Raw genomic sequence first — 72,089 nt, forward strand, 5'->3', positions numbered from 1 at the left:
CTGTAACTTGGCCGCTCATTAATATTCACTGTCTTCTTGGTAAGCAACTCCAGATTTGGCCTTTTGTTTTAGGTTTTTGTCCTGCTTAAATGTGAATTCATCTCCCAGTGTCTGGTGGAAAGCAGACGGAATCAGGTTTTCCACTAGGATTTGTCCTGTGCTTAGCTCCGTTCAGTTTCTTTTTTACCCTGAAAAACTCCCCAGTCCCTTAACAATTACAAGCATACCCATAACATGATGCAGCCACCATTATGCTTGAAAATATGGAGTGTTTTACTCAGTAATGTGTTGTATTGAATTTGCCCCAACCATAACACTAGTCAGGACAAAAAGTGAATTGCTTTGCAACATTTTTTGCAGTATTACTTTAATGCCTTGCTACAAACAGGATGCATGTTTCGGAATATTTTTATTCTGCACAGGCTTCCTTCTTTTCACTCTGTCAATTAGGTTAGTATTGTGGAGTAACTACAATGTTGTTGATCCATCCTCCATTTTCTATGATCACAGCCATTCAACTCTGTTTTAAGTTCACCATTGGCCTCTTGGTGAAATCTCTGAGCGGTTTCCTTCCTCTCTGGCAACTGAGTTAGGAAGGACGCCTGTATCTTTGTAGTGACTGGATGTATTGATACACCATCCAAAGTGTAGTTAATAACTTCAAAATAACTTCAAAATGCTCAAAGGGATATTCAATGTATGCTTTTTTAATTTTTACCTATCTACAATACCAATAGGTGCCCTTTGCGAGGCATTGGTCTTTGTGGTTGAACGGTGTTTGAAATTCACCACTCGACTGTGGGACCTTACAATTATCCGTATGTGTTGGGTACAGAGATTAGGTGGCCATCTAAAAATCATGTTAAACACTATTATTGAGTCTACGCAACTCATTATTCCTGAACATACAGTATTAGGCTTGCCATAACAAAGGATTTGAATGCATACTCAATACATTTCAGCTTTTCAATTTTTATGAATTTATAGATATTTTTAATAACATAATAACACATTTTGACATTATGGGGTATTGTGTGTAGCTCATTTACAACCACTCTCAATTCAATCCATTTTAAATTCAGGTTGCAACACAACAAAATGTGGAAAAAGTCAAGGGGTGTGAATGCTTTCTGAAGCCACTGTACGTTAATGTTCATAGAAAAGGCTTTAACTTTCTGCTTTAGAATGTTTGATCTAAAACCCCCATTTGTGTTATAACATCTAGGATACATAAGTTGCAATGATTTTGAGGGACATCAATGATGTCGCTCTTGCTGCTGGTGATTCTCTGATCCAACTCTACGCAGATGACACCATTCTGTATACATCTGGCCCTTCTTTGGACACTGAGTTAACTCACCTCCAGATGAGCTTCAATGCCATACAACTCTCCTTCTGTGGCCTCCAACTGCTCTTAAATGCAAGTACAACTAAATGCATGCTCTTCAACCAATCGCTGCCCGCACCTGCTTGCCTGTCCAGCATCACTACTCTGGACGTTTCTGACTTAGAATATATGGACAATTACAAATACCTAGGTGTCTGGCTAGACTGTAAACTCTCCTTCCAGACTCACATTAAGCATCTCCAATCCAAAATTAAATCTAGAACTGGCTTCCTATTTCGCAAAACAAAGTATCCTTCACTCATGCCAAACATACTGTCACGGCCGTCGTTGGAAGTAGACCAAAGTGCAGCGTGGTGCGTGTACATTTTCTTTTATTTTGGAATGACGCCAACAGAACAAGCTTACGAGGGCAAAGTGCCACTAACACAAGTCAACTTCCCACAAATAACAAAGGGAAAAAGGCTGCCTAAGTATGATTCCCAATCAGAGATAATGAATGGCAGTGGCCCTGATTGAGAACCATATCTGGCCAAAACAAAGAAATACAGAAACATAGAAAATAGAACATAGAATCCCCACTGGACAGGGTGTGATTTGGGGTGGGCATTCTATGTTTCATTTTCGATGATTTGGCGTTTTTTATGTTATGGCCAGGTATAGCTCTCAATCAGGGACAGATGTCTATCGTTGTCTCTGATTGGGAACCATACTTAGGTAGCCCTTTTTCCCTCCTTTCCTTGTGGGAAGTTGACTTTGTGTAGGGAACATAGCCTTTAGCGTCACAGTTTGTTTTGTAGTGTTTATTGTTTTGTTCGGCGTCTTTTCTAAATAAAAGAATATGTACGCTCACCACGCTGCACCTTGGTCCTCTTCCTTCAACAGGTGTGTCACCATCCAACTACCTCATCCCAATACTGTATTTATTTATCTTGCTCCTTTGCACCCCAGTATCTCTACTTGCACATTCATCTTCTGCACATCTACCATTCCAGTGTTTAATTGGTATATTGTAATTACTTTGCCACCATGGCCTATTTATTGCCTTTTACCTCCCTTATCTTACCTCATTTGCGCACACTGTATATAGACTTTTTCTACTGTATTATTAACTGTATGTTTGTTAATTCCATGTGTAGCTCTGTGTTGTATGTGTCGAACTGCTTTGCTTTATCTTGGCTAGGTCGCAGTTGTAAATGAGAACTTGTTCTCAACTAGCCTACCTGGTTAAATAAAGGTGAAATAAAAAATTAAAGGGAAGGTAGAAGAATGTACAGCTGAAATGTATATTGTTTTGACAATTTGCTTAGAAAAAAATTGAACAATTCTAAGTAGCCAATGTCGCAGGGTGAGTGGATGGTAGAAAAGGTACTTTTTCATTACACACCTCAAACTTAGCAGAAGTGGTTACTTGAATGAATGTTGATCTGTTGAGTTATTAATCCTATCTTGATTAGGTGTTTTCTTGCATTTGTTTGACTGTGGTAAGAACCGTGAGCTCACCCACCATCTACACACACGTTATAGTTCAAACAACTGAGTCTTTATATATCACCTAGCCTCTGCCCAGTCCCGAACAGTGGAGGCTCCTCAGAGGAGGAAGGGAAGGACCATCCTCCTCAGTGAATTTAATATTTTCCTCGATCCTGACTAGTCTCCCAGTCCCTGCCGCTGAAAACATCCCCACAGCATGGGGATGGTGCCAGGTTTCCTTCAGATGTGACACTTGGCATTCAGGTCAAAGAGTTCAATCTTTGTTTTATGAGACCAGAGAATCTTGTTTCTTATAGTCTGAGAGTATTTAGGTGCCTTTTGGCAAACTCCAAGCGGGATATCATGTGCCTTTTACTGAGTGGCTTCCGTCTGGCCAGTCTACCATGAAGGCCTGATTGGGGGAGTGCTGCAGAGATGATTGTCCTTCTGGAAGGTTCTCCCATCTCCACAGAGGAACTCTGGAGCTCTGTCAGAGTGACCATCGGGTTCTTGGTCACCTCCCTGACCAAGGCCCTTCTCCCCCAATTGCTCAGTTTGGCTGGGCGGCCAGCTCTAGGAAGAGACTTGGAGTTTGCAAACTTCTTCCATTTAAGAATGATGGAGGCCACTGTTCTTGGGGACCTTCAATGCTGCAGAAATATTTTTGGTACCCTTCCTCAGATCTCTGCCTTGACACAATCCTGTCTCAGAGCTCTACGGACAATTCCTTTGACCCTATGGCTTGATTTTTGCTCGGTCTGAATACTTGCTTAAATAAGGTATTACTGTTTTTTATTTTTAATACATTTGCAAGAATTTCTAAAAACCTGTTTTCGCCTTTGTCATTATGGGGTATTGTGTGTAGATTGCCTTTAATAATAAGGTAATAACGTAATAAAATATGGAAAAGGTTAAGGGTTCTGAATACTTTCCGAAGGCACTGTATGTCTGCCATTAGAGTTACAAAGGAGCCGGATAAACGTAAAGTCTTTCTTACTATGGCGGGACCACAGACAATCGATATATTCAATACCTTCATGTCTGCAAATGAGGAGGATAAAGACAAGTTCACGGAGGTACTGAATCAGCTTGATGCAGATAGTTCACCTGAGAGGTACATGATATATGAACGTTATGTGTGTCGCTTTTGTGTACAACAGCAAGGTGAAAAGATTGATGTCTTTCTTACGGACTTGAAATTAAAAGCACAGCTGTGTAATTTTGTAGACCTAACCTATGCTTAAAGATCAGATTGTGTTTGGAATAAATTACTCCAGAGCTAGAGAAAGATTGCTGCGGGAAAGTGAGTTGCATTTGGACACTGCAGTAATTATATGATAGGTGAATGAGCTGGCACAATTGCATATTAAAACCTTTAGCTCCACACCAGCAAACACTCCAGTGGAGGTGGAAAGTGCAGCAGTGGATTTTGTGGACAAGGACACAAGGGGAAGCTTTGACCAAAGGAGCAACAAGCAGTGTGACTTTGACCAAAGGAGCAACAAGCAGTGTGACTTTGACCAAAGGAGCAACATGCAGTGTGACTTTGACCAAAGGAGCAACAAGCAGTGTGACTTTGACCAAAGGAGCAACAAGCAGTGTGACTTTGACCAAAGGAGCAACATGCAGTGTGACTTTGACCAAAGGAGCAACAAGCAGTGTGACTTTGACCAAAGGAGCAACATGCAGTGTGACTTTGACCAAAGGAGCAACAAGCAGTGTGACTTTGACCAAAGGAGCAACAAGCAGTGTGACTTTGACCAAAGGAGCAACAAGCAGTGTGACTTTGACCAAAGGAGCAACAAGCAGTGTGACTTTGACCAAAGGAGTCACAAGCAACTTGTCTGTAATAGGTGTGGCACCAGGCCAGGAAGTGCCAAGCCTTTGGAAAATGTTGCAACAAGTGCAAGGGGAAAAATCTTTCTGGAAAAATGTGTTTTGCAAAGGACAAGTATGGGAGACAAAATGTTCAAACCATTGAAATGGAGGAGAAAGAACAAAGTGATTTGTTTGTGGGCACTGTGGATTGCATGGAGGATGGACAAGAACCCTCACAGGTCCATGCTGTAGCTAGTGACCACTGGGTTCTAGTACTTGTGGTCAATGAGAGGGATTTTCATGAACTAAAGCACAAACCAGCTGTCATACAAAAGCATGTGGCTCTGAAAGCGTACAATTGCCAAGCAATTGAAACTAAAGGTTTATGTCGGTTAACTGTAAAGGGGAAAACAAGAAGCCACACACTTAATGTTTGTGATTGTACCAGAGGAGCATGATTCTCTTTTGGGGGATACAGCATGTGAGTCGTTGGGGACTGGCTAAGAGAGTGTACACCATTAATGACTGACTGGCTGCACAGTGTTCAACGGGTGACAAGTAATCAAAATGGTGAGGAGATTGCTCAAAGATATTCTGATGTGTTCACAGGATTTGGAGCATTGCCTCTCATTCACTCTATTACTCTCACAGAGATTTCCAAGCCTGTGCACCATGCAGAGTTCCGGTGCCACTATGGAAGGATCTAAAGAATGAGTTGGGAAAAATGACAAAACTCGATGTGCTTGTGAAAACAGACGAGCCAACAGACTGGATCAATTCCATGTTGTGTGTTCGGAAAAGGAATGGAGATCTGAGAGTCTGTATGGACCCCAAGGGCCTTAATACATTTATCAAAAGGGAGACTGTTCAGATTCCTAAGAGGGAGGAGATGGTGTGTGAAATGGCTGCCGCACACTATTTCTCCGAGTGGGATGCTTCAAATGGATTCGGGAAGTTGGATGCAGCCAGCACCAAACTGTCGACAGTCAATACTGTGGACAGTCAAGATATTCCTATAAGACGTTACCTTTTGGCATAAGTTCTGACCCTCGGGTCTTTCACAAGGCCATCCGTGGTCCGTGGTCTGGGGTCCACCATTCAGGAACACAGTGAGAGCCTGAAAAATCATCTGCAGAGGGTTCAAAAGCATGGTTTGAAGCTAAATGGAGTTAAATGCCAGTTCTGTGTAAAGGAAATCACATTTCTTGGGGATAACCTGTCCTCACACTTCTTCAGGACAAGCCAGAGTTCTCATGGAACAGAGGACATGAAAAAGAGTGGAACGATGTAAAGGACATTTTGGCTGAAGATCCAGTGCTAATTTTTTTCGAACCTGACAGGCCTACTAAGGTGTCCACGGACGTCTCTAAATATGGCATTGGAGCAGTGCTGCTTCCGGAGCATCAAGGTGTGTGGAAGCCTGTGGCTTCTTTGACTGATGCTGAGAAGCGTTAAGTTCAAATAGAAAAGGAGTGCCCAGGGTTGGTTGTGAAGTTTCACTGTTACATTTATGGCTTACCAAAGGTGATCCTAGAAACAGCCCATAAACCCCTTATTCCAATCTCTCTCTAAAAAATCTGAATGACATGCCCCCTCATCGTCAAAGGATGATGATGAGGTTGCAACGCTACCAGTGGAGGCTCCTCAGAGGAGGAAGCGGAGGACCATTCTCCTCAGTGAATTTCAGAAAAAATATATATTGTAATTATTTTTTAGATAAAACTATACTAAATATATTAACAGGTGTGCATTGTTAAAAGTTCATTTGTGGAATTTCTTTCCTTCTTAATGCGTTTGAGCCCATCAGTTGAGTTGTGACAAGGTAGGCGTGGTATACAGAAGACAGCCCGATTTGGTAAAATACCAAGTCTATATTATGGCAAGAACAGATCAAATAAGCAAAGAGAAACGACAGTCCATCATTACTTTAGGACATGAAGGTCAGTTAATCTGGAAAATATCAAGAATTTTGAATGTTGCAAAAACCATCAAGCGCTTTGATGAAACTGGTTCTCATGAGGACCGCCACAGGAATGGAAGACCCAGAGTTACCTCTGTTGCAGAGGATAACTTCATTAGAGTTACAAGCCTCAGAAATTGCAGCTCAAATAAATGGTTCACAGAGTTCAAGTAACAGATTCATTTCAACATCAACTGTTCAGAGAAGAATCTGCGTGAATCATGCATTCATGGTCGAATTCCTGCAACGAAACCACTACTAAAGGACACCAATAAGAAGAAGAGACTTTATTGTGCCAAGAAACACGAACAATGAACCTTAGACTGTTGGAAATCTGTCCTTTGGTCTGATGAATCCAAATTTGAGATTTTTGGTTCCAACCGCCGTGTCTTTGTGAGACGCAGAGTAGGTGAACAGATGATCTCTGCATGTGTGGCTACCAATGTGAAGCATGGAGGAGGAGGTGTGATGGTGTGGGGGTGCTTTTCTGGTGACACTGTCAGTGATTTATTTTGAATTCAAGGCACACTTAACCAGCATGGCTACAACAACATTTTGCAGTGATACGCCATCCTATCTGGTTTGTGCTTAGTGGAACTATCATTTGTTTTTCAACAGGACACCTCCAGGATGTGTAAGAGCTATTTGACCAAGAAGGAGAATGATGTAGTGTTGCATCTGTCACGCCCTGACCTTAGTTATCTTTGTTTTCTTTATTATTTTGGTTAGGTCAGGGTGTAATGCGGGTGGTTTGTTTAGTTTTTGTATTGTCTAGGGTTTTTTGTATGTTTGGGGTTTTTGTATGTCTAGGTGTTTACATGTCTATGGTTGCTTAGATTGGTTCTCAATCAGAGGCAGCTGTTTATCGCGTTCTCTGATTGGGGACCATATTTAGGTAGCCATATTCCTTGGGTAGTTTGTGGGTTCTTATTCTATGTTTAGTTACCTGTCTGCACTACTCATATTTGCTTCACGTTTTGTTGAGTGTTCTTTCTTTAATAAAGAAGTATGTTTGCTTACCACGCCATATGATGACCGTGACAGCATCAGATGACCTGGCCTCCACCATCACCCAGCCTCAACTGAATTGAGATGGTTTGGGATGAGTTGGACCGCAGAGTGAAGGAAAAGCAGCCAACAAGTGCTCAGCACATGTGAGAACTCCTTCAAGACTGCCAAGACTGTGCAAAGCTGTCAACAAGGAAAAGTGTGGCTACTTTGAAGAATCTAAAATCAAAAATTGCAAAGAAATTTAGGTAGAGTTGCAAAGAAAAAGCCATATGTCAGACTGGCCAATAAAAAGAAAAGATTAAGATGGGCAAAAGAACACAGACACTGGACAGAGGAACTCTGCCTAGAAGGCCAGCATCCCGGAGTCACCTCTTCACCGTTGACTGTTGTTGACCGTTGTTTTGTAGGTACTATTTAATAAAGCTACCAGTTGAGGACTTTTGAGGCATCTGTTTTTCATACTAGACACTCTAATGTTGTGCACCGGGGTCTCCTGCTCTTTCTATTTTGGTTAGAGGCAGTTTGCGCTGTTCTGTGAAAGGAGTAGTACACAGCATTGTATGAGATCTTCAGTTTCTTGGTAATTTCTTGCATGGAATAGCCTTCATTTCTCAGAACAAGAATAGACTGACGAGTTTCAGAGGAAATGGCCGAAGTGTTTCTGGCCATTTTGAGCCTGTAATCGAAACCACAAATGCTGATGCTGCAGATACTCAACCAGTCTAAAGGCCAGTTTTATTTCTTCTTTAATCAGAACAACAGTTTTCAGCTGTGCAAATATAATTGCAAAAGTGTTTTCTAATGATCAATTAGCCTTTTAAAATGATGAACTTGGATTAGCTAACACAACGTGCCATTGGAACAGAGGAGTGAATGTTGCTGTTAATGAGCTGTTAATGATATATATATGTATATATATGTGTGTTTATATACATTTAGGTTGAAGTCATTAAAGCTTGTTTTTCAACCACTCCACAAATTTCTTGGAAACAAACTATAGTTTTGGCAAGTCGGTTAGGGCATCTACTTTGTGCATGACACAAGTAATTTTTCCGACAATTGTTTATATATATATATATATATACATATATATATATCCATTGATTCTTGAAGAATATAACTTAAAAATGCCTCATGAGCTTAGTTCAACTATGAGAACCCCAAATATTAGCTTGTTTTACTCTAATGTTAGCAAACATTCAATGTAAGCAAACACTGTGTAGCCTCATAACATGGTTTTAACAATAATTTTGATATCAAAGATGGTCAGTCCTTGCATCCGTAGCTCTGTCTATTCATCTGATAGTGGTTACATTTCTCCAGGGCCATCTCTCAGCTTTTTACCAAAACAGAGGCGGGGCAACTGTTTTGTTATTGTTTGGATTTGCCCTTTAAACAGCTGCATATTATCAATATATCAAAGTGTGACCAACAAAAAGGTAAACAATAGGCTTATAGCAAATGCAGCATATGGCATTCATTTTCACAGTAGTGCTCAAAGCATGCCATTCCATGAGCGCAGCATTTGTTTTCAACTCGAATCAATGAGCACATCAGTCTTCCATGACAACAAAATCATAAACAACAGAGTAGGGCTGGTTAATAAGTCCTTAGTTTTGGGGTTATGATCAGGTAAAACAATATGGCTGATCTATACTTCCATATTTCCAAGTCCTATTCCTAAAGATCAAGGGGTATAACATTTATTGGAATGACTGGAATTCTGATAGACTGGTTTTTAATGTTAAGATATAATTTAATCGTATTATTATATTATTAGAAGAAGCCTACATAACCAACCAATAAATTGCTATTTAACATCCATATATGGCCAGCTGTGTAAACTTTAACAATGATTTATCCTGCAATAGATGTCTTTCAATTGGTAACATACATTTTTGTCTTCTAATGCCTCTTGAGGGGAAATAAATATAAAAGTAACTGAATGTAATCAGATTATGTTACTGAGTTTGGGTAATCGAAAAGTTACGTTACTGATTACAATTTTGTACAGAGAACTGGTAACTAACTAATTACATTTAGAAAGCAACCTGCCCAGCCCTGTTGATTTGCAATGTCTAGCTAGACTGCTAGAACGTTCCCATCTATCTCGCCTCCTCCCGAACTGCCTTTCGTGAGTTGTATTTCCATGTTTAGAGCGGTTCGTCGACGATATTGTCAATATAGTAGATCATCTTTGTAGAAACTCGCTTTGCTCGAGAACAGGAAGTTATACTCAGTTACTTCCGATTTGTCTGCGGTTGTTGTTTTTAAAATGGCGCCGTTGGACTTGGATAAGTATGTTGAGATTGCAAGACAGTGCAAATATTTACCAGAAAACGACCTAAAGGTGAGCAAGAATTTACGTTTTATTAGTGTACCTAACCAATACCGTTATGTTAGTGCATTCGATCAGGCCAATAGCCATCTTATTGCGACATCAATATTCAGAGAAACGGAAGCAGCTAATTTAGGTAACGTCAGCTAGCAAGTAACTTTAACTTGTCTGTTTGTTAGTTGTGCAGGTCACAAATGTTGGGGACAAACCTAGGGGGTAATCGAGGTAGAAGAGATGTTGTATATTCTCGCTAGTAGTTAACTAGCTAGACCTGTGATGGATATGCACCTTAGAGACTAACGTTATGTACTCCACACATTCAACTCTTACAACCACTCGTATTATAAACACACACGCAGTCAACCTTGCTGTTCAACCGTTACTACACAACATAAACCCCTTTCCAGTACGCGACATTCTGACGGCACTCACGGATGCGCCCGACTCTTGGTTGCAGTAAGGATGCCATCTGCGCACATTCAACATAGCCTAGATTTACTTTACGACTTCTAAATAAAATAACTTTTTGGGGTTCTCATATGCTTACAATGATTCGATTCTTGCTTGATCAGTCGATAAGATTATATTTGGTTGTGATCTTTGCAAAGTAACTCTTTTGGATGCAGCAGTTGTTAGCCAGAATGCTAACGCTCATTGACAGTCTGTAGCCGAAGATACATTTTACCGGTTGAAGTGTTTTAAAAATATAATGCAGTTCATTTGCGATGATGACACACATTAAGCAGGACATTCATAAAAGCCTTAAAATCCAATTATAATCCAAAAGTAGTTTGAAATGCACTCTTAACCAACATGTTAATGGAGGCTTTTTTTGCTGGTATTCTGTAAGAACTTCCATGTTCTGCCACCACCTTGCGTGCAGCGCCCTCTTACGGCAATGCTTGCAAACACAAGGCATTAGATTGCCACTTTATATTTCTAAATAGTCATACTTATAGCACATTCATTATCTATACAGTATATCCTATTATGTATATAATACAGTGCACTCGGAATGTATTCGGACCCTTTGACCTTTTCCCACATTTTGTTACCTTACAGCCTTATTCTAAAATTGCCCCCCCCCCCCCCCCTCATCATTCTACACACAATACCTCATTATGACGAATCAAAAAGTTAACATTTTTGTAAATGTATTACAAATACAATTAAAATGAATCCCATTTCCATAAGTCATTAGGCTTGGCACACCTGCATTTGTGGAATTTTGCCCATTCTTCTCTGCAGATCCTATCAAGCTCTGTCAGGTTGGATGGGGAGCGTCGCTCCACAGCTATTTTCAGGTCTCCACAGATATTTGTTCAGGGTCAAGTAGGTGCCTTTTGGCAAGCTCCAAGCAGGTTGTCATGTGCCTTTTACTGAGGAGGGGTTTCCGTCTGGCCACTCTACCATAAAGGCCTTATTGATGGGGTGCTGCAGAGATGGTTGTCCTTCTGGAAGGTTCTCCCCCGATTGCTGAGTTTGGCTGGTCGGCCAGCTCTAGGAAGAGACTTGTTGGTTCCAAACTTCTTCCATTTAAGAATGATGGAGGTCACTATGTTCTTGGGGACCTCCAAGGCTGCAGAAATGTTTTGGTACCCTTCCCCAGATCTGTCCCTTGGCATAATCCTGTCTTGGAGCTCTACGGAAAATTCCTTTGACCTCATGGCTTGTGGGACCTTACATAGACATGTGTGTGCCTTTCAAAATCATGTCCAATCAATTGAATTTACCACAGGTGGACTCAAATCAAGTTGTAGAAACATCTCAAGGATGATCAATTGGTATTGTGTGTAGATTGATGAGGATTTTGTATTTATTAAATCCATTTTCTACTAAGGCTGTAGCGTAACAATGTAGAAAAAGGGAAGGGCTCTGAATACTTTCCGAATGCACTGTATCAGGCTAGTATGCACACTGCTACCTCTAGCTGGGGTCGCCCTGTCCCTTACCCTGTCCCTTACCCTGTCCCTGTCCCTTACCCTGTCCCTGTCCCATACCCTGTTCCTGTCCCATACCCTGTTCCTGTCCCATACCCTGTTCCTGTTCCTGTCCCATACCCTGTTCCTGTCCCATACCCTGTTCCTGTTCCTGTCCCATACCCTGTTCCTGTCCCATACCCTGTTCCTGTTCCTGTCCCATACCCTGTTCCTGTCCCATACCCTGCTCCTGTCCCATACCCTGCTCCTGTCCCATACCCTGTTCCTGTCCCATACCCTGCTCCTGTCCCATACCCTGCTCCTGTCCCATACCCTGCTCCTGTCCCATACCCTGTCCCTGCCCCTTACCCTGTTCCTGTCCCATACCCTGTTCCTGTCCCATACCCTGTTCCTGTCCCATACCCTGTTCCTGTCCCATACCCTGTTCCTGTCCCATACCCTGTTCCTGTTCCTGTCCCATACCCTGTTCCTGTCCCATACCCTGTTCCTGTTCCTGTCCCATACCCTGCTCCTGTCCCATACCCTGTTCTTGCCCCTTACCCTGTTCCTGTCCCTTACCCTGTCCCTTACCCAGTCCCATACCCTGTCACTGTCCCTGTCCTGTCCCTAGGAGTCCACCACCCTGCAGAGCCCCAATCCACCACACTCAGCGTTAGGATCTTAATGAATCATTCATTGGTTTTGAGTGTGTTAGGCCAGAGGGACAACCCACAGGACGTCAGATCCACCAGGGCTGAGCAGCCCAGCTGCTAGACAGCCTGAATCTGTATCTCCACTGACATGGACATGTTTTCAGTACAGACTCCTTTAGTCCTACTGTATTCCATGTAAGTCATCCAGACCTTATGACAGTTGCCTAGTATACCCTTAATCTTGTAATAAATCTAGTGATACTTTTCTTGACATTGTGCGAGGATTACCAACCTTCCAATTAATGGCAATGCATTTCTTAGCCACTATACATGCTTGGTTACACAGTTTAAGATAAATCAAATCAAATCAAATTTATTTATATAGCCCTTCGTACATCAGCTGATATCTCAAAGTGCTGTACAGAAACCCAGCCTAAAACCCCAAACAGCAAGCAATGCAGGTGTAGATGCACAGTGGTTAGGAAAAACTCCCTAGAAAGGCCAAAACCTAGGAAGAAACCTAGAGAGGAACCAGGCTATGTGGGGTGGCCAGTCCTCTTCTGGCTGTGCCGGGTAGAGATTATAACAGAACATGGCCAAGATGTTCAAATGTTCATAAATGACCAGCATGGTCGAATAATAATAAGGCAGAACAGTTGAAACTGGAGCAGCAGCACGGCCAGGTGGACTGGGGACAGCAAGGAGTCATCATGTCAAGTAGTCCTGGGGCATGGTCCTAGGGCTCAGGTCCTCCGAGAGAGAGAAAGAAAGAGAATTAGAGAGAGCATATGTGGGGTGGCCAGTCCTCTTCCGGCTGTGCCGGGTGGAGATTATAACAGAACATGGCCAAGATGTTCAAATGTTCATAAATGACCAGCATGGTCGAATAATAATAAGGTAGAACAGTTGAAACTGGAGCAGCAGCACGGCCAGGTGGACTGGGGACAGCAAGGAGTCATCATGTCAGGTAGTCCTGGGGCATGGTCCTAGGGCTCAGGTCCTCCGAGAGAGAGAAGGAGAGAATTAGAGAACGCACACTTAGATTCACACAGGACACCGAATTGGACAGGAGAATTACTCCAGATATAACAAACTGACCCCAGCCCCCCGACACATAAACTACTGCAGCATAAATACTGGAGGCTGAGACAGGAGGGGTCAGGAGACACTGTGGCCCCACCCGAGGACACCCCCGGACAGGGCCAAACAGGAAGGATATAACCCCACCCACTTTGCCAAAGCACAGCCCCCACACCACTGGAGGGATATCTTCAACCACCAACTTACCATCCTGAGACAAAGCTGAGTATAGCCCGCAAAGATCTCCGCCATGGCACAACCCAAGGGGGGGCAACCCAGACAGGATGACCACATCAGTGAATCAACCCACTCAGGTGACGCACCCCCTCCAGGGACGGCATGAGAGAGCCCGAGTAAGCCAGTGACTCAGCCCCTGTAATAGGGTTAGAGGCAGAGAATCCCAGTGGAAAGAGGGGAACCGACCAGGCAGAGACAGCAAGGGTGGTTCGTTGCTCCAGAGCCTTTCCGTTCACCTTCCCACTCCTGGGCCAGACTACACTCAATCATATGACCCACTGAAGAGATGAGTCTTCAGTAAAGACTTAAAGGTTGAGACCGAGTTTGCGTCTCTGACAATGGGTAGGCAGACCGTTCCATAAAAATGGAGCTCTATAGGAGAAAGCCCTGCCTCCAGCTGTTTGCTTAGAAATTCTAGGGACAATTAGGAGGCCTGCGTCTTGTGACCGTAGCGTACGTGTAGGTATGTACGGCAGGACCAAATCAGAGAGATAGGTAGGAGCAAGCCCATGTAATGCTTTGTAGGTTAGCAGTAAAACCTTGAAATCAGCCCTTGCTTTGACAGGAAGCCAGTGTCTGGAGGCTCCAGTATCAACATTTCCAAGCAAAAAAAATAATACAGGGAGATGGGAGAATCTGTAGACATGCTGAGATAAAAGATCATTCTCTTTGCCAGAATTCAGCCAGCCTTCACAAGACAGAAAGATAACTGCCCCATGCTTCTCCGCCCATACCTAGGCTATAGCCTACTCTATTTAATAGAGACCACACGCACACCTGATCTCACAGGTATGGCTACTGAACTTAAAGCAGCAAGAACGATGACAGCAACACTATGTTTGCATAGGCCTATACGATATAGACTACCTTTTATGAGGACGATTTGCAGGCAGACAAAAAAATGGGTAATCAATACTTATTGAAATTGAAAAGGCTCAATGCTCACTCAACACAGTAGCCTAACATATGTGCGCATTGTGCCTTTTCAATGATGATTACATAATTTGCACTTAGTCTATTTAAAGACACTGTAATAAACTACAGTCTAATCGTATTTAAGAATTTCCTACTCAAGTGCCACATAATTCTCCGCCCATGCAAGCAGCTTACTCTATTTCAATAAAACCACACACACTAGGCGCATTCACGCCCAACTCGGAGAGGTAGGCTACTGAAGTTGAAGCTATGAATTCTGTGTGTGAATAATGAGGAAAATATGTGCTTTTAACACAATAAGTCGGCTGACGCATACAAAGCAGAAAGAGGAACGTTTCCAAATAATCTGTAGGACAAAAATATTTTCAAACCCGCTCCCAGCATGAAAGATGCAGACTGCATTGATCTCTATGGACCCGCAGGAATGCAGCCCTCTAGTACACAACACTACGCTCATCATGTCTTTGCAGGATCAGATGGTGACAGCAGGGTCAGACAGCCAGGGAAGACCATTTTGCAGTATATTAACACTACCAGTGAATGATACAAAGTTCCATCTTGAGAAGATAGGTAGAGCTACAGTGGCTACAGGACAGCAGCTTAAAGCTACAGTCTGGGATCTGAGAATGATGGTCATTATGTGAGGAAGATATGGAAGAAGCCATTGAAGATGATGAATGGATACAGATGTGTTTGAAGGCCCAGTCATGTGCATATCATCTCAGTCGTAGATTACTGCAGTGTAAGACCATCCGTAGAATGTAATATATGCCAGTGAAACTGAATTACATGCAGTCAGAAATGTCATTCCTCTGCTGGAGATGTAAACACAAAAGGGTTAATGAAATACAAATGGTATAGAGGGAAATAGTCCTATAATTCTACCACCAATTCCTACCACCAGCTTTCAAGGCCTCCTGGACGCACCTGTCAACGTCTAGGCCTCCTGGACGCAGCTGTCAGCGTCTCGGCCTCCTGGACGCGGCTGTCAGCGTCTAGGCCTCCTGGACGCGGCTGTCAGCGACTAGGCCTCCTGGACGCGGCTGTCAGCGTCTCGGCCTCCTGGACGCGGCTGTCAGCGTCTCGGCCTCCTGGACGCGGCTGTCAGCGTCTCGGCCTCCTGGACGCGGCTGTCAGCGTCTCGGCCTCCTGGACGCGGCTGTCAGCGTCTCGGCCTCCTGGACGCGGCTGTCAGCGTCTCGGCCTCCTGGACGCGGCTGTCAGCGTCTCGGCCTCCTGGACGCGGCTGTCAGCGTCTCGGCCTCCTGGACGCGGCTGTCAGCGTCTCGGCCTCGTGGACGCGGCTGTCAGCGTCTAGGCCTCCTGGACGCGGCTGTCAGCGTCTAGGCCTCCTGGACGCGGCTGTCAGCGACTAGGCCTCCTGGACGCGGCTGTCAGCGTCTAGGCCTCCTGGACGCGGCTGTCAGCGACTAGGCCTCCTGGACGCGGCTGTCAGCGTCTCGGCCTCGTGGACGCGGCTGTCAGCGTCTCGGCCTCGTGGACGCGGCTGTCAGCGTCTCGGCCTCGTGGACGCGGCTGTCAGCGTCTCGGCCTCGTGGACGCGGCTGTCAGCGTCTCGGCCTCGTGGACGCGGCTGTCAGCGTCAACTTTTGCAGCCTCAGGCTCATCAAAAAGCTCATTTTGAAGCGGGGGTCAATGAAACAAGCCATGTGCATGACTCTCTTTGCCTTCTCTGTGTATCTGTTGTTAAGGTCTTCTCTCATTACCCTTTTCATCTCTTTGGTGAGGGATGGATCTGTATCCTTTTCCACCAGAACATCACGGGTGATGTGGTCCAGGACAGGCTTGATGGCTGACAGTGTCACTCGTGTCTCTGAGGCAAGTGCATCTGTAAACTTGCTCAGAGGTTCAAGGAGCTGGCACAGTTGCTCCATGACAATTATGTCGGCATCCTTGGGCTTCAGATGCCATGTTCCTCTTTCTCCAGCCAGCGTCGCACAAACTGTCTGCTGGTGGCTGAGGAAACGCTCAAGCATCTTGCGTGTAGCTCCTCATCGGGTCACCACATCATGGATCAGAGCCTTCTGTGGCATGTTGAGGGCAGCTAGCTTTTCTCACAGTTCTCGCCTTCTCTTCTAGCTCCGTAAGCAGCCTGCCTTTTTAAATGCTTCCTGGTGTGTCTTTCACAACTGTAGATGAGGAGGGACCAGTAGCATCAAATCAAAGTTTATTTGTCACATGCGCCGAATATAACAGGTGTACAGAGAGTAGCAGTAGAATAAAAGAGGGGTTGGTGGGTAGAGGGACACAATGCAGATAGCCCGGTTAGCCAATGTGCGGGAGCACTGGTTGGTCGGCCCAATTGAGGTAGTATGTATATGAATGTATAGTTATTGACTATGCATATATGACAGAGAGTAGCAGAGGTGTAAAAGATGGGTTGGGGGGGTCACATAATGCAAATTGTCCGGGTAGCCATTTGATTACCTGTTCAGGAGTCTTATGGCTTGGGGGTTAAAAACTGTTGAGAAGCCTTTTTGTCCTAGACTTGGCACTCCGGTACCGCAGAAACAACTTAGAAGACGAGACGACCACAAAATGCGAAATCCTCAAAAGTTTCGCAAAGAAAGCTGCACTGCTCTGACAACAGAGCTCAATGTTTATTATTTGATGTTTTAGGCTATGAACTCTGACTTTTGGGCTATAACGATATGTTAAATGATTCAGAACATGAACAATCATATTTGTCTTGGTAACGTGTATATTAGGACACAAGTAAGTAAAACGTCATCACCAAAATGGGTTTTCACCCACTCTGGGCAGAGAGGAACACACTCTACAACCCTCAAACTCAACTCTGGACATCGAAGCTGCGTTTTCTTTTTTTTTGTTCCCCTCTAATCAGGGACTGATTTTAGACCAGGTAGAACAGAAAACCAGCAGGCTTCGGGCCTCGTGGCGTAAGAGTTAAATACCGTTGCCCTGCAACATTATTTCAATTTTGATACCTCTAACGTTAACAAATTCAAATATGGTTGTCAAAATATCAGTAGGCCCAACGTGCCAGTGTTATTTGTCAGCCTGATCATTTTGTCATGTGTCTCACCCCTTACAGAGATTATGTGACTACGTATGTGATTTGCTGCTCGAGGAATCAAATGTTCAACCAGTATCCACTCCCGTCACTGTTTGTGGAGACATTCATGGCCAGGTATTATCTCATTTTCTTTTTGATACCTTTCCCAAATTCCTTGGTTCTCTTACTATGCACATTTTAAACATCTCCATTTTTATGGTAGTATGATCCACTTGCCGTGAATGTGAAATTGTCTTTCTGATCCCTGTCTCCAGTTTTATGACCTATGTGAACTCTTCAGAACTGGTGGACAAGTTCCAGACACAAACTACATTTTTATGGTAAGAAGTAGTTTTTTTTTTAACTGTTCTGTAGCAGGGATAATATTGAGTGTGGTAAGAAATCAAATGTTATTTGTCACGTACACATGGTTAGCAGATGTTAATGCGAGTGTAGCGAAATGCTTGTGCTTCTAGTTTGGACAGTGCAGTAATATCTAACAGGTAATCTAGCGATCCCCAACAACTACTTAATACACACATGGCCGAGCGGCATAGGCAAGGTGCAATAGATGGTATAAAATACAGTATATACATGTGATAAGTAATGTAAGATATGTAAACATTATAAATAAAATACAGTACAGTATACATGTGATGCATACCTATGCATAATCACTTCGCCCCCACCTACATGTACAGATTACCTCAACTAGCCTGTACCCCTGCACACTGACCCGGTACCGGTGCCCCCTGTGTATATAGTATCGTTACTGTTACTTTTTATTTTAGCCTTCTTGGTAAATATTTTCTTCTTCGTGAACTGCACTGTTGGTTAAGGGCTTTTCGGTAAGCATTTCATGGTAAAGTCTACACTTGTTGTAGTCATATCATGTGGCAAGTAAAGTTTGATATGAGAAATGTAAGATATGTAAACATTATTAAAGTGGCATTGTATGAAGTGACTAGTGATCCATTTATTAAAGTGGCCAGTGATTGGGTCTCAATGTAGGCAGCAGCCTCTCTGAGTTAGTGATTGCTGTTTAGAAACTGGATGACTTGAGATTGATCTGAACCCTGGTCAGTGACGGTCTCTGTTTCCTCAGGGAGACTTTGTGGACAGGGGATACTACAGCTTGGAGACGTTCACGTACCTGCTAGCCTTAAAAGCCAAGTGGCCGGACCGCATCACGCTTCTACGAGGAAATCACGAAAGCAGGCAGATCACACAGGTGTATGGCTTTTACGGTGAGCAACATGCCTAATTACTGGGGGCACATCAACTAACAACACATTAGACCATATGTATACTTCTAGGGTCTCGTGCCCTAGTTATTGTGACTGTTAACTTACTGGTTCTAACTAAATGAACAAACAAATAAGTCATTTATAAGTTGACTTTCTTGGCTTATTCCTTTAAGCCCCTAGTGGCATGAAGAGCCTCGAGTGCATCTCTAGCAGACTCTGTTCGGAGGGGTTTTCTTGACCTCATTCCAGGTGGTTCCTGCCTTCTTTGTCTCCTCATTTGGCCCGCATGCTCAGTGTCGCCCTAGATCATGTGACCAGTGACGTCAGGGTACTGGCTACAATTTTGTTGTGTATCCCCCCCCACACTTCTGCAGCATCATGACATCGACTCTTCCTGAGGCCTCAGCGCCCTTTGAGGGAGGAAAATCTCCACAGAGTTTTGCGAACAGGTGTGCACGAAGTGGCTGTGGTTTGATGTAGTTCACTATTGAAGTTAACTGCTGCTGTATACTGTATCTCCGAGTTCTGTGCTCTGCTCATTTGCCACCAGTTGCTCTTGGTGTATCATACAATGCATCCATATGGGGCGGCAGGGTAGCCTAGTGGTTAGAGCGTTGGACTAGTGACCGGAAGGTTGCAAGTTCAAACCCCCGAGCTGACAAGGTACGAATCTGTCGTTCTGCCCCTGAACAGGCAGTTAACCCACTGTTCCTAGGCCATCATTGAAAATAAGAATTTGTTCTTAACTGACTTGCCTGGTTAAATAAAGGTAAAAAAAAAAAATGGTAGAGGGAGACTCATTCATAACTAGAGAGCAGAGGTCTGGCTGAGATAGATGGAGCCCTATCTGCAAAAGCCCAACATTCGATCCCATATGGAATCTGGTTTTTGTCTATATACATTCGGAAACGATTCAGACCCCTTGATTTATGAACCACTGAAACACCTGTTTGGCCCCGCGCCACTCGTTCCTGTGCTTGGTGAAGAGTAGTGTTAAATTGAAGGAATGAATCCGAGCCTCATGCTTATCACCTGTGGAAGGTTGGGCTTCCAGCGAGGCGTGGATTTCGTTGGCCTTGGTGAGTGTGATTTTTAGACCCTTCAACCGAAGTCGTGAGATTGCGACTCCTCTTAGTATGTTGTACCTAATTTCCCTCCTTCAGGGAACAGTAATTATAGTTAACATTACGTTTTGGATATCTCTGCAGAGGTTCTGTGTCAGCTACCTCCTTTCCTCTATAAGAATCCAGGTTGCCTCTGAGAGCCACTCTTTCCGATTGCTTTCCTTACAGCCCGTGGACGTACAGACCAACTTTATGACCAGGTGTTGTTAACATGGTCCACTGCTTGTCTAGTGTGTTTTTCCTCAGTGAAGTGTGAGATGGTGCTGAATCTGTTCTGCAGCGTGACAGTTTATGTCTCCTACATCGGTTGTGTTCTGAGGCTCTGGGTATTGAACGTGTGATGTGGTTTTTTACTTGGCATCTTTTTAAGGCTCTCAGCTTAGTTTTTGAGGGTTCCCATGACCAGATGGTGGTCGGAGGCAATGTCAGCGCCTCTCCTAACCCTGAAGTCAAGTAAGCTCCTTCTTCATTTGCCCTCTGGTGATATTGTCGAGTCCCAGGTTGCTTTATGGATTCTCTTGTAGGAAAGATGCGCTCTCCGACAACTAGGTTGTTTTTGGCACAGAAGTGAATAGCTCTCCCCCACAAGGGGACCATTTTGTCTGACCAAGGCCATGAACCCCCATTATGGTGTATTTACCTGTGTTGTCTGAACCTATCTTGGGTGTTGCATCATAAACTGCTTGTAGATTCTCGTAATAGTTGTTTTGATTCCTCCACTGCATTGTTTATAGGGGTGTAGCATTGGACAATGGTGACTTTCCTGGCTTTGTAGTTAAACCTGGCTGTGATGGTCCCTTGTTGAAACTGCCTCCCATTATGTGTGGTCTTCATTCTCATGTCCTGAATAGGCAATCAATTCCCGTTTTGATAGTGTGGTCAAACCTGCACCATTCCAGCAAGCTTCAGCTAGTTGTTGTATTCCTTTATAACTTGGGCTTCTTGTGCTGCTTTTCCTGCTTAGTACATTGTACAGACATTCCAGGTCCCAAGTTGGATTGAGGTCTTGGTTGTAAGAAGATTTTTCCACTGGCTGGTTTCCCCGAATGCTTTCACCAGTCTACTTCATTAGTCCCCTCTGGAAGGTGCGGGCTCCATTTTTTTTATATTTTTTTTAGTTTCATTTGCATTATTAGGTTTCTGTAACAGCATTTCGTTTTAACCAACAGGGTTATTAGCCCTGCGCACAACCCCCAACCTGAAGAACCAATTTATAGGTTACTACTGTGTAATTATACATTTTTTTTCCATTATCTGTGAATGTTGTACCATAAAAAGAAGCACTACCAGAATGATGTGTGAAGTGTAATATATGTATATATTTTTGCAGATGAGTGCCAAACGAAATACGGAAATGCAAACGCCTGGCGATACTGCACTAAAGTGTTTGACATGCTAACAGTAGCTGCTGTAAGTCCAGCCATTGATTTAAATTATTAAAACAAAACAAATGGGTGCTTTATGTTATATTTTCCCACACTTATGAGTCTATAACTAATAGGAGTTTCTGACCACAGTTGATAGACGAGCAGGTCCTTTGTGTGCATGGTGGCCTTTCACCTGACATCAAGACCCTGGACCAGATCCGCACAATCGAGCGCAACCAAGAGATTCCCCACAAGGGAGCCTTCTGTGACCTGGTGTGGTCGGACCCAGAGGATGTGGACACCTGGGCCATCAGTCCGCGAGGTGCAGGCTGGCTCTTTGGCGCCAAGGTCACTAATGAGGTAAATGCATCAAATTGTTCTCCTGCGGAGAGGGGTAACTACCACAGGGGATTATGATAAATGCAGGCCAAGACGGGCTTCCAGACTGACTGTTTTGGATGCATTTATTGTCTCGCCTCCTGTCAATCACAAGGCGTCATTGCCTATGCAGAGAGTAAGTGGCATGGTCATTCTAACTAGCGACACCTTCAGTGGTTGAATTGTAAACTGAGGGGGATTGTCCTGGGGTTTATGCACAACACCGCCGATTCAAATAATCAAAGGTTAAAGATGGGTTGGTTATTTGAATCCGCTCTAATGCTAGGGCAAAGCAACTTGCACCCAGGGTGGGCACCAGGACCGTGTTTGGGAAACCCTGATCTAGGGGGGTTAAGGGGGCAACTTTTGATCGCACATGTGGGAAAAGTTCATCTGTAGCCTTGATGGAGGTCCAAGTGGAACGGACTCTTTGGGGGCGCACCTCACCTATGTTGAATACCGAGTTACATCCATGATCCTTCTTTCCCAATTTCAGTTTGTTCACATCAACAATCTGAAGCTGATCTGCCGTGCACACCAGCTGGTCCACGAGGGCTACAAGTTCATGTTTGATGAGAAGCTGGTGACGGTGTGGTCCGCGCCTAACTACTGTTACCGCTGTGGAAACATTGCCTCCATCATGGTTTTCAAGGACGTGAACACACGGGAGCCCAAGCTGTTCCGTGCCGTGCCCGACTCTGAGCGGGTCATCCCTCCCCGAACAACAACACCTTACTTCCTCTAATGAGGAGCCATTTTGTTCAGTTCCATAATAACCCCCAGCCTCTTCCCCTTTTGCCCCTATTCCTTTTGGTGTTTGCAGTCTTAAGGGAGGGGATTGGTGTAACTAAGAAATATCACAATGGCTTCACAATGGTCTGGTCCATGACCATAGCTCTTGTCCCTTCAATGTTTACAGATCTGAGGGAATGAGATGGGTGTTTTCAATATGATAGAAGCTCCCCTATACCTCATTAGAAAGCTAGGTGGAGCGGTCACTAGTTTGTTTACTTTACGCCTGTCTGATCCTTTCAGATCTACAAACACCAAAGTGATGCTTCAATCAGTCAATTGATTCACATCAGCAGTTGTCGCAAAGTGCTTTAACCGATATCCAGCCTAAAACCCCAAAAAGCAAGCAATGCAGATCGTGATGCACAGTGGCTAGGAAAAACTCTAGAAAGGCAGGAACCTAGGAAGAAACCTAGAGAGGAACCAGGCTCTGAGGGGTGGCCTCTCCTCTTCTGGCTGTACCAAGTGGATATTATAAGAGTACATGTCCATTTTGGCCAGATTGTTCTTCAAGATGTTTAAACAGTCATAGATGACCAGCGCAGGGTCAAAAAATAGTCAGTGGTTATAGAAGGTGCAACAGGTCAGCACCTGGAGTACATGTCAGTTGGCGGATCAGCAGATGCTTCTGGGCTGAATCTTCTAATGGGTTTAGGGTCAGTTATCTATATATTTTGTTATACCTATCTGGTTCCTTGTTATCTGCAAAGAGGTTTAGGTTAACGGTTTTGGGACTGGGCTATTGTCCCCACTGTTAACTACCCCCCCACCCCCAACTTCTCCCAAGGGGACTTGCATCTCTCTGTTTGTCTCCATTTTTGTCTTGAAATATACATTCTCAGACCTTCCCCTTCCCTTGAAAGTATTTGATGTTGTCTAATGTGTTTTTATTTGCTTTTTATTTTTTTTATTTTTTTTACAGATAACCTGCTTTAATTTATACTCCCTCAAATTCCATTCGATGGTAGTAAATGGGACATGCATTTCCAATAAAATTGAATTGTATGAATACTCAATGTTCTGCAGCTTTGTGCATATTTAAGTCATTCATCTGCTCTGCTTCTTTATAGGGTTATCGTATGATGTCGGAGTGAATTCCTTTGATTGCACCGTGTCACAGAATTCCATGTTAACTATTGAATGGAGTTTCAGTGGTGTGTTTTGAGTGTTATTGTTCCAACTGGGTCGATATTGCAATTATGCTAAAAGCATGTCACCTGATGATATGGACTTTCTCAGATGTAAATCTATAGAAAACTTATTTCCACCAAAGACGGCAATTTAAGTATCTCGTTGTTGATTTTTAAACCAGATCAGTCGACGGGAACTGAGTGGGTTATGATGCCTTTGTACATTCAAATAATTGTATTGATTTATTGTTCCTATTTTTTTTCTGCTCTGATTTGTTGTATTTTATTATTGTAGACTGCAACCCATATACCAATTGAAAATAAAAGGCCTTTACTAATTTAAGTACCTGTTTGTGTTTTGTTGAAAAAGATCTGAGAAATCTCTTCTAATGGTGGTTGATGCATTGGTGTTAGAAGTGGGGTGGCGCAACTCCCTGCAAGGGTGTAAACTCTAAACTTAGCTTGAAGTCAGGGTTTCAGCCCTGCAGTGGTTGCACTGATTTCCATTTTGGTTTCATAATTTAGGGTTTCACAGCAAACTTTCTAATTTGGCGCACTGAAACTGGAGCCCATAAGTAACTTTGTCAGAAAGAATGGCACTGATTGGCCTATAGGTGGTGCTGTTATAAGCAGTCTCACTTGAACCCTCATCCATCACCTGTTTGATCTAGAGACTTGACACTTTGTATCGGTTTCTTTCCTCATGCTGAACAAATTTGCCCCAAGGACCCATAAGGTCTGTCAGGATAGATTTTCCTCCATCTTGAACATTTTGGAAAACCTTTGGAAAAACTTCTCATGAACCATAAAATCCAAAAGACACCATTCAGTACGTAGGCTTCTGGTACATCTCTTAACCTAGTTGGTGAAAATCTAAGTGATCGAGCTGGCCCAGTTATTGATAAATCTGATTTTACGTGTCTATTTAAATCCTTTGTAAATCCCCCCCACAATGGCCTACCAACTTGAAACTTAGAATCATCAAAGACATTACCATGATGAACCAGGTTGTTTGGCATTATCTTTACTTGTTTTTTAAAAACAATTAACAATTCACTTTGACTATAACGCTAATTCTTAAAATAATTAGGACTAAAAGTCATGTTCATTCCAAATGTGGTCTTTGGACTCATCACAAGTCCCTAAAGAGTTCATCTTCGAACGCATCAATGTTATTAACACACATGACCAAAGGTAAGTGGACACCTGCTTGTCGAACATCTCATTCCAAAATCATGGGCATTAATACGGGGTTGCCCCCCCCCCCTTCTGGGAAGGCTGTCCACTAGATGTTGGAACATTGCTGTGGGTACTTGCTTCCATTCAGCCACGAGCATTAGTGAGGTCGGGCACTGATTAGGCCTAGCAGTTGGAGTTCCAGGAAAGGGCCTTCCCCAAGCTGTTGCCACAAAGTATGAAGCACAGAATTGTATTGTATGCTGTAGAGTCAAGATTCCCCTTCACTGGAACTAAGGGTCCTAGCCCAAACCATGAAAAATAGCCACAGACCATTATTCCTCCTTCTCCAAACTTTACAGTTGGCACTATGCATTCGGGCAGGTAGCGTTCTCCTGACATCCGCCAAACCCAGATTCGTCCGTCGAACTGTCAGTTGGTGAAACGTGATTCCTCTCTCCAGAGAACGTTTCCACTGCTCCAGAGTCAAATGGCGGCGAGCTTTACACCACTCCAGCTGATGCTTGACATTGCGCATGGTGATCTTAGGCTTGTGTGTGGCTGCTCGGCCATGGAAACCCATTTTGAAGCTCCCGACGAACATTTATTGTGCTGACGTTGCTTCCAGAGACAGTTTGGAACTAGGTAGTGAGTGTTGCAACTGAGTAAAGAAGAGTGTTACACGCTTCAGCACTCAGCGGTTCTGTTGTGAGCTTTTGTGGCCTACCACTTCGCAGCTGAGCCGTTGTTGCTCCTAGACATTTCCATTTCACAGTACAGAACTTACAGTTAACTGGGGCAGCTCTAGCAGAGCAGAAATTACACAAACTGACTTGTTGGAAACGTGGCATCCTATGATGGTGCCATGTTGAAAGTCATTGAGCTCTTTAGTAAGGTCATTCTACTGCCAATGTTTGTCTATGGAGATTGCATGGCAGTGTGTTCGATTTTATACACCTTTTAGCAACGGGTGTGGCTGAAATAGCCGAAACCACTAATTTGAACGGGGGCCCACATACTTTTATATACAGTACCAGTCAAAAGACACCTACTCATTCAAAGGTTTTTCTTTATTATTACTATTTTCTACAATAATAGTGAAGACGTATGGAATCATGTTGTAACCAACAAAGTTTTAAACAAATTTTGATTTGAGATTCTTCAAAGTAGCCCCCCTTTGAGTTGATGACAGCTTTGCACACTCTTGGCATTCTCTCAACCAGCTTCATGAGGTAGTCACCTGGAATGCATTTCAATTAACAGGTGTGCCTTGTTAAAAGTTAATTTGTGGAATTTCTTTCCTTCTTAATGCGTTTGAGCCAATCAGTTGTGTTGTGACAAGGTAGGGGTGGTATACAGAAGATAGCCCTATTTGGTGAAAGACCAAGTCCATATTATGACAAGAACAGCTCAAATAATCAAAGAGAAACGACAGTCCATCATTACTTTAAGTCAGTCAATGCGGAAAATGTGCATTTGAATTTGCACAAAAACCATCCAGCGCTATGATCAAACTGCCTCTCATGCGGACCGCCACAGGAAAAGAAGACCCAGAGGATACGTACCAGCCTCAGAAAATGCAGCCCAAATAAATGCTTCACAGAGTTCAAGTAACAGGCCCATCTCAACATCAACTGTTCAGAGGAGACTGCGTGAATCAGGACTTCATGATCGAATAGCTGCAAAGAAACCACTACTAAAGTATACCAATAAGAAAAAGACTTGCTTGGGCCAAGAAACACGAGCAATTGACATTAGGCCGTTGGAAATCTGTCCTCTGGGCCAAATTAGAGATTTTTGTTTCCAACCGCCGTGTCTTTGTGAGATGCAGAGTAGGTGAACAGATGATCTCCGCATATGTGGTTCCCACAGTGAAGCATGTAGGAGGAGGTGTGATGGTGTTGGGGTGCTTTTCTGGTGACACTGTCAGTGATTTATTTACAATTCAAGGCACACTTAACCAGCATGGCCACCATAGCATTCTGAAGCGATACGCCATCCCATCTGGTTTGCGCTTAGTGGGACTATCATTTGTTTTTCAACAGGACAATGACCCAACACACTTCCAGGCTGTGTAAGGGCTATTTGACCAAGAAGGAGAGTGATGGAGTCCCTCCGCACTAGGAGCATTTGTGTTCCTAGGCCTCATTGACGAATCAAAAGGATGCCACCAGGTTCACCAATGTAGCTGACCGATGTAGAGGGAGACAAATTTAATAGCTAATAGCTACTTAGCTAAATGCATCGCTGCTAATTGATTGGATAGAGGCTATTTTTGCATGAACGATTCAAAATCTAGCGTTACAACGTTAACAACGAACGACGTTAGTTAGGCGAACTAGCTAGCTTGCTAGTTACTAAATGCATTATTGATGTGATGAGTTCAGACATTACCCTTCGCTGGCTAGCTATGGACGTAGCTATTTTCACAACGTTAAATCACCAACATAACATCGTGCACGCTGAATGTAACACAAGCTCATCGTTAAGTTATGTAATAGTGCAACGAGCAATGCCCTGCTTGTGTCACTGCAAAGACTCGCGTGTGTCCTGTTACAGATTACTGCACTGATTGTCTTTTTTCTCAATACCCCTTCATTTTTGTCAAAACGATTTGTCTAATTTTAAGACATATAGGCAACTGTTTTCAAGTGGACTCGGACTTGACACAAGTCGGACTGTTCTTTAAGGTGAGTACATGTCATATTCTGTAGCCTAGGTCGCCCTTGCTCTGGGGATGTGAGATGCTTTCTCACAGCATCTTGAGTTGAAAGTGCTTTAAAAAAAGTCCACTGAAAATAAATGACAATGAAGCAAATTGTAAAAAAAAAATTGTATCGACTTCCAGCTCCAGTCTGGTGAGGGAGCTATTAATTTGAATGGAACGTAGTTGACTAGAAGGCATACACCCCCTTGCACAGTTGTCACATTTTGGTGTCCTGATTGCAATGTCAGTGCTATCAACTTTCCCCTTGATCCTGACATGTCCTAATTCATTGCTGATGACAATTGAACCAAATAAAGTTATTCACTTGGGATGGAAGAGGTGCAGGAGCTGTCTTTTTCCAAGTTGGTGCACGAGACTATGTTCACCAAAGTTCACAAATGACATTATGCTATAGAGACCTTTTGATTATTAACTGTAAATGAGTCTTATTCCATTGAGGTCTAGTAGCCTATCAGACAACAATAATATACACTTAAAATGTACTATACAATACTGACTTCAAGAGTTCAAGAGTTTGTTAATGTAATTCAATATTACATTTTTATAAGCTCTCAAATGTATAAACATGAATAAACAAAACCCTTTGTACCAGGACTAAATAAAACACTGATAAAGATATTGAATACCTCCATGAAATGCCACTTAAGTATTGAGTGCTACAATTCCTAAAAAGCAAAGGCACCAGTGCTATCAAGAAGATATACGGTATAGTATCAATAGATAGTTTTAACAGTAGTACATCTGGTCTTCATAAGGAATGATTTGAAATGGTTCAGTTGGTTCAAGAACAGATCAGCACATTATAAGCAGAGCTAATTCATAAAGGCAGCGTTCAAGTATACACACATCTTCACATAATCAAGCAATAAGGCCCAGCGGGGGTTAATATTCCACGGCTAAGGGCTGTTCTCAAGCGCGACACAACGTGGAGCCTTTAGACATGGTATATTGGCCATATACCACAAACCCCTGAGGTCCCTTATTGCTATTATTAAGGCTTTGTGACCTTTTTCGTAGGCTTACAAACACAAGCATATCAGTACCACTGTACACTAGCGCCTACAAACAAGTTTCATAAACAGATTAGGTCTAGTTAACAGAAAGACCCTGCGTGCCAGGACTGACATAACATTAATGATGTTAAACAAGTCACTGTCCAGGTGCTGAAGCTCCAAGCACTTTCACTGCTTGTTTGGAGGAGCTGGCCATGGTGCTGAAATGCAGTGAAGAGAGGGAGGACTGGTGTGTAAAGTAGGTTGAACACACAATTTTTTTTCTTTATTCTTATTAGCATATCATTTTCAAATCACTTAGAATTTAAAAAAAATTATTCTTATTAGCATATCATTTTCAAATCACTTAGAATTAAAAAAAAATGTATTCTTATTAGCATATCATTTTCAAATCACTTAGATAAAAAAACAATCTTCCCAATTTCGCCTTATCATATCAAAACAAGCTCCACATTGCTTTGTGTGTTCTTTGGCAAGGCAGTTGGTTGTGTTGGCGTGTCTCCTTCCTTTACTCAGCCATGTCTTCACATATGGCAAGGGGTGGAACAGCAGCAGTGGTTGATCGTTGCGTTTGAGGAAAAGCAAATTGGACAGGTAGCTCACTGTGAGTCCGTTTCACAATGTCATTCATGCTGCTGAATGCACGCTCGCATTCACTGGTGAATATGGCGATTGTTTCTACTGCTTTCATCAGAGGTGACAAGGAGACTGGCCTTTTTTTTGTAGCTTTGGAGTCCTTGAACTCATGGAATCCCTGAACACTCTCCGTACCATCTACTCTGAACACCTCGCACAGGTGTCTCATTGCATTGTCTCCTAATAGAATGTCCAGCTCTAGGCTTGGGCGGTGTCCAGATTGTCATACTGACCTTGTGCCATACTGGGATATTCGGTAATACTGGCACTGAACACAAACCCCACTGATGGGCTGTAATCCGAAGGTTAGCAATACTAATAAGTACATGTAAAATCCCATAGAGAATGCTAACTAAATGCTAACAAGCGCATTGCTAACATTTTGTACAGTTTCTGACCTATACTATAGAAGTATTCAAGTAACTCAAAAATGCTACGCACACAAAGCAAATATTAGCCAGCATTGCTCTTGATCTAGGAGGGGATTTTCTGCTTTTACCAAGCGGTCTAAGGCACTGCATCTGAGTGCAAGGGGCATCACTACAGTCCCTGGTTCAAATCCCAGCTGTATCACAACTGGCCATGATTGGGAGTCCCATAGTGTGGCGCACAATTGGCCCAGCGTCGTCGGGTTTGGTCGATGTAGGCAATCATTGTAAATAATAATTTGTTCATAACTGACTTGCCTAGTTAAATAAAGTTTAAATAAAAAATTATAATAAGTGAATGTTTGTTTTTGGAAGAAGCTAACCACGTAGTTAGCTAACTGGCTACTATATTAGGAAACTAAACACACAACTGAAGAGCATTTAGCACATTTTAGTTGGTTAACGTAATAGTTATAAGATATCACCGCATTCTTATCGGCAGACTCAATAGCCTTGGCTTCTCAAATGACTGCCTCGCCTGTTTCACCAACTACTTCTCAGATAGAGTTCAGTGTGTGAAATCAGAGGGCCTGTTGTCCGGACCTCTGGCAGTCTCTATGGGCGTGCCACAGGGTTCAATTCTCGGGCCGACTCTTTTCTCTGTATATATCAATGACGTCGCTCTTGCTGCTGGTGATTCTCTGATCCACCTCTACGCAGACGAAACCATTCTGTATACATCTGGCCCTTCTTTGGACACTGTGCGAACAAACCTCCAAACGAGCTTCAACGCCATACAACATTCCTTCCGTGGCCTCCAACTGCTTTTAAATACTAGTAAAACTAAGTTCATGCTCTTCAACCGATTGCTGCCCGCAACCTCCCGCCCGGCTAGCATCACTACTCTGGACGGTTCTGACCTAGAATATGTGGACAACTACAAATACCTAGGTGTCTGGTTAGACTGTAAACTCTCCTTCCAGACTCATATTAAGCATCTCCAATCCAAAATCAAATTTGTAATCGACTTCCTATTTCGCAACAAAGCCTCCTTCACTCATGCCGCCAAACATACCCTTGTAAAACTGACTATCCTACCGATCCTTGACTTCGGCAATGTCATTTATAAAATAGCCCTAAAACACTCTACTCAGCAAATTGGATGCCGTCTTTCACAGTGCTATCCGGTTTGGCGCCAAAGCCCCATATACTACCCACCACTGCGACCTGTACGCTCTCGTTGGCTGGCCCTCACTACATATCCATCGCCAAATCCACTGGCTTCAGGTCATCTATAAGTCTTTGCTAGGTAAAGCCCCGCCTTATCTCAACTCACTGGTCACCATAGCAACACCCACCCGTAGCACACGCTCCAGCAGATACAGTGCCTTGCGAAAGTATTCGGCCCCCTTGAAATTTGCGACCTTTTGCCACATTTCAGGCTTCAAACATAAAGATATAAAACTGTATTTTTTTCTGAAGAATCAACAACAAGTGGGACACAATCATGAAGTGGAACGACATTTATTGGATATTTCAAACTTTTTTAACAAATCAAAAACTGAAAAATTGGGCGTGCAAAATTATTGTGCCATGAAAAAAAGCAATCTGTTTGCGATTGCTCAAAAAAAAAACTTGGTCGACCAAACAATCGACCAGTCAACTAAATGGGGTCAGCACATAGAAGGTCTTTAGCTTGTTTGGTAGGCTCGTGTCACTGGACAGCTTGTGGGTGGGCTACCCTTTAGTAATCCGGAATAGTTTGTCAGCCCTGCCACATCCGAGCCAGTGTCGTAGGATTCGATCTTGGTCCTGTATTGACACTTTGCCTGTTGGTTGTTCTTCAGAGGCCGGAGCGGGATTTCTTATAAGCATCCGGATTAGTGTCCTGCTCATTGAACTCGGCAGTTCAAGCCTTTAGCTCAATGCCGCTGTTGCCTGTTAATTCAAGGCTTCTTGTTTGGAATATGTGACACTGTGGGGACCACATCATCAATGTACTTATTAATGAAGCCAGTGACTGATGTGGTGTACTCCTCAATGCCATCGGATGAATCACGCAACACATTCCATGTCGGTGCTAGCGAAATATTTCTGTAGCTTAGCATCCGCTTCCTCGTACTTCCTGTTTGAGTTTTTGCTTATAAGCAGGAATCAGGATCGAGTCATGGTCAGATTTGACGAGGGAGAGCTTTGTATGCGTCTCTGTGTGTGGAGTAAAGGTGGTCTAGAGATTTTTTGTTCACCTCTAGTTGCACACTTCAAACAAATTTGTGTTGTCATGTGCCGAATACAACAGCGTGAACTGCTTAAGAAAAGATTTACTAAATAAACTAAAGTAAATGATACCATTTAAAAAAAGTAGCACAAATAACAATAACGAGGCTATATACAGGGGGTACCGGTACCGAATTGTTGTGCGGGGGTACAGGTTGTTTGAGGTAATTTGTACATGTAGGTAGGGGTAAAGTGACTATGCATAGATAATAAACAGCGAGTGGCTGCTGTGTAAAAACTAAAGGGGATAGGGGGGGGGGGTCAATGTAAATTATCCAGGTAGCCATTTGATTCATTGTTCAGCAGACTTATGGCTTGTGAGTAGAAGTTGTTGACGAGTCCCGGTACTGCTTGCCATGCGGTAGCAGAGAGAACAGTCTGACCTAAATAATTAATTTCCTTTCCTTAGGCGAACTGGCTTGCTCCTGACTTGTTTAGAGTAACAGTTGATAGTCAGTTGATAGTGACAGAATCACACATTACTTCCCAAGTCAATTTCTTTATCTCCTCGGCTATAGAAGATTGTAGCGCAGCCTCTGAATGTCATAGATTCCAGCCAAAGATGTCCCATATGCGTCGGAGTCACATCTTTCCCTGGCATTTTACAGCTTGTTTCTCAGCACAAAGCATTACGGACTAAAGATGGATCGCTTTGTATAATAAGGTAGTAGGTGCCAGGCTCACTGGGTTGAGTGTGTCAAGAACTGCAACGCTGCTGGGTTTTTCATGCTCAACAGTTTACCATGTATATCAAGAATGGTCCACTACCCAACGGACATCCAGTCAACTTGTAACAACTGTGGGAAGCATTGGAGTCAACATGGGCCAGCATCCCTGTGGAACGCTTTTCCCACCATTCCTGTGGAATGCTTTCCACACTTTGTAGTCCGTGCCCCGACGAATTGAGGATGTTCTGAGGGCAAACGGGGGTGCAACTCAAATATTAGGAAGGTGTTCTTAATGTTTTGTACCCTGTGTAGGCTCCCAGACAAAGCCCTTTTGTTAGTTTTTTTTTCTACTGTGTTATTGACTTGTTAATTGTTTACTCCATGTGTAACTCTGTGTTGTCTGTTTACACTGCTATGCTTTATCTTGGCCAGGTCGCAGTTGCAAATGAGAACTTGTTCTCAACTAGCCTACCTGGTTAAATAAAGGTGAAATAAAAAAAATTAATAAAAAGTTGCAGAAAGTGGAGACTTTTTAAAATGAATTAGGCCTTGTCGAATTGGCTTACTTTCAGCACCAATTCACTGTTCATCTTCTTGGCTACTGCTTCATAGTAATGTAAGTTATGTAAAGCCAGGAGTAGGTTTTCTTGATTGAACACAACTCTCTATTGAGGGATTTTGGTCAATACAAACACTCCAACATAATCAATGAAAATCTTCCAAGGAAAAACATACATCTTCTTCTTCAGATGAAACAGGAACACAATACGATTTTCTTTAAACTCCAACCAAATTCACGGGTTTGTCACCGTCTTAATGGATCTTCGTGGATAGCTCCCCTCTCTTGGTGGCCATTCTCCAGAGCTCCTTTGGTGGAGCAACCACTCCTATACTTTCTTTTGCCTCCCTTCTCTGCTGGTTCCCTCCTCTCTCTTGTAGGGGAAAGAGAATATGTCATATGTACCGTCAGCTGTGCTTAATTGCCTCTGGTTACCTTGACTCACATGCCTGGTTGGGCTACTATCCGTGAGCCCAGCCTGCCCTCTGGTGGTCCTTCCACAGAGGTCAATTACTCTGATAAATAGCTTCATTATGGGCAAAGAAACATTTGTTTTTATTAAATCAATTATAGCAGTAGCAAGCTTACCTCATCTTCCCGCCGTCTCTCTCAAACTGAACAGAACATCAGTTGGCCTAGTCCATGCTCACAGATATTGCATTTTCTTTTCTGGACAAATAAATAACTATTTTCGGAAGAAGCCTTTGACTCTTTTCCTGAAGTTCCACTGTACACAGCACAGCCATTAGTTAGGCAGCACAAAAGGGTTTACATCATCAAGAGCAGGCTACGGCTCATGATTGGGAGAGCATATCCATTGCAGTGTGTAATGCAGTGTAGCTCAGTTTTATATACACCATCCCAGCAGCGCAAAACCTCGAAGGAAGTACATTTTCTTAGAAATCTAGCTTTGCCATGTGCTTCTCTGAGCATGCTCTTCATATAGCCTAGAATAGGCTATGGATCATTTGATTGAGATCACACTAGGCGTACTTGATATTGTGTGCAAATCAGGGATGAGGGGCGGCATCAGACACCAATCTGTATATAATAAGCAACTATTTCTCAAACATTGAGCAATATGACATTGAATCGATTGCAAAAGATGACCCTCTTCTGGAGTAAAATACTAAACCCATCCCCTGACTGAAATTGAAAAAGCATGACCATTCCCCATTTTCTTCCGGGTAACAATTGTGTACATTTCGACCTCTTTCTAAGGTCGAAGTCTTTCTGCTTGGCTCAGATGTGATTTGACAACTTGGAAGAGTGCATCCTGCATATTCTCAATCTTGAACAGTCTACTGGCACACATACACCAGAATCACAGTGTAGTGACAAAAAATAATCGGTATGCAGTTCCCCAACAATTAGAGGTGCTGGTTGTGAGAGCAAAATTGCAAGATTATGTAATAATACTTTTATTGCATCAAATGGTTGTTTTATGCAACAGATTAGAGGGTTCTTATAACTCTATTGTGTCTGTGTGAACTGAAAGTGGGCCTTTGGGAGTTAACACTGACAGGAGATTTACGATGTCCTTTGGGTTATAAAACCTAAAGAAACCGCATTCCATAGCATGAGTTAATGTTTCTGTTCTCTATGGTACCAGGGAGAGATGACCCCAGGGCCCGACCCTGGTCTCTACACAAAGATAACTGTTTTTGCAGCAGATACTGTCTGCTGTGAATAATAATTATCTGTCATACAAATCTTAACCTTGTGACCCATTCCATCCATCTGTTGTTCGTCATGTAGACTGAAAGGGGTGTTTCTTGGCTATAAAAGACCTTTGCACTTTTGTCTGGGGGCTCTCGACGAATCATTTGAGGGTGATTCGTCGACCAGCCATCATTATCGTAGAGTACTCAATCGATTCACTTTGTATGTGTGTGTTGTATTAACCTGCTCCTTTATTAATAAGTGAATAAAGATTTAGTTTACGTATAACTCTGACTTGTGTGATAAGTTTGTCTATCCTCATTTGATAGTAAAGAAATGAACCACCACACGGTACGGCACTCCGTCCCAAGTCAAGCACTGTACCCATAGCACGGTGCAGCCATCGCATGCTTTAAATTATGGATGGTTCAGTGATGTTGGATTGCCCCTAGCTGTACTGAACAAAACTATAAACGCAACATGTAAAATGTGGGTCCCATGTTTCAAGAGCTGAAATATAATATCCCAAAAATGTTCCATATGAACAAAGTGTATTTCTGTGTCCACCATAGCTGTTGCCAGAGAATTGAATGTTCATTTCTCTACCATAAGCCGCCTCCAATGTCGTTTTAGAGAATTTGTCAGTACATCCAACTCTGCTTCCAAAAAAAGGTGCCACATTCTTCTGTAAAATTGGTTATATCTTTTCTGCAAAATAGGTAGTGCTTGAGCTGGTTGCCCTTGACCGCAGTTAGCCTAAGTGTTAGACAGTGTAGAGCCCTTTGGTCATTTGGTAATGGCAAAAGAATGCTCTCACACAAGAAGTTTCAGTGTGTGTGACCTGATCTTACACTCTCACACGTACACACACACACCTTGTAGAATGTATGCACTGGTTGGCAAGGCTCATGCTTATAGCCAGAGCCTGATCACTAGAGCTTGACAGTAAATTTCTGGACAGTTTAGAGCACTTTGGTTGTTTGATGATGCAGAAAATACATGATACATATTGCAGATACATATTACCTACAAAAAAATAATAAATTACAAAATGCCCTTTTAGTTTTACTGTTTGTATTATATGGCCTCTGTCAAGTCAAAGATGCTCTTGTTTTTCAGGGGTGAGAGGCAGGTGCCATGACTGGGGCTAATGATGACATCCCATTGGGTGAAAGGAAGACGGTCACAGACTTCTGCTACCTACTGGACAAATCCAAACAACTCTTCAATGGCCTACGGTCAGCCTGTCTGTCTGTCTGTCTGTCTCTCTATCTGTCTGTCTCTTGAGGCATCTGTATTTGTGTTTTTGACTGTTGATAAGTCGTTTTGAATTGTTTAATTGGCCTACTTTTAAATGATCTGACATGCAATGCAGTAAGCTATATAAAAAAATGACTCCACACTTAGTTACTTAATAAATGGCACGTTGACCTTTTTTATTTTATTTATTTATCCGTTACTTTACCAGGTAAGTTGACTGAGAACTTGTTCTCATTTGCAGCAACGACCTGGGGAATAGTTACAGGGGAGAGGAGAGGGATGAATGAGCCAATTGTAAACTGGGGATTATTAGGTGACCGTGATGGTTTGAGGGCCAGATTGGGGGCCACCTAAATGATCAGTTAGTTATTTAATATATGGCTTGTAGACCTAAATGATCAGTTAGTTATTTAATAAATGGCTCGTAGACCTAAATGATCAGTTAGTTATTTAATAAATGGCTCGTAGACCTAAATGATCAGTTAGTTATTTAATAAATGGCTCGTAGACCTAAATGATCAGTTAGTTATTTAATACATGGCTCGTAGTAAATGATCATCCACACCAAGGACGATAACTATAATGATAAAGTATACATAACTGAAGGTTGGTGAGCATCCACACCAAGGACGATAACTATAATGATAAAGTATACATAACTGAAGGTTGGTGAGCATCCACACCAAGGACGATAACTATAATGATAAAGTATACATAACTGAAGGTTGGTGAGCATCCACACCAAGGACGATGACTATAATGATAAAGTATACATAACTGTAGGTTGGTGAGCATCCACACCAAGGACGATAACTATAATGATAAAGTATACATAACTGAAGGTTGGTGAGCATCCACACCAAGGACGATAACTATAATGATAAAGTATACATAACTGAAGGTTGGTGAGCATCCACACCGAGGACGATAACTATAATGATAAAGTATACATAACTGAAGGTTGGTGAGCATCCACACCGAGGACGATAACTATAATGATAAAGTATACATAACTAAAGGTTGGTGAGCATCCACACCGAGGACGATAACTATAATGATAAAGTATACATAACTGAAGGTTGGTGAGCATCCATTTATCATTCTGCAGTACACCTGTCAATCAACGGATCAAAGCATCTTGCTGCCCTCTAGTTCTATTATTAAGGTGGTAACACAGGACCATTCAGTGCTTCAGGGTGTTGTCATAGTGACGGCTGCAAATAACACTTCATGACAAATAATATAGAAAATCATAAGGAAGAAGGAATGTGATATATTGTTCTATTCAATTTTATATTCTGTTATATTCTTTGACCAGAGTATTTTAACAAAATCTAGACTCTGTTCCACATGGAGTATGATGCCCTTAGGACTATTTTTTATATATATTTATTTATTTATTTAAACTTTATTTAACCAGGTAGACTAGTTGAGAACAAGTTCTCATTTGCAACGGCGACCTGGCCAAGATAAAGCAAAGCAGTGTGAACAGACAAAAACAGAGTTACACATGGAGTAAACAATAAACAATTAACAAGTCAATAACATAGTAGAAAAAGAGAATCTATATACATTGTGTGCAGAAGGCATGAGGAGGTAGGCAATAAATAGGCCATAGTAGTGAATAATTACAATTTAGCAGATTAACACTGGAGTGATAAATGATCAGATGAACATGTGCAGGTAGAGATACTGGTGTGCAAAAGAGCAGAAAAGTAAATAAAAATAAAAACAGTATGGGGATGAGGTAGGAAAATTGGGTGGGCTATATACCGATGGACTATGTATAGCTGCAGCGATCGGTTCGCTGCTCAGATAGCAGATGTTTAAAGTTGGTGAGGGAGATAAAAGTCTCCAACTTCAGAGATTTTTGCAATTCGTTCCAGTCACAGGCAGCAGAGAACTGGATGGAAAGGCGGCCAAATGAGGTGCCACACAACGACATTACTACAACGTATCCAATTTACCAGCAGAAACATTCTTCAAAGGATTCTGTTGGGCAACACGGCCTTCCATCTACCACCAACCTACCGAAGCGCAGCTCAGAGTAAATATTTATTGCATTTTCCTTTTCCAAATGGGCGGTAATTTAGAATGCATAAGATACTGTATTTAAGCATGGCTTCTCCCTTTGTTCCTCAAGTCTTCCTGCTCTTTCACTCAAACCCAGCCCACTTTTCTTTTGTGTAACCAGCTGTCATATCTTCAACCGATCGCTGCCTGCACCTGCCTGCCTGTCCAACATCACTACTCTGGACGGTTCTGACCTAGAATATGTGGACAGCTACAAATACCTCGGTGTCTGGTTAGACTGTAAACTCTCCTTCCAGACTCACATCAAACATCTCCAATCCAAATTTAAATCCAGAATTGTTAAGGGAATTTTTATCAATGATGACTAATTATGTATACATTTCAATGAGGACTGACTAGTCCAAATGCTATTATGTACCGTACATGTATGAATTTTCCCTCTTGCTCCCATTCCCAATTGTATATAATATAGTCAGGAGTCTAGTAACAATGATGGTCTGTTCCTTTGTACAAATGAATGAACTATCTCCAGATGGCAGGGACGGACTATCTCCAGACTGTCTAGAATGCTGATTTACAATGACTGACCTTGACTTTAGGCGAGGAGGGAAGGCTCGAGAACTATAGGGCCTCTCTACCGGTGTCATGAAGAGATAGATCATTTAGAAAACGCTGACGTCATTTTCAGTTTATAACCTGTGGAAAAATGTGCCAGTACCAGTACTCTTCGAGAATAAATGCTGAGCCTGTTTTTAAGACTGGTCTCGATCTATTTCATGCAATAATAATAAACTTACAACTTATTATGAAATAGATAGAGTGTGATTTTGGTTTTGGCTACAAAACATATAGGAATTTAGAATTCCTCTAACAAGAATTGGCTTCCTATTACTAGTTACAGCATCAGACCACGCTCTGGAAAGACTGCTGAGAGTGGAAAAGCAGTTTGCCAGTTACAGCAGAAGTGAGGATGAAGAGGTTGTTGAGAAGCCTGCCGACGCAAGTGAGAAGGTGATAAAGTATACTTAATGAGCTGATAAAATAATTGAGTCTATGGTGTGAAAATTAGCTGGCTAACAAAGTCACACCGGTAGCTTTAGCTAGTTAGCTAAATTTACAACATCAGATGAGCTAACATTAGCTATAGTATTAACTGGTAGACTCCTTAACGTTCCTCAAGCTATAACGTTGTTAGTTGCTCACTGGACCCTGATGGAAATCTGTGAGAAATGTTAACTAGATAGTTAGTACTTATCTATCTATGAACTAACGACTTAATGTTTTCCCTCTGTGGTTAATTTTCAGAATGAGCGAGCTAGGTGAAGACGAGGAGTTGTTTGTTAAACAAGTGGATTCAGGGATGAAGTGGAGCTGGGCCTGGTTTAAACTGGGTGTCACTATAGAGGTGAAAGGAAATGTCCCACTTTCTCACTTTTTCAATACAGTGGATAAAAAGGGGTATGCCAGGTGTACTCTCTGCCAGAAAGAGATCAATTCTGCCAACATGCTCTGTCTAATGCTCTGCATGAACAGATGTACACAGGCAGAAAGTGTACAATGTAATAACAACATGCAGTGTAGCTCAGATACTGCCCAGGGCCACACCACCAGCACCATTCCTCCAGGGGCCAGAGAAGATTAGGGATCAATAGGCTTAGCTTCCCGTGCCCACTATAGACCGCATAGCAAATGCAGTGGTAGGTGTGTTAGGTCAGCAGCATCACTATTTGAGAGGTCAGCATAGCACATGTCAGGCAAACTGTTAGTATAGGTCAAATAAACACTGTTGAGCAATTTACACAAGGTAAAAAATATGTTGTTTTCCTACTTTTAGTTAATAATAATTTGTGTCTTCTAGGCTATGGTCCTTGGTGTCCTAGCAGAGCATTCCCTCCCCTTCGTTTGCTCCAGTAATTTTAGTTAATAATAATTTGTGTCTTCTAGGCTATGGTCCTTGGTGTCCTAGCAGAGCATTCCCTCCCCTTCGTTTGCTCCAGTAATTTTAGTTAATAATAATTTGTGTCTTCTAGGCTATGGTCCTTGGTGTCCTAGCACAGCATTCCCTCCCCTTCGTTTGCTCCAGTAATTTTAGTTAATAATAATTTGTGTCTTCTAGGCTATGGTCCATGGTGTCCTAGCACAGCATTCCCTCCCCTTCGTTTGCTCCAGTAATTGCTGAGCTAGCGCAAAGTCTTGCCATTGACAAGGTGGCTTTGGAGAGGATGAACAACCGTGGTATCCTACAAGATGGTCCATGGCCTAGTGCGGACCTTCACCAAAAGCACCGTCTCAAACCTGAGCAGGTTTCCCTTTTCTTTGAACTTGGATGAGAGCACATCTAACAACAACAAGAAGGTTGTTCTCATATTTAATAATTGCTATCTATTTGCCATTCTATAGTCTCTACTCTATTTGCACTACTTTTATCTTGTTTTAATCTTCTCTTATCTTACATTGTTGAAGAGAAAGCTCAAGGAACAAGCATTTCATTGTCCAGTCAACATATTTTTACTGTGCATTTGACAAATCCTGATTTTATTTGGTTTGATTTGAAGGTCCTCTCCATGCTGGTAAGCTACCACCATGAAGACACGAGGAAGGTGGTGGTGGAGCACTTGGGGTCCCTGGAGGTCATCAAGGTGAATGCTGTCAGCTTGGAGAGGGCGCTCTGCAACTTCTTCAACCATAACATCCCATGGAAAATTCTGGTGAGCATGATGATGGATTCTTGTAGCATCTTGAGAGGTAGCGAGACCTGCATCGAGACAAGGGTCCGTCAGACGCAATGTCCAACCCTGCTCGACATTGATGGAGACTCCTGTCATCACATCCACAATGTGGCAAAGAAGTTTGCAGAGCCCTTGAGCAGCTCTTCAATGATCTGCACACTGATCATCAGTGGTCCCCAGATCAAGTAAAAACAAGTATACTTGAATGTTTGGTATTTACTTATCACTCAATGTATGAAATTAATGAAACCTTTATTCATTTGATTCATTAATTCATCTGAATACTGAATTTATTCCAAATCTATCTTGTTTCTGTGCAATCCTACCTGAAATGATGAAGAACAATAAAGGGGCAGTATATGGAAATAAATCATTTAACATCTCTTTTTGTCAGGTGATGTACCTCAAGGAGATGCCGGTACCTGAACATCCTCCAACCCTCAGAGGTTTGTGTCCCATCGCTGGTTGTCTACATATGTCACCATCTGACACACAGAATGCTGCCAGCTTGCATGGCCCTGTACTGTGGGTTCCTGAGCACTGAAGACCAGGACAAGGACCCACTGGAACACATTCATAAAGAACACAGAAGGCACAAGCGCGGATCAAGTCTTTGCACGAGGAGCTCAACAGAAAAGGTGAAGTTCATCACTAGTTCTATGTTAAGCTTAGTATGGAGTTTGTTTACATCATGGTTACCAGCGATGAGCAAAATGTACCTTATTGACACTTAACTTACTGATTCGGTTTTCACAGGCATGAAAGTAAAAGTAAAAGTTTTTAAACAAAGAAGGGAAAAGTTCGAAGGAAGAGGGTGAACAGGAAGGTGTGGCATGAGGGAACTACAAGTGATCTACAACTCAGCATTTACGTGGGTGTACTGGCTATCCTGAAGGAGTATGTAATGGTTTTTCAGGTGGGTATTTTCTATCTGTGACTGTTGGCTATACTTGTATATACAATATTGTAGTTCACAACAGTTTGTTTTACATTCACAGGGTAGCCAGATGTTGGTACATAAGCTCCACGACAAACAGCTTTCAGCTTTTTTCTTGCTTCGTCAAAGCTGAATACATAACTAAAGTGTGACCCAAGACTATGGGATTGATGGTACTTCAGGAGAAGTTTAAATAGCATTTAATACGTTGATATCTTTTTTTGTAATTGTTTCAAAACATGTAGTAATTGTCAGTTTTGTGGTGTCTATATTACAGCTGCTGAAGTCTTTCATGGAACAGGTCACCAAAGCCTACACCACCACTGAACTTTACATGCAGAAGAAGTTGCCCTTGTAAAGTCACACACAGGTCACTGTCTGCTCTGGACATGTTTTTGAGAGGCCACTCACAGGCAGCGATGCAGTTGAAGAAGCTGAGCGCAATATTGGGCCACATCTCACCAGCCAGCAGTGATCATGTGATACAACATCGATCCATGCCTGGCCAGCTTCACAGAGGGAGATGACATGGTGGAGTGCTGGGCTCATGTCTTGGCCCATACACTGAAGTATCCAGCCCTGGGTAATGTGGTGAAAGGTGCCCTCTCCGTCTTTCATGGTACCAGGGTTGAGTCTTTGTTTAGCTGGATGAATGACATCATTGATACATGAAGCCCCAACATGAACATCTCAACGTTCAATGCAAGACAGACTGAAGTACACCCTGCACTCCAAGCAGAAGACTGCAGTGGAGATGTTTAAATGGGAGGATGCAAGGTTTGGAGAGGTGGACAAAAGGCTCTGCAGAAACATCAGGTCAGCAGGAACAGTAGACAAGACACAGTGGCAGCAGAGTCTGCTGGAAGACTGAAGGCGACATCTCGAGTATGGCTGTCAGCCATCTGGAAGTGCTCAGGAGAGCAAGAGGGCGGCAGCTGAAAGGAGAAGAGGGCAAGGCTCAAGCATGCTGCAAAACAGAGCAAGTGGGCACTTGAAATACTTGTCCGGGCTAAGAAAAAGAAGTAGGGGAAAACCCTCTACCCAGCCATCTCCTTCCCTCCAGTACTCTGTCGAATAAATCCCAGATTGTTCCGGGCCGAGGACGCGGCATCTGAGGCCTGTTTTCTGACACCATTTACCTTCATTTTATGGACTATGTTTTTATGTTTGCAATTCATATATTTTTTAAAAGAAAGTGTTGTGAAAATGTATGTGGGTATAGGAAAGGAGAGTTCTATTTGGGTTTAGTTTAACTTCACCTCTGAAATGTATTACCTATGAATGTTCTGTTCTGTTGGGCAGTACAGCATCAGAGGGACTGTTCCTGAAAGCTGGATCAATGAGTTAGCTAGCTAACTTTCCCAAATATCTGGAAATAACTCCATCCTTTGAGAAATATTGACCTAAAATGTATGTGGCATTATATTGACTGGACTACATAAACCAGTATAAAATGTTTAATGTATTGTTTATTCTGTGGACTTGAGTGTCATTCGCGGTAAAGTCTAGGCAACAAATAGAACATGATAGAATGGCGCCGGTGTAATGGATCTCGTCCTCTTCTTCTGACGAGGAGTCGCAAGGCTTGGACCAATGCGCAGTGTGGTAAGTGTTCATATTTTGAATATTTTAATGAACACTGAAACAAAACAATAAACAACCAACGAACAGTCCTGTAAGGTGCAACACAACACTAAACAGAAAATAAACACCCCCGAAACACAAGTGGGAAAAGGCTACCTAAGTATGATTCTCAATCAGAGACAACTAACGACACCTGCCTCTGTCAGAACTAGGTCAGAACGTGATAGCCGGAGAGGATGGCTGACGTTTTACGTGCTCCTAACTAACTGTGTATTGTGTTTGTTTTTTTGCGCTGTTTGTAAAAAATAAAATAAAACGTATTTTGTACATAATGTTGCTGCTACCATCTCTTATGACTGAAAATAACTTCCGGACATCAGAACAGCGATTACTCACCAGAGACTGGTAGAAGCCTTTTCCTTTAATGAGTCTGACGAGTACGATGTGAAGGATATACTGCTTTCCCGGGAACAGGCTGCCTTCTGAGAATTCGTAGGCGAGTGACTAAACCTCCACTGCCATGACGTTCTATTGGCAAACATGCAATCATTGGAAAATAAAATTGATGACCTACGAGCAAGATAAAACTACCAACAGGACGTTAACTGTAATATCTTATGTTTCACTGAGTCATGGCTGAACGATGACATGAACAACATACAGCTGGCGGGTTTTACACTGTATCGGCAGGACAGAACAGCAGCCTCTGGTAAGACTGTGAGGGTGGCGGTCTATGTATATTTGTAAACAACAGCTGGTGCACGATATCTAAGGAAGTCTTAGGTTTTGATCGCCTGAGGTCATGATAAGCTATAGACCACACTATCTACCTAGAGTTTTTATCTGTATTTTTCGTAGCTGTCTACATACCACCACAGACCGATGCTGGCACTAAGACCACACTTAATGAGCTGTATACTGTCATAAGCAAACAGGAAACCTACTCCTAGTGGTCGGGGACTTTAATGCAGGGAAACTTTAAATCCTTTTACCATATTTCCACCAGCATGTTAAATGTGCAACCAGAGGGAAAAAAAACTCTAGACCGCCTTTACTCGACACACAGAGATGGACAAAGCTCTCCCTCGCCCTCCATTTGGCAAATCTGACCATAATTCTATCCTCCTGATTCCTCCTTACAAGCAAAAATTAAAGGAGGTGACTCAGTCAATAAAAAAGTAATCAGATGAAGCAGATGCTAAGCTACATGACTGTTTTGCTAGCACAGACTGAAATGTGTTCTGGGATTCTTCCGATGGCATTGAGGAGTACACCACGTCAGTCACTGGCTTCATCCTTAACAGGCAACATCCGCACTGAGCTAAAGGGTAGAGCTGCCACTTTCAAGGAGCGGGACTCCAACCCGGAAGCTTATAATGAATCCCACTATGCCCTCCAACGAACCATTATAACAGGCAAAGCATCAATACAGGGCGAAGATGGAATCCTACTACACTGGCTCCGACGCTCGTCAGATGTGGCAGGGCTTGCAAACTATTACAGATTACAAAGGGAAGCACAGCAGAGAGCTGCCCAGTGACATGAGCCTACCAGATGAGCTAAATTACTTCTATGCTCGCTTCGAGGCAAATAACACTGAAACATGCATGAGAGCGTCAGTGTTTCCGGACGATTGTGTTATCTCGCTCTCCGCATCCGATGTGAGTAAGACCTTTAAATAGGTCAACATTCACAAGGCCGCAGGGCCAGACAAATTACCGGGATGTGTACTCCGAGCATGCAAACAACAAATGTCTTCACTGACATTTTCATCCTCTCCCTGTCTGAGTCTGTAATACCATTTTTCAAGCAGACCACCATAGTCCCTGTGCCCAAGAACACCAAGGTAACCTGCCTAAATGTCTACCGACCCGTAGCACTCAAGTCTGTAGCCATGAAGTACTTTGAAAGACTGGTCATGGCTCACATCAACACCATTATCCCAGAAACCCTAGACCCACTCCAATTTGCATACCGCCCTAATAGATCTACAGATGATGAAATCTCTATCTCTATTACACTCCACACTGCCTTTTCCCACCTGGACAAAAGGAACACTTATGTGAAAATGCTATTCTTTGACTACAGGTCAGCGTTCAACACCATAGTGCCCTCAAAGCTCATCACTAAGCTAAGGACCCTGGAACTCAACACCTCCCTCTGCAACTGGATCCTGGACTTCCTGATGGGTGGCCCACAGTTGGTAAGGGTAGGCAACAACACGTCGGCCACACTGATCCTCAACACGGGGGCCCCTCAGGGGTGCATGCTCATTCCCCTCCTGTTCTCCGTGTTCACTCGTGACTGCACGGCCAGGCACAACTTCAACACCATCATTAAGGTTGTCGATGACACAACAGCCTATGGGGAGGAGGTCAGAGACCTGACCGTGTGGTGCAAGGACAACAACCTCTACCTCAACGTGATCAAGACAAAGGAGACGATTGTGGACTACGGGAAAAGGAGGACCGAGCACATCCCATTCTCATCGACAGAGCTATAGTGGATCAGGTTGACAGCTTCAAGTTCCTTGGTGTCCACATCAACAACAAACTAACATGGTCCAAGCACACCAAGACAGTTGTGAAGAGCGAACAACAAAACCTATTCCCCCTCCTTGGACTTAAAATATTTGGCATAGGTCCTCAGATCTTCAAAAGGTTCTACAGCTGCATCATCGAGAGCATCCTGACTGGTTGCATCACTGCTTGGTATTGCAAGTGCTCGACCCCCGACCGCAAGACACTACAGAGGGTAGTCCATACGGCCTAGTACATCACTGGGGTTAAGCTTCCTGCCATCCAGGACCTATTTACCAGGCGGTGTCAGAGGAACGCCCTGAAAATGGTCAGACTCTAGCCACCCTAGTCCTAAACGGTTCTCTCTGCTACCGGAGCGCCAAGTCTAGGTCCAAGAGGCTTCTGAACAGCTTCTACCCTCAAGCCTGAACATCTAATCAAATGACTAACCAGACTATTTGCATTGCCCCCACCCCCTTTACACTGCTGCTACTCTCTGTTATTATCTATGCGTAGTCACTTTAGTAACTCTACCTACATGTACATATTACCTCAATTACCTTGACTAACTGATGCCCCTACATTGACTCTGTACCGGTACCCCCTGTATATAGCTGAGCCTCGCTATTGTTATTTTACTGCTGCTCTTTAATTATTTGTTACTTTTATTTGATATTGTTATTATTATTTATTTTTTAATTGCATTGTTGGTTAGGGTGTGTAAGTAAGCATTTCACTGTAAGATCTACACCTGTCGGTGCATGTGACAAATAACATTTGATTTGAAATAACATTGAATTGTTTTCCTTAAAATGTTTAGTTGTGAGTTAGGTTCACATTAACCACTTTACAAACAGAAACTGATCATATAGATAATATTCTGTTGTTTAATTAGTACACAGTTAACCTGCATTTCAAGAAGGGATTCAGCCTAAAAGTCACTAGAAAATAGAATTTTAAAGCTGATTTAAAATAAAAAATCCCCTCAGCAGGGATGTTTTGTGCTACAGTGCAATGAAAATATGTCACTTTTTTGGGCCCAGTTTGCATCCCTGCTTTTTACACTGCACTCTTTGAGAGAGGTAGTTAGCAAACCATTCCAAAGACCCCTCAGAGTCACCAATTCTCCTTAGCCGGCCCACAAGAATGGAATGGTCTACCGTATCAAAAGCTTTGGCAAAGTCAATAAAAATAGCATCACAACATTGCTTAGAATTAAGGGCAACGGTGATATCATTGAGGACCTTTAAGGTTGCCATGACAAATCCATAACCTGAGCGGAAACTAGATTAGTATACCTGAGAGAATACTATAGACATCAAGTAAGCCAGTCAGTTGATTATTGACAAGTTTTTTCAACACTTTTGAGGCAAAATAGAAATAGGCCTATGACAGTTAGGATCAGCTTGATCTCCCCCTTTTAAATAATGGATGAACTGTGGCTGCCTACCAAGCAATCCCTAGAGATCCCCAGAGAGGAGAGACAGGTTAAAAAGGTCATAGATAACCTTGGCGATGATTGGGGCAGCAACCTTTAAAGAATAAAGGGTCTAAACCATCTGACCCATATGTCATTTTGGGGTCAAGTTTAAGAAGCTCCTTTAGCACCTTGGACCCAGTGACCTCCTGCAGGGAGAACCTATGTAGCGGGGAAGTGGGAAAAGAGGGAGAAGCATCAGGGTTAGTCAGTAAACAAGAAAGTTCATAGTCAACAAAGCATGCAGAAGTCATGAGGCAAATGGCAAAATGCACAAGAAATACAATATAACGACTTGGGGCTAGCCATTGTAAGTTCAGAATCACTCACCCCACCTGTGAGTGTGTGCTGAAGGAGAGCGAGAGGAGAGGGGGGAGTGTAGTGGGGGTACATGTACCAGACAAGGGGAGACAACCAGGGCAGACGGTGAACAGATCGCCAGGTGGATTCCAAGCAGCAGTGCAGCAGGCAACGGGAATAGGTGTCACAACCACTTGGGAGAAGCTTTTATTTCTGGAGGCAGATTTCCTGGAGCAAATGCCAGTGGATGGTCTCTGAGCGGGATGTGGTTTCAAGGACTCCAGATTTGGGTGGGGTAGCCTGCCATTTGTTGGGCTCAAAGGCTTTGACACCTCTCACTTCACACCTCAGTGCTAATTGAAGTTGTATCTGGTCTGTCTGGTCTGTCTCAGTTCCAGGTTTGATGGTGTCCTTGATAGTATTAATCCTTCCAGGTAATTTTGTCCAAAATTAGATTGTATGTTTGGAGTTTTGATCTGGAGTGAAGGTTATGCTGTGGAGGGTAACATCCTGTATATGTCCCTTCCAAAAAAATGCAAGTTTATCTAACTCCAAATATATATTTTTGTAAAAAACATGTTGGAAAATGTGAGAGCTTACATGCAGCTGTATCTCTCTCTCTTTTCCCTGAACTCGATCTCTGTAGCACTCCACCAATCAGGCCTTTATGGTAGAGTGGCCAGATGGAAGCCACTCCTCAGTAAAAGGCACATGACAGCCCGCTTAGAGTTTGCCAAAAGGCACTTAAAGGACATCTCACATTTATGTAAGTATTCAGACCCTTTACTCAGTACTTTGTTGAAGCACCTTTGGCAGCGATTACAGCCTTTAGTCTTCTTGGGTATGACGCTACAAACTTGGCACACCTGTATTTGGGGAGTGTGTCCAATTCTTCTTGGCAGATCCTCTCAAGCTCTGTCATGTTGAATGGAAAGCGTCGCTGCACAGCTATTTTCAGGTCTCTCCAGAGATGTTCGATCGGGTTCATGTCCTGGCTTTGGCTTGGCCACTCAAGGACATTTAGAGACTTGTCCCGAAGCCACTCCTGCGTTGACTTGGCTGTGTGCTTTAGGGTTGTTGTCCTGTTGAAGGTGAACCTTCGCCCCAGTTGCAGATCCTGAGCGCTCTGGAGCAGGTTTTCATCCAGGATCGCTCTGTACTTTGCACAGTTCATCTTTGACTCAATCCTGGCTAGTCTCCCAATCCCTTCAGTTGAAAAACATCCCCACAGCATGATGCTGCCACCACCATGCTTCACCGTGGGGATGATGCCAGGTTTCCTCCACACTTGATGCTTGGCATTCAGTGGCAAAGTGTTCAATCTTAGTTTCAACAGACCAGAGAATATTGTTTCTCATGGTCAGAGTCCTTTAAAAAATATATATTAGCGAGAATTTCTAAAAACCTGTTTTTACTTTGTCGTTATGTGATTGTGTGTATGTGTGCGTGTGCGTGTGCGTGTGCGTGTGTGTGTGTGTGTGTGGATTGATGAGGGGGGAAATTCTTAAACATTTTTAAGAGTAAGGCTGTAACAAAATGTGTAAAAAGTGAAGGGATCTGAATACTAGTTCCAAAAGCTAGATTAATTTAGTCCTGGTGCAAAACATTTTACTTGTGTGTTTTTGTGCTTACCAGGGATGACTCATTGTATTTTGCTTAGATTGTAACACAACTCTCCTTCTATTGTCTCCGCCCCTCATGTTAGGCCTGAGTTGGTAGTGAAGAAACTCAGGTATTATGCCCGCTACATTGTAGTTTGTTTACTCCTGAACAAGATGGACCTAGTGAAAGTGCAGGTCAAGGTAAGACATCTGAGAAAAAGAAACAAGAACCAGAGGAAGTTCTGAATCCTTCAATCTCATTTGTATTTATTGAGGCCTTTTTTTGTATTGTTTTATCATATTGGGGTTTAGTATGAAGTGGAAAACTCAGGGACAAAGAACACACGTTTCAGCCTGAAATGTTTATTCTGGTCAACCTTTGACTGTAATTGAAGCATATTTCCTTTAAGATCCTACAAGCAGCAATACTTTTTAAACTGTACATGCATTAGTATCTTTGTGTACATAATATCTGTCTCCCCTCCTGTAGGAGCTGTCAGAGGAAATTGAGGACTATACGCAGCGATTCAACACAGAAGATCAATTAGAATGGAATCTGGTCTTACAGGAAGTGGCAGCTTTTGTGGAGGTCAGATCCCAAAGAATAACCCGACTGAATCACCTGATGCCTTTTATCTTCTGTTTCTACTGCCTATTGCCTACTATAAAAGGGGGAAATGTCATCGTAACTTATGAATGAAGGATATAGCAGCACTTAAAGGAGGCCTCCACAGGTCAGCAAACGCTTGAAAAGAAGGATGTTACCCAACGACCATTACTAAAGTACATACACCAGTGACTAACCTATTCAACATGAAGTATTGTATTTCATTCTGGATTTTTTTTTTTGGGGGGGGGGTTATGATTGAACATTTCTGTAAAACTTTCATTTGAGTGAAAGATAATGTGTACCACACACGTTCTACTGGAATGGTGTGCACAATGGAGTACAAGGGAAGCTGTGCATGATACAATTGTAAAGTGTGTTTGTTTCTGTGAGCAGGCAGACCCAGTTGTGGTGCTGAACAATGAAAATACTGTGGTCGTCATATCCAATCGGCTACAGGAGGGGGGCATGTCTCCGTTGGAACAGGGCATGGTGGTTGGTCAGCTCACCCTGGCAGATGCACTAATCATTGGCAACTGCAGCAACCAGGTGTTTGAACGAATACATTCTAGTCTAAAGCCCAGCCCTTAAACAACCCCTAGACCCACATTCTAAACTATATTATTTTGTGTTTGTCAGGTGAAGTTCAGTGAGCTAACCATCGATATGTTCCGCATTCTCCAAGCTTTGGAGCGGGAACCAGTCATCCTGGCTACAACGACATCTAAACATGGAACATTGGTGAGGGGGAATACCAAAAATGCTTATTACATGAATGTCTTGTGGGACAACGACACATCCAGAATATTGCAAATGTAAAAGTCTCATGTGATTTCAGGCGAAAGGCAGCGCTGGCAACCCTGCATGAAACCTGTCCTTTAAACAGCTGCTTACTCACTTTCTTCCTTCACAGGCCCTTACCCCATGTCTTCCTTCACAGGCCCTTACCCCATGTCTTCCTTCACAGGAACCCAGCGAGAAGCCAGCCAAGAGAGAGAACCCTCACAAGTACCTGCTGTACAAGCCAACGTTCAGCCAGCTCTTCACCTTTTTGTCTGCCTCCTTTAAGGTCAGTCTCCATCTGACTGTCCCCCCCCCTGTCCCCTCTGCTCTGCCTTCATGTTCCAAAATGTCGGCTTAGCCATGCTTGGCTGAGCTGAACAAAGTTGTTGCTACTTTTAATCTATTTTTCATCACCCCCACCTGTTTCTGCCTTTTTTAAGCTCTGGTGGTTTTTGGAAATTGCCAGTAGCTTTTATGTAGTCCATTTTAGTGATACTGTCCTGTGCTAAAAATGATCAGTCTACCTTACCTCAGATAATTTTACATCAAATCAAGTCTTACCCAATGGAAACGTAACCGCTGAATGGAAGAAGCAACATATCCTGTTTTAGAGTACATCCCAATGGAATCCCATCAGAATTCAACCAAATTTAAATGGAAGGTTCTATCAATTCCCTGGGTCATTTCATGTTTTCATGTGTATCTGAGTTATTGGCGTTAAAGCAGGCAGAAATCCATCTGGTATGATGTAGCATTGTGATAAATTCGCTCTCACTACACTGGAAGTTAACAGGGATATGAATTTTAGATCACTAAAACGTATATCATACATGTCAGATTTCAATACTCAATACTGACAGATGTCATAACTCAGGAAGATGTCTTCTCTAAAAACGTAATACTTCCAGATCAACTGTAATGTCAATACCATTGTAAAGCACAATTTCTCCCCTTTCCAACAGAATCAATTACATGACCTAAACGCTGCCCGTTTCTGCATAATTCAAGCAGGCAATGAGCCCCGTCGGGTCTTTTTTTTAAATGGCGGGTGGAGAAGCGAAACTAATGCGTGATATTGAGAAGGAGAGATGTTGTGGAAATTTCCTGTATTACCAAATCATGAGAGCAAACCACACACAAGCCAGAGTTATCATAAAGTCCATCTTTAATTATATGAGCTCCATCACAACCCTGTGACTCTCAGATTAATTCAGTGTCTATAAATGAATTCTCTGAGAGTGCTTACAAAACAGTTCTTAGTATCATTTATAGCCAAGACACACCCATCTCAACTCACATGATGAATAACAGATCTTAGGAACATTACAAAGGAAGACTTTATAAATGAGAGAGGAGTATCCCATAGCCAGACAGCATTAGCTATAAATTACCGTTCAGTTTGCTCTCCTAAAACGAGGTTCTACTTCTCGTTCTTGGTACAACATAGTACCAAGACATTACCTCATCCACTAGCATATATCAAATACACCCCTCCTGGACAAGATCACAGAGACACAGTGACTGGCACACAGACATTGTGGGGCCAAGAGATAATTGGTTCCCTCTCAATCACCCCTTCACATGGTTTAAAGGTTTAAAAGATATGTTTACATATGAAGACAAGCTTGACCTCTCCCCTTTCTGTGGCCCAAGTTACTGAACCCTGACAGAGAGATAAATGGCCACCACTATAGTACAACAAGAGACATTGAGAAGTAACTCACAAGCATATAATGAAAATAAAACATCTTATCTATGTTACCCAACTATTCTGATTCATCCCCGACAAGGGTCAACTTTTCTCCAATAGTATCAAGCCATTAGCATGTCGATCAACGCTTGAATAGAAACCTAGTTCCCCCACCTTATGTAAAACTATTTTTTAGCATATCAGCTATATTTATTTTGAATAGTCATACAGCTACTTGTGGAAGTCAACAGTGCACCATGCACAATAAAAAACATAAACAAGTCACCCATCTACTTAAATACACATGAGATGAGCATGTATGTCCGTGTTACTCATAAAAACAAACTCAACTCAAATGAACACGTGGTGTAGCTATTTTAGTCTGAGGGCAGCAGGAGGACACATGAAGAAATCAAGGGATTTTAAACTTAAAAAGATGGAAAATAGATTAATGTAGTTTTACGACCGCACTGCCTACAATTGGTTCACTGCAAATTGACTTCAATGCAAGCTGTAGGGAAGTTCCCTCTTCCATGTGTGGTTAGATGTGTTGGCCAAGTTTACTGGCTGTAGGGTTTAGAGAGACCTGACTAGATTTGCTGGTTTTAACACATCTAATAATCTAATTGCCTGTAAGTTGCTTTTTTTGTTTTGTTTCAGTAGTCCTTTCTGTAAAACTGAGGCATGGAGGGGTCAACTAACAGATGTCAGACCCCAATGAACAGTTTAGCCCTTTCTAGAAACCGCCCCTACTACGTAGGCACTAGCTCCTACTCTCTAGGTATTAACATAGGGTGGTGGGGTAGTCAGCGGCTCTGGGTCTGCAAACATGTCAGCTCCTGTAGTGCAGTGACTGGGCAAGCGGGTGGTCACTAATCTATTTTCACTGTCTGTTACTCCTTGTATCAGAGGAAGTTTTCGGACTGGGTTTAACATGGGTATAGGCTTAAGCACCCCGCAGGTACACAGCTACCCACCCTCACACAGGCTAAATAGAAAAACCTTGCCCAATCATCTGCTTTTTCAAAGAATTCACTTGAGGAACCAGGGTGGCTCTTTTCAAAGATTTTCCTTTGGCCTTGATTGGATTTCATAAGATGTTGGCAGCATATCTTGTGAGACTCGAGCATTGTAGGGTTGGAAGCGGCCTCTTTCCCTTTGCTGTAGCCTGTATGTTTTGGGAAATGCATAGTCATACGTATTCCTTCCTGTACCTGCACTCTCCTGACCAGTTCTTTCAGACCAGTGGGAATTAAGTAATATTCTATTGAGATTCACCGCTCCTGATTCCAAATCTGTTGGCTTCTGGGAAATGTACGACTTTTAGAGGCCCTGTGTCATTCTTCATTCCTAAGCCCCCCTTAATGATTATTCCTTTAAGTGGATTTCTGAAGCATGATGGTTTACTGGAGAGAGTACATGCGGCTTTTCCCCCCCCTCTTTCTTTGCATGGCTTCTCAGTATTACTGTCCATAGAGTTTACTCAGTCGCGTTCATGTTAGTCTGATGGCAGATGAGTTCCAGCATTAGCCGTGCAGTCTGTGCATAGTCTTGTTTCCTTATATTGATGGGGGCTTGAAGCAATGGAAATGGCTAGTGCTGAAAGACCCCCAGGCAACCAGTTTGTGTGTGTGGTGATGAACAAAGATGGCCAAACAGATTCTGTTTTCGTATTTACTGAGATTTTTATTTATTTATGTGTATATTTATGTATAATTGAAAATAACAGTATGTAATAGAGAGATGTTTGTCTTTTGTACATATGTCATATAGTTTATTGTATTACCTGTGAAAAATATATCCTGTTAGCATAGCAATTTAATGAATGAACTGCACATTCTCTAAACCGGGCCCCCCATTAGTTGTTTTGGTCAAGTTCAGCCAGCATACATTCCAAGGATATACAGTACCTTGCGAAAGTATTCGGCCCCCTTGAACTTTGCAACCTTTTGCCACATTTCAGGCTTCAAACATAAAGATATAAAACTGTGTTTTTTTGTGAAGAATCAACAACAAGTGGGACACAATCATGAAGTGGAATGACATTTATTGGATATTTCAAACTTTTTTAACAAATCAAAAACTGAAAAATTGGGCGTGCAAAATTATTCAGCCCCTTTACTTTCAGTGCAACAAACTCTCTCCAGAAGTTCAGTGAGGATCGCTGAATGATCCATCCTGAGTTTATCAGGATGTGTATAGGAGATGTTGTGACTATTAAAACCTATCCTAACCAGAAACCATGGATAAAATGGCAGCATTCGGGCAAAACTGAAAGCGCGAACCACCGCATTTAACTATGAAAAGGTGACTGAGAATATGGCCAAATACAGTGTAATAATTCCCTCTGCAAGGCAATCAAACAAGTGAAATGTCAGTATAGAGACAAAGCGGAGTCACAATTCAACAGCTCAGACACAAGATGTATATGGCAGGGTCTAACGGCAATCTCGGACTACAAAAAGAAAACCAGCCACGTCACGGACACCGATGACTTGCTTCCAGACAAACTAAACACCTTCTTTGCTCGCTTTGAAGATAATACAGTGCCCCCGACGTGGCCCGCTACCAAAGACTGTGGGCTCTCCTTCTCCGTGACCCACGTAAAACATTTAAACGTGTTAACCCTCGCAAGGCTGCCGGCCCAGACGGCGCCCCCAGCCGCGCCCTCAGAGCATGCGCAGACCAGCTGGCTGGTGTGTTTACGGACATATTCAATCTCTCCCTATTCCAGTCTGCTGTCCCCACATGCTTCAAGAGGGCCACCATTGTTCCTGTACCCAAGAAGGCAAAGGTAACTGAACTAAATGACTATTGCCCCGTAGCAGTCACTTCTGTCATCATGAAGTGCTTTGAGAGACTAGTCAAGGACCATATCACCTCCACCTTACCGGTCACCCTAGACCCACTTCAATTTGCTTACCGCCCCAATGGGTCCCACTTTCATATAAATAAATACAGTTGAAGTCAGAAGTTTACATATACATTTAAACGCACCACTTCCGGTTCCGGGTTGGAGCGAGCGGTCGCATCTACACTTCGGTCCGCAGGTAGTATAACTTTTCATTACATTTCATTATAGTACAACGGTACAACGGTTTGATTTGTCTAATCTTAGCAATCTCTCCTTAGCTAGCTACATAGCCGTCTTTGTATCAAAGATAATTGCGTAATTATCGTATTTCGTCGTCCTAATGTAGTCTACACTGCTATCTGCCCAGCAGCTAGCTAACGTCCACCGTCTACCTTACACTCAACTGAACGACTTGATTAGTGTAGTGTTACCTAGCTACATAGTTGTCTTTGCTGTCTTCGTATCCAAGATAATTGTGTAGTTTAGAGTGTGTAGACTTAGAGTGATTATCTTAATTTACCGAGGTTAGCAAGCCAGCTATTTGTCGTCCTTAACGTAGGAGATACTGCTAGCTAGCTAGCCAACAGCTAGCCAACGTCTACCGAATAGAACTTCAACAACCCGGTCTACATTCCGCTTCGCTCCACAGGTAGTATCACATTTTCATTTCACTTCATTACAGCACAACGGTTTGATTTGTTTGATCGTAGCTAGCTAGCTACATAGCCGTCTTTGTATCATAGACAATTGTGTAGTCTAGAGCGATTTTCTAGGTTAGCTAGCCAGCTATTGTCGTTCTTTTAACGTAACGTAACGTAATCAACACTGCTAGCTAGCCAGCTAGCCCCCGAATAGCAGCACTGTAGAAACTATTCACTCAACGGAACGACTTGATTAGTGTAGTGTCAACAACGCAGCCACTGCCAGCTAGCCTACAAAGTCAACAACGCAGCCACTGCCAGCTAGCCTACTTCAGCAGTACTGTATCATTTCAATCATTTTAGTCAATAAGATTCTTGCTACGTAAGCTTAACTTTCTGAACATTCGAGACGTGTAGTCCACTTGTCATTCCAATCTCCTTTGCATTAGCGTAGCCTCTTCTGTAGCCTGTCAACTATGTGTCTATCTATCCCTGTTCTCTCCTCTCTGCACAGACCATACAAACGCTCCACACCGCGTGGCCGCGGCCACCCTAATCTGGTGGTCCCAGCGCGCACGACCCACGTGGAGTTCCAGGTCTCCAGTAGCCTCTGGAACTGCCGATCTGCGGCCAACAAGGCAGAGTTCATCTCAGCCTATGCCTCCCTCCAGTCCTCGACTTCTTGGCACTGACGGAAACATGGATCACCACAGATAACACTGCTACTCCTACTGCTCTCTCTTCGTCCGCCCACGTGTTCTCGCACACCCCGAGAGCTTCTGGTCAGCGGGGTGGTGGCACCGGGATCCTCATCTCTCCCAAGTGGTCATTCTCTCTTTCTCCCCTTACCCATCTGTCTATCGCCTCCTTTGAATTCCATGCTGTCACAGTTACCAGCCCTTTCAAGCTTAACATCCTTATCATTTATCGCCCTCCAGGTTCCCTCGGAGAGTTCATCAATGAGCTTGATGCCTTGATAAGCTCCTTTCCTGAGGACGGCTCACCTCTCACAGTCCTGGGCGACTTTAACCTCCCCACGCCTACCTTTGACTCATTCCTCTCTGCCTCCTTCTTTCCACTCCTCTCCTCTTTTGACCTCACCTTCCCCCCCTACTCACAAGGCAGGCAATACGCTCGACCTCATCTTTACTAGATGCTGTTCTTCCACTAACCTCATTGCAACTCCCCTCCAAGTCTCCGACCACTACCTTGTATCCTTTTCTCTCTCGCTCTCATCCAACACTTCCCACACTGCCCCTACTCGGATGGTATCGCGCCGTCCCAACCTCCGCTCTCTCTCCCCCGCTACTCTCTCCTCTTCCATCCTATCATCTCTTCCCTCTGCTCAAACCTTCTCCAACCTATCTCCTGATTCTGCCTCCTCAACCCTCCTCTCTTCCCTTTCTGCATCCTTTGACTCTCTATGTCCCCTATCCTCCAGGCCGGCTCGGTCCTCCCCTCCCGCTCCGTGGCTCGATGACTCATTGCGAGCTCACAGAACAGGGCTCCGGGCAGCCGAGCGGAAATGGAAGAAAACTCGCCTCCCTGCGGACCTGGCATCCTTTCACTCCCTCCTCTCTACATTTTCCTCCTCTGTCTCTGCTGCTAAAGCCACTTTCTACCACTCTAAATTCCAAGCATCTGCCTCTAACCCTAGGAAGCTCTTTGCCACCTTCTCCTCCCTCCTGAATCCTCCCCCCCCTCCTCCCTCTCTGCAGATGACTTCGTCAACCATTTTGAAAAGAAGGTCGACGACATCCGATCCTCGTTTGCTAAGTCAAACGACACCGCTGGTTCTGCTCACACTGCCCTACCCTGTGCTCTGACCTCTTTCTCCCCTCTCTCTCCAGATGAAATCTCGCTTCTTGTGACGGCCGGCCGCCCAACAACCTGCCCGCTTGACCCTATCCCCTCCTCTCTTCTCCAGACCATTTCCGGAGACCTTCTCCCTTACCTCACCTCGCTCATCAACTCATCCCTGACCGCTGGCTACGTCCCTTCCGTCTTCAAGAGAGCGAGAGTTGCACCCCTTCTGAAAAAACCTACACTTGATCCCTCCGATGTCAACAACTACAGACCAGTATCCCTTCTTTCTTTTCTCTCCAAAACTCTTGAACGTGCCGTCCTTGGCCAGCTCTCCCGCTATCTCTCTCAGAATGACCTTCTTGATCCAAATCAGTCAGGTTTCAAGACTAGTCATTCAACTGAGACTGCTCTTCTCTGTATCACGGAGGCGCTCCGCACTGCTAAAGCTAACTCTCTCTCCTCTGCTCTCATCCTTCTAGACCTATCGGCTGCCTTCGATACTGTGAACCATCAGATCCTCCTCTCCACCCTCTCCGAGTTGGGCATCTCCGGCGCGGCCCACGCTTGATTGCGTCCTACCTGACAGGTCGCTCCTACCAGGTGGCGTGGCGAGAATCTGTCTCCTCACCACGCGCTCTCACCACTGGTGTCCCCCAGGGCTCTGTTCTAGGCCCTCTCCTATTCTCGCTATACACCAAGTCACTTGGCTCTGTCATAACCTCACATGGTCTCTCCTATCATTGCTATGCAGACGACACACAATTAATCTTCTCCTTTCCCCTTCTGATGACCAGGTGGCGAATCGCATCTCTGCATGTCTGGCAGACATATCAGTGTGGATGACGGATCACCACCTCAAGCTGAACCTCGGCAAGACGGAGCTGCTCTTCCTCCCAGGGAAGGACTGCCCGTTCCATGATCTCGCCATCACGGTTGACAACTCCATTGTGTCCTCCTCCCAGAGCGCTAAGAACCTTGGCGTGATCCTGGACAACACCCTGTCATTCTCAACTAACATCAAGGCGGTGGCCCGTTCCTGTAGGTTCATGCTCTACAACATCCGCAGAGTACGACCCTGCCTCACACAGGAAGCGGCGCAGGTCCTAATCCAGGCACTTGTCATCTCCCGTCTGGATTACTGCAACTCGCTGTTGGCTGGGCTCCCTGCCTGTGCCATTAAACCCCTACAACTCATCCAGAACGCCGCAGCCCGTCTGGTGTTCAACCTTCCCAAGTTCTCTCACGTCACCCCGCTCCTCCGCTCTTTCCACTGGCTTCCAGTTGAAGCTCGCATCCGCTACAAGACCATGGTGCTTGCCTACGGAGCTGTGAGGGGAACGGCACCGCAGTACCTCCAGGCTCTGATCAGGCCCTACACCCAAACAAGGGCACTGCGTTCATCCACCTCTGGCCTGCTCGCCTCCCTACCACTGAGGAAGTACAGTTCCCGCTCAGCCCAGTCAAAACTGTTCGCTGCTCTGGCCCCCCAATGGTGGAACAAACTCCCTCACGACGCCAGGACAGCGGAGTCAATCACCACCTTCCGGAGACACCTGAAACCCCACCTCTTTAAGGAATACCTAGGATAGGATAAAGTAATCCTTCTCACCCCCCCTTAAATGATTTAGATGCACTATTGTAAAGTGGCTGTTCCACTGGATGTCATAAGGTGAATTCACCAATTTGTAAGTCGCTCTGGATAAGAGCGTCTGCCAAATGACTTAAATGTAAATGTTTTTTCACCATTCCTGACATTTAATCCTAGTAAAAACTCCCTGTCTTAGGTCAGTTAGGATCACCACTTTATTTTAAGAATGTGAAATGTCAGAATAATAGTAGAGAGTGATTTATTTCAGCTTTTATTTCTTTCATCACATTCCCAGCAGGTCAGATGTTTGCATACACTCAATTAGTATTTGGTAGCATTGCCTTTAAATGGTTTAACTTGGGTCAAACGTTTCGGGTTGCTTTCCACAAGCTTCCCACAATAAGTTGGGTGAATTTTGGCCCGTTCCTCCTGACAGAGCTGGTGTAACTGAGTCAGGTTTGTAGGCCTCCTTGCTCGCACACACTTTTTTAGTTCTGCCCACAAATGTTCTATGGGATTGAGGTCAGGGCTTTGTGATGGCCACTCCAATACCTTGACTTTGTTGTCCTTAAGCCATTTTGCCACAACTTTGGAAGTATGCTTGGCGTCATTGTCCATTTGGAAGACCCATTTGTGACCAAGCTTTAAACTCCTGACTGATGTCTTGAGATGTTGCTTCAATATACTCACATAATTTTCCTACCTCATGATGCCATCTATTTTGTGAAGTGCACCAGTCCCTCAATGCAGCAAAGCACCCCCACAACATGATGCTGCAACCCTTGTGCTTCACTGTTGGGATGGTGTTCTTCAGCTTGCAAGCTTCCCCCTTTTCCTCCAAACATAACAATAGTGATGATAGTACATGTAAATTACATATGATATTTATGGATAATGATGAAGCCCTAGACACCACTTATGTTATAATACCGGTAATGTGACTGTCCTCTTTCCCCTCTTGGCATGTAGTTGAAGCCCTAATAAGGTGGAACATTGAGAAGCCCAAAAGGAATGTCCATTCTATAAGTTTATTATTATTTGAAAGCGTCACGTCAGTTCTGTGCAATACATTTCTATCTGCAATGCGCTGAACGAGTAACAATTTATATGGAATAAAAATACATTGAAGAATTAACCTGAATTAATATGTTAATCTAGTGTTACTTTAAGTGTTCTTTCTAATAGTTCCTACTGTTGTGGGAGGGAACGATTTCAAAGTGATATACAGTGCATTTGGAAAGCATTCAAACCCCTAGACTTTTTCAAAAAAAATGTACATTACAGCCTTATTCAACATTTGTTATTCTTATCAATCTACAAACAATACCCCATAATGAGAAAGTGAAAACAGGTTTTTAGAAATGTTTGCTAATGTGTTAAAATTAAGAAATACCTTATTTACATAAGTATTCAGACCCTTTGCTATGAGACTTGAAATTGAGCTCAGGTGCATCCTGTTTCCATTGGTCATCCTTGATGTTTCTACAACTTGATTGGAGTCCACCCGTGGTAAATTACATTTATTGGACATGATTTCGAAAGGCACACACCTGTCTATATAAGGTCCCCTAGTTGACAGTGCATGTCAGAGCAAAAACCAAGACATGAGGTCGAATGAATTGTCCGTAGAGCTCCGAGACAGGGTTGTGTCGAGGCACAGATCTGGGGGAAGGGTACCAAAAAATGTCTGCAGCATTGAAGGTCCCTAAGAACACAGTGGCCTCCATCATTCTTAAATGGGAGAAGTTTGTAACCACCAAGACTCTTCCTAGAGCGTGCTGCCCGGCCAAACTGAGCAATCAGGGGAGAAGGGCATTGGTCAGGGAGGTGACCAAGAACCCGATGGTCACTGACAAAGCTCTAGAAGTTCCTCTGTGACCATGGGAGAACTTTCCAAAAGGACAACAATCTCTGCAGCACTCCATCAATGAGGCCTTTATGGTAGAGTGGCCAGAAGGAAGACACTCCTCAGTAAAAGGCACATGACAGCCTGCTTAGTTTGCCAAAAGGCACTTAAAGGACGCTCAGACCATGACAAACAAGATTCTCTGGTCTGAGGAAACCAAGATTGAACCATTTTGCATGAATGCCAAGCTTTACATCTGGAGGAAACCTGGCACCATCCCTATGGTGAACCCTGGTGGTGGCAGCATCATGCTGTGGAGATGTTTTTCAGCGGGAGGGATTGGGAGACTCATCAAGATCAAGGCAAAGATGAACAGAGCAAAGTACAGAGAGATCCTTGATGACAACCTGCTCCAGAGCGCTCAGGACCTCAGACTGGGGCAACAGTTCACCTTTCAACAGGACAACGACCCTAAGCACACAGCCAAGACAATGCAGGAGTGTCTTTGGGACAAGTCTCTGAATGTCCTTGAGTGGCCCAGCCAGAGCCCAGACTTGAACCCGATTGAACATCTCTGGAGAGACCTGAGAATAGCTGTGCAGCGAAACTCCCAATCCAACCTGACAGAGCTTGAGAGGATTTGCAGAGAAGAATGTGAGAAACTCCCCAAATACAGGTGTGCCAAGTTTGTAGCGTTATACCTAAGAAGACTCGAAGCTGAGTCTCAGCCAAAGGTGCTTCAACAAAGTACTGAGCAAAGGGTCTGAATACTTATGGAAATGTGATATTTCCTTCTTTTTTTAAATATATTTGCAAAAATGTATAGAAACCTGTTTTTGCTTTGTCATTATAGGGTATTGTGCATAGATTGAGGAGAAAAAAAGATTTAATACATTTTAGAATAGGTCTGTAACGTAACAAAATGTGGAAAAATCCAAGGGATGCTTGTTAAAACATCGTTTGACATTCTGTATTTATCCTTTTAAATGGTTCTGTCCCATTTGTTGCCAATTATATTTTATGTCATTAAGTATGAAGGAAAAATTTGTTATGTGACTAAAATACCAAAACATGCAAGGTTTTTTGAATGCTCTTTAAAACTTCTTCAGGATTGGTGGATCCCCTGCAGGACAGTTGAGCTAACGTAGGCTAATGCAATTAGCATGAGGTTGTAAGTAACAACAACATTTCCCAGGACATAGACATATCGGAAAATTGGCAGAAAGCTTAAATTCTTGTTAATCTCACTGCACTGTCCAATTTACAGTAGCTATTAGAGTGAAATAATACTATTGTCTGAGGAGTGCACAGTTTTGAACATGAAAAGTTATTAATACACAAATAGGCACATTTGGGCAGTCTTGATACATTTTGAACAGAAATAAAATGGTTCATTGGATCAGTCTAAAACATTGCACATGCACTGCTGTGATCTAGTGGCCAAAATCTAAATTGCACCTGGGCTGGAATAATACACGATGGCCTTTCTCTTGCATTTCAAAGATAATTGTATTATCTTTCACCAGATCTATTGTGTTATATTCTCCTACATTCCTTTCACATTTCCACAAACCTCTAAGTGTTTCCTTTCAAATGGTACCAAGAATATGCATAACCTTGCAAGAGGCCGTTAGATGTCATTTTAGGCGAAAATGGAGAAAAGGGGGCCAATCATTAAGAAAAATGTAAAGTTTGACTTTTGTTTAGTTTGTGTGAAATTTGTCTTTATTTAATAATCTTCCGACAGATTATTAAATAAATGTTATTGCTTTGACTATTCTCTTCTAAAAATGAGACATGTCCCAAAGCAGCAATGAAACATTTTATTTAATACATAAAATCAACAATACAGTAGGCATAGGCAAGATACTTTTGGACTGAAATATTGTTTCAGATAATTAATTCATTTACAAACACCACGGAAATGTTAACTGATTTTAGTTTTCTAACCAAAACCAATGAGAGAACTCTATTTGATCTGTATCACTGAAGTGTTAGATTGCACAATAGCAACGTACAGGTCATTTTCGATTGAGCCGACATACTGTATGCAGTGTTTACCGTGAATGCGCTCTCCGCTAACGTAGATTGCTTTTAAATCATGCTGTAGCGCTGAACTTACGCAATACGGCTTGAAAGGAGCCTGAAGTCAATGTCCCCCACTTAGCATGATATTCACATCTTGTTCCATAGCATTTATTATTATATGCGACCAGTCAACGATGGGCACAGAGATGATTTATACCAGTTTCTTCTTGCTCTCAAGAAAAACTAAATATAAAAGTCCTCCAGTTGTTGCTGACAGCATAATTCAGTTTAGCCGATATATTTCTCGAAGGGGTTTATGTAGACATGTTGTTGATGTGTCAATGGTAGTTATGTCTATGTATCTGTTTAAAATTAGCCACCCCTGGGTGGCTGCCAGATGTAATTTGGAGCTTAATGTTTCTGGTTAAGCATATAGGAGGCAGCTTTCATTAATTTGTTTCCTCTTTTGTTTACTGCCGCTAACACAACTTCACACATTTAATCAAATTTAACCTTTTACACCAAATTTGCATCCTGATGTCCTACCCTGAAATTGACAGTTCACAAATATACATGATTTTGCACTTAAGGGCTATTGTCACGCAAACACCCAATTGACCCCTATGCACTTCTTGTTATCATCTAGCTCCACTTCGCCCTCCGGTAGACTAAATGGAATTTTCACCATATTGTAATCCTCACAGCTCTCCACAAGTGCATAGGGCAGCCTGGGTTACTGAAAATACTCTGCTTCGTGCTTGCTCGTAGAATATGCAAACTAAAAATAATTTATACTCTTTGGATGACTGATTTTTGCTCTGGAACTAAAGTTTGTAGATTCCCAAGAATATTAGCCCCTAGTGTGGAAAGAGCAGTTCGCCACACATGCTATGGTTGTGTTCAATCTAAACAGGAATACAGGTTCCACAGCCAAATTCACTACCACTATTCTAAATATACAAAACGGCACTTTACAGCCACCCCAACTGTTCCCCCACCAATCAGTTCTGAAAATATCCTATTGTGATTGGTCAAAATAACACAATTTGGCTCCCATAGAGAGGGCAAATGACAAGGACACTTGTTTCCAGGTTTATTGCAGCAGGCACTTCACAACAAAATCCCCCATTGTTAAATATACCCCACCCTGCATACCAATTAATTGAATCTCAATCTCTTTATATTAAAATGTACTTCTGTCTGTACAAAAATGACAATGAGAAAAAAATGAAATACTACACTAACATATCAGACATACACTCGCAGGCACACTGAATGTCACACACACACACACACACACACACTGGTATAAAGGTCCAGCACCACTTCATGTACACCCTTCCTTTGACCGGCCATGTTCATGTCTCTTTCCCTTCCTTCCCCACCCTCAAAGAAACATGCTGATGCTTCTCAATGGTATTAGAACAGAAATGCAATAAAGATACTGCTTTACTGGGTAAAAATGATACTCCTATACATGAACACATATCCTTTCCTAAATTACAGCGATCCCATACATTTTCCAACTAAAAATAAATGTTCCCTTTGTGTTTTGTCTTTAACTTATGTAGTTTAAGGGTTTTTTCAGTAAGAAATTGTGATAATCTACTTTCCCTTCCACAGAAGGCAGTCACTCCTCTTGCCAGTGGTCATCCGAGACACTCCACGTGATAAAGCCCCTCCCTTCAAACGGTCTTTCGGGCCGTCAGAACTCGTACGATTGACCCTAAGCCCCCAACTGCGAAAGCCTGAGTGAAGAAAGAGAGGAAGAAACATGATTAAACACAGGTGGCACCTTAATTGGGGAGGACGGGCTCATACTAATGGTTGAACATGGCTTTGGGTTTGATACCATCATGAGCCAAACTCCCCTCAGTAGCTTCCTGTGCATCATATTTCCATGAACATTAGATGGACTAGAGTTTAAAGATTGCACAAGTTCAGATATAGCTTTCACACCTTTTCGTGCCACTGTAGGAGAATCGCACTGCTATTGTCGGAGGGCTTCTCGAAGCCTCTATATATGTACTTCATAAGCAGGTCCACCCCGCTTCTGTCAAGAGACTTGACGGCTGGCTCAATATCACTTGACTTAAATGATGTCAACACTCTCAGCACTATTGCCAGAGCCCTTTCCTGAAAGACAGAACAAGACAGCAAGAAAGTATGTTTACAAAAGTTATTCACACCAGTACAGATTCCCAAGAGAGGCAACGTGTTTGGGATGCTTGCTAAGCCTCTCCTGCAATGAGCTAGCATTCTAAACCAATGTTAATATAGACTCCAAGCACACTTCATGACCAAAACCATGTGGACACCTGCTCGTCAAACATCTCATTCCAAACTCATGGGCATTAATATGGAGCTTCCCCCCCTTTGCTGCTGTAACAGCCTCCACTCTTCTGGGAAGGCTGTCCACGAGATGTTGGAACATTGCTGCAGGGACTTGCTTCCATTAAGCCACGAGCATTACATTACATTTCATTTAAGTCATTTAGCAGACGCTCTTATCCAGAGCGACTTACAAATTGGTGAAGGGGGGGGGGGGGGGGGTGAGAAGGATTACTTTATCCTATCCTAGGTATTCCTTGAAGAGGTGGGGTTTCAGGTGTCTCCGGAAGGTGGTGATTGACTCCGCTGTCCTGGCGTCGTGAGGGAGTTTGTTCCACCATGTGATTGGGCTCGCAGTTACCATCCTAAAGGTGTTCAATGGGGTTGAGGTCAGGGCTCTGTGCAGGCCAGTCAAGTTCTTCCACACCAAACTCGACAAACCATTTCTGTATGGACCTACGCTTGTGCACTGGGGCATTGTTATGATGAAACAGGAAAGGAACTTACCCAAACTGTTTCCACAAAGTTGGAAGCACAGAATTGTCTAGAATGTCATTATAATGTTAATGCTGTATAATGATAATGCTGTAATGTTAAGATTAGCCTTCACAGTAACCAAGGGGCCAAGGCCAAACCATGGTAGACAGCCCCAGACCATTATTCCTCCTCCACCAAACTTTACAGTTGGCACTATTTGGGCAGGTAGCGTTCTCCTGGCATCCACCAAACCCAGATTGGTCCTTCGGGAAAAAAGAAAGAGTCCAATGGCAACGAGCTTTACTCCAGCCGCCGCTTGGCGATCTTAGCTGCTCGGCCACGGAAACGCATTTCAAGAAGCTCCAGACAAACAATTATTGTGCTGACGTTGCTTCCAGAAGCACCATCGAGAGCATCACTGCCTGGTATGGCAACTGCGCGGCCTCCAACCACAAGGCACTACAGAGGGTTGTGCGAATGACCCAGTACATCACTGGGGCCAAGCTTCCTACCATCCAGGACCTCTATACCAGGCTGTGTCAGAGGAAGGCCCTAAAAATTGTCAAAGACACCAGCCACCCTAATCATAGACTGTTCTCTCTGCTACCGGAGCACCAAGTCTAGGTCTAAGAGGCTTCTAAACAGCTTCTATCCCCAAGCCATAAGACTCCTGAACATCTAATCAAATGGCTACCCAGACTATATGCCCCCCCACCACCACCCCTCTTTACACCACTGCTACTCTTGTTGTCAACTATGCGTAGTCACTTCAATAACTCTACCTACATGTACATACTACCTCAACTAACCGGTGCCCCCGCACATTGACTCTGTATCGGTACCCCCATGTAAATAGTCTCGCTATTATTGTTTTACTGCTGCTCTTTAATTACTTGTTACTTTTCTCTTACTCTTGTCCGTATTTATTGAAACTGCATTGTTGGTTGGGGGGCTCGTAAGTAAACATGTCACTGATCATACCAGTTGTATTCGGCGCATGTGACTAATAACATTTGATTTACGTTTGGAACTCTGTAGTGAGTGATGAAACGGAGGTCAGATGATTTTTACGCACTACAGCACTCAGCAGTTCCGTTCTGTGAGCTTGTGTGGCCTACCACTTCGCAGCTGAGCCGTTGTTGCTCCTAGACGTTTCCACTTCACAATAACAGCACTTACAGTTGACCGGGGCAGCTCCAGCAGGGCAGAAGTTTGACGAACTGACTTGTTGGAATGGTGGCATCCTATGACGGTGCCACATTGAAAGTTATTGAGCTCTTCAGTAATGCTTTTCCAATGCCAATGTTTTATCAGGTCGATTGCATGGCTGTGGGCTTAATTTCATACACCTGTCAGCAACGGGTGTGGCTGAAATAGCCGAATAAACTAATTTGATGGGATGTCCACATACTATTGTGTACCTTCCCACAAAGTTACATGAATTTCAGATGAAAGTCTTGGCCCCTCACCTTTATTGCTGGATTCTTAGTGTTGAGAGGAGGGTTCCGCAGAGCAAGGTGAAAAGCTGTCATCGTGTCTCCTGTGCATTAGTCGGTTAAGGAACTTGACACCGTCTATTGCCATATCCTAAATAGGTTTGAAGGGCAGGAACATTGTACTTCTCCACATTTCCCCCCCCGCCACCAGAGGCAAAAGAGTAAGAAAAGGAGAGCCACGCTAGGCGCTCAGATGCAATCATTTCAGAACCAATGTTTTGACAGACAAGCAGTCTTCATCAGGGTATAATGACAACCTAATGCTGGTCACTAATTGATATACATTTAAAAGACACACAGGTGCCTGCAATCATAGCCAGGTGTGGCTTGGTTGATTTACAGAAATGGAGAAAAAAAGCAAACATCCCGCCATATAATCATAGAAACAAACATTTACAATGGATAGCAAAAATATAATAAGAAGAATGGCTTCAGATCAAAAGTCTACATTGAGACTAAAGGGAGCAAGGGTCTTTAAATGAAAGATCCAGGTGACATCTCATTTTAATAAATTGTCAGTCACCCCCTCTCCTAGGGAAGGTTATGTGTTCAATGCCGATATACCGAGGGAACGAAATGGAGTGGTTTGCTTCCAAAAAGTGGGCTGCAACTGGGTACGTCAAGTTTTTGCAGCTAATGGTGCTACGATGCTCAGATTCTTTTCACCAAATCAAATTGTATTAGTCAAACACATATTTAGTAGATTTAGCAGTAGCTAAATGGTTGTGTTCCTAGCTCCAACAGTGCAGTAGTATCTAATAGTTCACAAATCTAAAAAATACAAAATATTGGGACGAGCAATGTCAGTGGCATTGACTAAAATACAGTAGAATAGAGTACAGTATATACATATGAGATGAGTAAAGCAGTATGTAAAGTGGCCAGTGATTCCATGTATATAGGGCAGCAGCCTCTAAAGGTGCAGGGTTGAGTAGCCAGGTGGTAGCCGGCTAGTGAGAAGCAGACCGACATCACAGAGGGTGTTGATGCCATTGACCCTATCTAATACGAGATCCATTTCAAGAGCTCACAGAGGTGTCTGATCATACACAGCCGGTTCCAGCTCACCTGACCAGAGTTGTACCTCCTCAAATAGAGAAAGATGACACACCGAGAATGAAACGCAGAGAGATAGCTATTGTTTCTCACAATGTGAGGAACAATTGCTAACAATAGCCTCAAGCAAATCCTCTACTGGTGTCATTGCCCTGAATGTGGCTCACTCGAAATAAACATCCCTCATAAGAGGGCCATGAAGAACCTCCTGCAACTCCTATCTCACCCAAATCAAACGGCATAGTGATTCCCTCATTAACAGTGCAGCAGCTGCTGGTGCTTTGCATGCTAGCTATAGACAACTATGTTTAGACATAACTAAGATACCTAGCTAACGAGTAGCTAGAGTCTCGGGTTCCAATAGCTCTGGAGGGCGCCCTGGTCTGGACCAGCGCTAGGATAGTTCAGACAGAGATATCCTCCATGCATTGGCTAACTAGCAACCTAAACCGATATAGTTGCATAACATCAGCTAGCAAGATGCATGTCAACACGAGCAGAAATTAAATGAGCATTTTGATTTGAGTTGAAAACAAATTCCATTATCAAATCACATCGGCTGTTAGCAAGCTAGCTAGCACATTTAGCTAACGAACATGGGGGCATGAACGTAAAGGATATATCCTGATGAGGTTTTCTATCTCCGTGCCGTCCGGTCCCTGATTATCGACAGCCTCATCGTGGTCATCAACGAATTTGTTCTCATCAAATTCATCTATGTCGAGTTTCCTGAATCGCGACGAAAGAGTGTTTTTCGCCATCAGAAATAGTAGCTAGCAAGCTAAAGCTAGTCCTACACACAGCGCTGTTGCGTTAACGCGAGCCAAGTACAGGGTACTTGCTCTGGATCGGTTCTCCTGCTATCTAGCAACCACCGTCTTCGCTAACGGTGTTCTGATTGTAATTTGTCTAGATAATATTATCTGCCAGTGTTACACACATTATTTCACCACCATGTACCTAGCTAAGTCGTTTGACACCCAATAGTGTTGCCTAAATTATTTTCACTCAGGTGAAGCCAGCGGCACCTGTCGTCACTTCCGAGTCAAATATATATTTGTAATCCTTCACAATAAGAGTACTGCTGCCATGACTGGGGCGTAACAGTAACGGATTACATTTAATCAGTTACATGCAAACCAATCACAAAAAAAACTAATTGTAATCCGATTAGATTATTTTACAAACTAGATTACTTCTTGGATTACTTTGACATTCAGAAAGGAGAAGAGAAAAAATGACACCACTGTTTTCTCAACTACATTCAATGCAGCATTGAAAAAAGGTACAAGTTTAAGTTGCACCTGAGCAAGTCTGACTACAAGTCAGAGACCACTATGATGATACAAGCATTTCATGGATCCTTTTTGTAGTCTTCTAATGCCTCAAGGGGAAAGCCATCCAAAAGTAATGGAAAGTAATCAGATAAGGTTACTGAGGTTGTAATCCCAAAGTTACGTTACTGATTACAATTTTGGACAGGTAACGAGTAACTTTAGCAGATTACATTTAGAAAGTAACCTACCCAACCCTGGATAGTGCAGTATACAGTAGTACACCATTGTCATTCTAAATTATTCTAGTCTTCAATCTTAATACATTTAGATTTTTGTGGCCAACTAATGGAATGTAAGGCACAACCCTGGGGCGTGTTCAGTACGACAGAACAGTGTGCAAAGTTGAATTTAACAGAAACAGTGGTGGCCCAGAGGGAGAAAGTGTTTGGGGTACTGCAAGAGTTTTGCGATTTCAAATCGTCACATCCAAATTGATCAGGTCACACCTCGCCACACCCACCAAATGGGAGCAAATGTACTCCAAAAGCTGTTGTTGAACGACGCACAGCGCTTTGGGGACACACGTAATTCAGTACAAACTGTCACGCAGCGTAGCAAACGTTGAACTGAACACACCCCTGATTTTGTGTTTGTCTATAGGCCTTCGCTATTCCTCCCTAGTTCAATTGATGCTTTTCCTCTGGTTGGCTGGGAAGTTGAGTAATGGGGCTGTTGGGAAAATGTAGCATAAGTTACCACTCAAATTCATATATTGCGTTTCGATACTCCATTTTCGTCTGACTGCAGAATTACTGATCTAAAAATCATCATGCAATCCAAATGGACTCTCTTAAATGCACTCATTGACCGAACTATATGCCTATGGATGCAAGAACCCAGACCGACAGTCGAAAGATTAAAGTGACAACCAAAGCATGAAGTGGAGGAAAACAACCGTAGCCTATATTTTTTGTTGTTGTTACTAATAGGATGAACATTTTAAAGATTTCTTCAAGAACCAATATTAAAGGAGCCAAATGTACCCTCATGTTCGAGGGGATACACCTGAGCAAGGTGCTAATGTTCACATAATGAGTTTGGGTACAAAGATGATTTACATATATCCTTGATCAGGTCAATTTCATCAAACATGCTGTGTATGCTTTTCCACATTTTGCTAGGTTACTCTAAAATGTATTCAATATTTTTTTCCAAATCTACAAACAATAGCCCATAATGATAAAACAAAAATTGTTTAGACTTTTTTTCAAATGTGTTCAACATAAAAAAATACATTTTTACATAAGTATTCAGACCCTTTGCTATCAGACTCCAAATTGAGCTCAGGTGCATCCTGTTTCCATTGATCATCCTTGAGATGTTTCAACTTGATTGGAGTCCCCCTCTGGTAAATTCAATTGTTTGGACACGATTTGGAAAGGCACACAGCTGTCTATTTAAGGTCCCACAGTCTAGATTTGATTGTTGCTGGGTGTTGTCGGCCGTCATCAGCACCGGCTTGTACCCTAAATGCCCTAAGCGCTCTCCTGGCCCCTTAAACTAAGTCTGAATTTGTCCTGCTAGGTGACCTAAACTGGGACATACTTAAGGTGCCTGACCTAAAGCAATGTTACTCCCTAAATCTTTCTCAGATTATTACCAATCCCACAAGGTATGACTCCAAACACCCAGAAAAGGCTACTCTCCTTGATGTTATCCTCACAAATAATGCTGATAGGTATCAGTCTGTTTTCTGTATGACCTTAGTGATCACTGTTTAACAGCCTGTGTTCGTAATGGCTGCTCAGTGAAACGACCTGTCCTGATTTGTCATAGACGCTTGCTAAAAAACTTTAATGAGCAAGCCTTCCTTCATGACCTGGCCTCTGTAAATTGGTATAGAATCAGCTTGATCCCCTCTGTCAGACGCTTGGACCTTCATTTTTATTTTCAGTGGTATTGTTAACAAACACGCCCCCATAAAGAAAATGAGAATTAAAAACAAGACTGTGATCTTGCAGAGTTATTCCACTTTCGCATTTGGCGAAAGGCCCGGCACACGCACACTCAAGCTGGCTGGCTATCGTTCAGTCAAATGAGAAATAAGTGTACTCAAGCTATCTGGAAAAAAAAAGTTAGTTACTTTAAGGAGCAGTTCTCTCTCTGTGGGTCAAACCCCAAGAAGTTCTGGAAAACAGTTAAAGAACAGGATAATAAACCCTCCTCCTCAGCACTG

The 72,089-nt window shown here is 43.1% G+C and overlaps 2 protein-coding genes across 2 annotated transcripts; one reads left to right on the top strand and one right to left on the bottom strand.

Moving 5' to 3' along the window:
- Window positions 1–9,842: 9,842 nt before the first annotated feature.
- Window positions 9,843–24,188, top strand: LOC135544737 (serine/threonine-protein phosphatase 6 catalytic subunit). Its single transcript, XM_064972601.1, has 7 exons — window positions 9,843–9,957; window positions 17,847–17,942; window positions 18,083–18,148; window positions 18,913–19,054; window positions 21,509–21,588; window positions 21,696–21,905; window positions 22,420–24,188. The coding sequence occupies exons 1-7, from the start codon at window positions 9,883–9,885 to the stop codon at window positions 22,666–22,668; spliced, it is 918 nt and encodes a 305-aa protein (XP_064828673.1). The 5' UTR covers window positions 9,843–9,882; the 3' UTR covers window positions 22,669–24,188.
- A 40,108-nt stretch (window positions 24,189–64,296) lies between these two features.
- LOC135544738 (actin-related protein 2/3 complex subunit 5-like protein) lies at window positions 64,297–69,613 on the bottom strand. Its single transcript, XM_064972602.1, has 4 exons — window positions 69,197–69,613; window positions 67,494–67,565; window positions 65,176–65,352; window positions 64,297–64,964 (listed from the first exon to the last, which is right to left on the bottom strand). Exons 1-4 carry the CDS (start codon window positions 69,335–69,337, stop codon window positions 64,902–64,904), a joined length of 453 nt encoding a protein of 150 aa, XP_064828674.1. The 5' UTR covers window positions 69,338–69,613; the 3' UTR covers window positions 64,297–64,901.
- Window positions 69,614–72,089: the final 2,476 nt, after the last annotated feature.

Source organism: Oncorhynchus masou, chromosome 8, assembly GCF_036934945.1.
Source record: "Oncorhynchus masou masou isolate Uvic2021 chromosome 8, UVic_Omas_1.1, whole genome shotgun sequence".
In the NCBI taxonomy this organism is placed as follows: domain Eukaryota; kingdom Metazoa; phylum Chordata; class Actinopteri; order Salmoniformes; family Salmonidae; genus Oncorhynchus; species Oncorhynchus masou.

Bases quoted from the DNA above. Each gene is read 5' to 3' on its own strand.
- LOC135544738 (XM_064972602.1), bottom strand. From the start codon at position 69,337: ATGGCGAAAAACACTCTTTCGTCGCGATTCAGGAAACTCGACATAGAT. The intron at 67,566-69,196 runs TATCCTTTACGT...GACTAATGCACA, and splicing joins TAGAAAACCTCATCAGGATA to GGAGACACGATGACAGCTTT. The intron at 64,965-65,175 runs GTGTGAAAGCTA...TTCTTCACTCAG, and splicing joins TCCTACAGTGGCACGAAAAG to GCTTTCGCAGTTGGGGGCTT.
- LOC135544737 (XM_064972601.1), top strand. From the start codon at position 9,883: ATGGCGCCGTTGGACTTGGATAAGTATGTTGAGATTGCAAGACAGTGC. The intron at 9,958-17,846 runs GTGAGCAAGAAT...CACCCCTTACAG, and splicing joins TACCAGAAAACGACCTAAAG to AGATTATGTGACTACGTATG. The intron at 18,149-18,912 runs GTAAGAAGTAGT...CTGTTTCCTCAG, and splicing joins ACACAAACTACATTTTTATG to GGAGACTTTGTGGACAGGGG.